This window comes from Petromyzon marinus, chromosome 15 (assembly GCF_048934315.1).
Source record: "Petromyzon marinus isolate PM22_M1 ecotype Great Lakes invasive population chromosome 15, UKy_Petmar_22M1.pri1.0, whole genome shotgun sequence".
Taxonomy (NCBI): Eukaryota; Metazoa; Chordata; class Hyperoartia; order Petromyzontiformes; family Petromyzontidae; genus Petromyzon; species Petromyzon marinus.
The window spans coordinates 8,058,517-8,119,464 of NC_133681.1; the positions used below are offsets into that span (position 1 = coordinate 8,058,517).

The window sequence follows — 60,948 nt, forward strand, 5'->3', positions numbered from 1 at the left end:
AGGTGGACTTTCCCACCTTTGAGGTTGCAGGTTGCCAAGTAAGATAATCTACACCCCATTGCTTCTTGTTGGTTCTTTCGGTAAAGTCACGTAGAAGGGAAATAAAATAATACAAATAAAACAAATAAAATAAAACCCTATTGTTTGTTTGAGAACTGCTATATTTAAATATTTACAAAATTAATTGAACATTAACATTTCTTTCTTTAACCATTTAGCCCAATATTTTATGTCAGTTTTAAATCAAACTAGCCATATATATTGTTATTACGTGTTTATGCTTACTGCAATGTTAACATCAGTTACTTGTTTATTTATTCCAGCAGATGGCAGCATTGGAATGGTGGTTTGTTTGTTAATGATTACCATCAGTGGCATGTTGGTCTATGGATGTGTGTCGGTAAGTTGTAACGTCCAACTCCTGAGCGCCTTTTACATATATTTTTTATGACAACGCACCAGTCAGCTGTGACTTGGGAAACATTGCATTTCAATGATGAATGCTGTCGTGTGTGCACTCTGATGTCTTTAGCACCGGGCTGGATGGATGATTCCATTCCTCAGCTATCAACTCTTTGACTTCTCCCTCTCCTGCCTGGTGGTCGTGGGATTCCTCACCTATCTCCCGAAGTTCCGGAGCAGCCTGGAAGAAATGGTAATGTCATCAAAGTGCATCGTTTTAATGCCTGGCCAATGAGGTTTACAAATAATGGAATATTTAACAAAAATTTTTTTCAAATATATGTATTTTTATTATAACAATTTTTTTTTCAAAACCACTTTTAAATGGTATGCAGCATGAAAGGCACACATTTCACAAGAGTGCTACATCAGTCGGCCATGCCCAGCTGCAGACTGCCATGTAATTCCCTGCAAGTTCTATAGGCGAGGGAGACCACAGCTAAAACAATTGTAGAATTGTGATAAAATATGCCGATTCCATTATAAACCCCAAAATGTTGCATGTGACCACTTTTCACATGAACAAGTGTCGCATAGTTATGCCTCAACAATAGATACGAATGGAAAAAAATCCACTGGATTCTATCCAATTCAGTATCACTAATATAATGAGCCAAGAATGTCTGTGTAATGCATGTGACATCACTCCACGTCGACCAGCCCCCATTAATAATCATGAATAGGTGGGGTCGCCCACATAGACCCTCCCCCGTCATTAATAATCATGAATGGGTGACGTCACTCCACATGAAGAAGGTGGAGCAGAAACAAAAAATTGTTAATGCAAATTAGCTTTCATTTTGACCTTTCTTCATGGAAAGTATAGCTAATAAAGAAATCAACGCATCAACTAATATAACAAGCCACAGAAGGATGTGTGTGTCCAGTGCGTGATGTCACTCCTCATGAGACCCCCCCCCCCTCATTAATAATCATGAGCAGGTGACGTCATTCCATGGAGCTCTCCCCCTCATCACTAATCATGAGCTGATGACGCCACTCATTTGGACCCCTTCCCCACCCTCCATTAATAATCATGAGCGGGTCATTATTTTCGATTAAATATTTCGGATTAACTGTAATATATACTCGCCCTTGGACGGGCTTTTGGCTAGTTTCACAATAGTTAGCCCTATCACTGATCTACTCGGTGGCAGAGTAATGTGCTCCATCCTGGTCCTGGAGCCCATACACAAAACTGCTAGATGTACAATGAAATCATGCAATGCTCATCATAACCGGAACACTGAAACTGACACCAGTCACTTGGGCTCCCTGTTCTGGTGAACATTCTGCCACCAAATATCTGCAGAGACATGCAAATTGCAAGGCAGTTTACATGTGTTCTTGCCAATGACAATCTACCCATCCACCAAGATCTCAACAGTGGACCTTGCCGCAAACTCAAGTCCCAATCCTCCCGGGATCACACTGTCGCCATCCTAGAATCTCACCCACACGTGGAAGACTGCTGAAGAACAGAGTGGCACAATGCAGATGTCCAGAACAATCACCTGAAAGCGACAAGAACTCTATCCTGAAGCTCTTTTGTGACAAGCCGATATCAAACTTTAGCATTTAGCTCCTGAAAATATTGCCTGACACAAGGATATATCCCGCACCTCTAATTAGCATGATTGGCTACGTACGATGCAAAAGAAGTTCAACATACATAAAGTACACAATGGCACATTGTGGCACAAAATCAGATTATCACATTCCCTGTATGTGGTGAATTTACCATCACCTATAGCTATTCACTTTATACTGGTGGTTAAAGACTTTCATTTCTTAAATCAGTTGGTAAAAAAAAGATCACAGCTGTAATCCATTTTATTGAAAAATCTACAACAATGGCCATCTTCCCTTCAGTGTGATTTCTTCATCTTGCTCCATCTAGTGGTAACCAATTCAACACAAACAGGAACTATGTTGATCTTTATAGCACACAGTAATTGCAGTAGGTTTATGAGGCATATCTGTTATTACCATTAATTGTCCCTGTCCATTTTATTGAAGTTGAATTTATCTTATTAGTTTGCACTCACCCTTGCATACACAAAACAATACGTGACTAGCATTACAGAAGTTGTTTAATTTTTTTTACTGACATGTGTACAATTTTCCATTGTGCTTAGCTTGTTGGTATTTAATCGGTATTTACATTGCCCAGAACTGCAGTAATTGAACAATCAGTTCACATGTTTCCAACATTGAAGATGCAGTAAAACATAATTTAAACATAAAAACAACAAATATAAAAGACTTGACTTGGTTACAACATAGTGGACTGTGCTCGAGTGATCTATATTTTTCTCACATTTTTATTAGAGATTCACATCAATAATTTTTCCTACTTTGGGATGTAAAGAATGTGGGTATTGTTTTAAGCAGTTTTCAATGTAGAGTCTTGAACCATTCGACAAACTTCTCAGTCTGTTGTATTTTATGATAATATAATCTCAGTTTTCTCAATCTAGATTGAATACTGATTTATTTAGAACTGCTTTTTGTGTTTAGTTTGTTGTCCTTTTCCCACACCTCCGATTTGCACGGTTGGCTACATATGATGTGAAATAAGTTCAACATACATACAAAGCACTGTACATAAAAACAAAAGATTAAAAAGTTAATAATTAAAGGGAGTGATTAATTATCAAAATTGCATTGACAAGGTTATCAGTTTTGCGTTCATAAAGGTTTTTGGGTTCGATCGCGTTATTTATAAATGTGTTGTAACCCTCCACCACCCGACACGGCCAATCAGCAAAAAAGTGTCACGTTGACAAAAGACATATAGTTCACTACTTTAGCCCACCGGTGTGTTGAAGAGAATTACATCCAGCACCGATGATGCTGGAAGTAATTACCAGCGAAACGTCGTGCTCAAACTGTAAATGTTGTGGATTCACTCTTCAACACACCGGTGGGCTAAAGTAGTGAACTATTTGTCTTTTGTCAACGTGACACTTTATTGCTGATTGGCCGTGTCGGGTGGTGGAGGGTTACGACACATTTATAAATAACGCGATCTAACCCAAAAACCTTTTATGAATAATATTCGTCGCGAAAGCCTACATGTTAAACTGAGTTTTGCATTACATTTTCTTCTTCCCCGATATATAAAATTATTTGGTACAATGTTAACTAATTCTCAGTATTGATTTTTTTGTTGCTGCTGCTAAAACTTTGAATGAAATGTATCTCTTTAACACTGTGTACGTTTTTTTCTTATTCTCTGGTCTGTGCTGCCCTGCTTGCGTGCAGGATTTCCAGTACAAGGACACCATTGAGAACATGGACACCACCTGGCTCATCGTGTTCGCTGTCCTGTGCTGTGCGGTGGTGCTTGGATTGAAGGTGCCGCATTTGCTCAACGTCACTGCACAAGCAATCACGATATGCTAAATGTTAAACGTGCCACGTTCAACAAAGTCCAGCGTGGTTTGTTTAACATTGCAATTGTACTTTCTCCTTTAGGCTTATCTGGTGAACTGCGTGTGGAACTGCTACAAGTACATCGTGCACCGGAACTCCCGTGACTTCAGTGTGTTTGCCAGCCCAAATGCAGACGTAAGGATAATTCCAATGTGTATTATCACACCTCGTTTTCATTTATAGTAAATACCTATGTTGCACGCTTAATCTTTTTTGTCTGGCACCGAAAACTTACTTTTTCCAAGTTGGCTCACCTTGTGCTGCTTTTAAATTCCTTAATAGGGTGCCCAGTTTAGCTCGTTTTGACAGGAGGCAAGTCATGAATTCAAATTCTTGTTCGGGATCAACATAGGCCTTGATACCTATGGGTTTGATAAATGAGAACTACTTTTGTAGAAGTCAACAGAGAGGCTGGGCCCACCATGGAAATGAGGAATGTGCATTACCGTCTCAGGACCGCCATTAGAAATCATTCGACACCGATGCTCGTTTATATATAGTGGTACTCATATTATTGACCCTAGAGAAATGAAGGTCTGACTTGGATTTTAACCCACAACCTTCTGATTGTAAGTTAAGCATACTCCTGCAGTGCCACCCAGCTAAGTACACAAATATACAGTGAAGGAAAAAAGTATTTGATCCCCTGCTGATTTTGTACGTTTGCCCACTGACAAAAAAATGATCAGTCTATAATTTTAATAGTAGGTTTATTTGAGCAGTGAGAGGCAGAATAACAACAAAAAAATCCTGAAAAACGCATGTCAAAAATGTTATAAATTGATTTGCATTTTAATGAGGGAAATAAGTATTTGACCCCTCTTATGCTGAAATATTAAGAGCAATGGTGCTGCAAAAAAAGTATCTGGCAGAAACATCCTTTTTCAACCGAAAGCTTTATTGTTTGTTAGTTTATTTTAAGCATGTGTCAAGTATGAGCAGATCATGTGGGGGATGTTTGTTTTTTTAATGAACAAAAAAGAAGGCATGCTTTCACACATGTACGTAGTCTGCAGAAGACCCACGAGACCGGGAGCTTTTTGATTTCTGTGCCGCCTGGCTCCTTGAATAGGATGGTTCATGGGGTTAAAGTGGAAGAAAGTGTTCTCGACCCATGCTCTGTCAGCCAATTATGCACATGGCGAGGGTCTGGGATGTGGAGCACACACAAGACCCCTTTGTCTCACCCAGAAGTCTATTACGGCCAGGGCAGATAATATTCCGGTTTGGATCACTGCCCTCGCCTCAGTGGTAGACCTTTCACGGTCACGGTGTTTGTGCAGAGGTCTTCTACGTTTTCACGACCAATTGCCAAGGGTTACAGTAAATATGGTATAAATATGGTGTTGATTTCTGCAGGCTATTTATTTACCGGAGGAATGCTACTTCATATAAAAATGTAACAGGTATCCTGCAGAGGTAATTTAATAATGCTTGTATTTCATTACTACAAGGTGAGGATTTATTTTGTAGTTAGTGGGTGAATGTTTCAAAATTATATGGATATTACTGCTACGTTTCCAGTATGTATATTACTGTTGCTTAATCTTAAGTTGAAGCTCTATGTTTTCTGTATGATTAAATGTTCGCAGCAATTTGAATTTATCTGGAAGCTAAGAAATGTATGCCACATGAACAATTGCACAGTGTAGATATTAATATTTTGTATATCCTAATAAGATGCATCTCACATTCATATCTGCATATTACCTGTTGAAAATTCCCCAATCAAATGATCAGCAGACTATTTTCCTGCTTTTCTCTTCAGAAACACTTGGCGGACCCTTTGCTTTTCAACGTTTATAATGTTTACACTTTATTTCCATGCAGATGGCTAGCTTTCAGCATGATGTATGCATTTTCTAATACCAGACCTCAACTTGACCAGAGCATAATGTCCACCTTGGACATTATTGTCCATACACAGATTTGTTTGAATTTCAGCCAGCACAGTACATTATTGGTCAATTTAAAGAACAGAGCAGTTGCTCTACACTTGAACAATCTTTCGGACATTTCAGTTTAGTTGAATATTTTGCAGAAACTGTTGTTAGGCATGACAAGTGAACATATTGAACTTTTACTTAAAGCTGGCAAGACTGGAGAAATGGCACAAGGTAAATTATTTTAAAGAGTTTGTCAGATAATTGTCCACTAAAACCAGACACGTGTGGGAGCGAAGGTGTGTACGCCAACATTGACCAATGTGTAGTGCTCGCCATAATTTGAATCCCCTGACTGATGTGTTGATTATTGAGACGAGCTGATGTAGAAGCATGAAATGCTGGCTTGTGTTAACCTGGCTTTGTTTGGTTTTACAGTACATTGCATTTTGCCCGAGAACAAATTTCAATCTCTGCACAAATATTTCCCTTTGGCTGTGGAAATTGGGTTGCATTTAAAGCTCAATGTGCCGGGATATTCTGCGGCCAAAACTGCACAAGGAAGGTTTATTTTCCCATTGATGTGTTCACATGTCGAGTTGGTCCAGCTGCTGCAGTTTGCCTTGTAAAAAACATTCCCTATCAGCAAAGGCTTGCACAAAAATACCCTGCAGTGGTATGACCACCTACGCGTGTAAAGTCAGCCTCCTAATGCCTGGACTAAGAGTATCGGATTTATCCATGCTACTGAGAGAATTTTACCTGTCACTAAGTGGCACAAGAGTCACTTGTAAACGTAAGATCCCCGACTATTGCAGGAAGTAGGCTGATCGCAACAAACAACGCTTGTAAGTGTAACCTGATAAACTTGGGAGTTCAGGTACCGTATTATTTTGCATGTACACAGCCTGTATATTTAAACAACAATAATTATTCATTTTGAAAACAATTAGATTTTTGCAATATTAAAACAACTGGCAGCTTGGTATGTAGAGGGTCATTATTTACCAAAACAGTTTAGTCATGAAATAATTTGAAAAATATTTCTCCAGTTCTCCAAACAAGTGACACAATATTTAAATTATATATTTTAATAGTGTGAGCAGATGCATGCATACACAACAGTTGCAGCATTATTTTATTTATTACAGTCCGTTCTATTTTTCAAGAGGTATTACTACAGAGGGTCATGTGAAAGTGAATTGTGTAGATTGCAATGCATTTCCAGAAGGTATGGAATGCTTGATTTTTACAAACTTAGTTGGGACTGCTTATAAGTAGAACAATTCTGAAACCTACAGTTTGTGCTTTAAATAGCCAAACATGACAGTCCAGCAATTGGTTTCACCAAGGACGTGGTCTGGATAAGGCCCTACATTGCTTTAGCCTCATGCTAAACACTTAAATAGACCATACTCTTTGGTTCTTTCTTGAAGTCACGTAGGTATAAAATGAATTAAATCACGACGTTTCGGGCGCAACACAAGCGTCCGTCATCAGGTGGGACAACCACAGCAAGAAACAATTGCTTGTGTTGCGCCTGAAACGTCGTGATTTATTTTATTTTATACCTACGTGACTTTACCGAAAGAACCAAAGAGTATGGATCCCTGCAGTCACAAAAACTTCAAATCTAGAATAATCAGTGAATCAAATTATCAAATTATTTACCTGTTGATGTAAACGCCTAAACCAGGCGCTACTAGTAACTACTAACAAAAAGCTACAGGCTAAACACATATCATTGATTCTCAGTATGTATAGTTTTAATGTGGTATCAATTGGAATGAATATTACAATGCACAAATTACATTACATATTTTTATTTGCCAAAAATAAATTTGATCCGCAGTGCAAGTATACAGAATGTGCCTTTTTTATATAATGCATATTGCAGAAAAATCTTGAAGACTCGGTTAAATCACCTTAAAACGTGTTACACGGTATACTGTATTCTCATTGCCTCTCACTGTGGGTCTGAAGTTGCTATAACACTTGATTTAAAAAGCTATGATCCACTAAAACAAGTCTAAAAACTGAATTAATATGTTGAAATATCTCACGGCCCATCATGGCCCATCCCAGCACTCAACCCCATCAAGCCACATCAGACTGTCACACCACACTGTCATACTACAGTATCTCATCGCACCATCTCATCACACCGCACCATGACACCACAACTACACACCACACCATCGTGTCGAGATCCCAATCTTTCAATGAATTGAATCCGACATTTTACTCAGGTGGAGAGGGTCGCATCAGGCTATTACGTGGCCTCTCTCTACGATTTAATTGAGAGCTGCCATCCCAGTTGCCCACTAGGGGTGCTGCAATTAGATTTGTTCAGATTTTGGGCGATGAGATTTTTTACAACGGCCAACCATGCGGCAACCATTGCCAGTGACGATTGCCAGTAACAATTGTCCGAGTGGATCCTGGTATTTAGGGTACGCGTGATTGATATTTAAGCAAGGAGATACTTTTACTTATATTGTCCTTTGTATTCTACATTTTTAATGTCGTTTATTATTAAGTTATCTTGCATAATGTATCTATTGTATAAAATGTGCTTCATTGATTTGTGCCAATTTGAAATCTTATATATTTCTCTATACATATAGTTACGGTCCCCTTGTGAATGAGGTGTGTTGTTTAAGTGCATGTTTGGTTGGATTACTTATACCTATCCACTTTCTGACCTACCGTCCTACCCACCTGTATACTAACCATCCAAACAACATACCTACTCATTTTCTACCTATCCACACGTCTGCTTACCTACCCACAAGCCTGATTGTTTACCGCTAAACCTACACTCGACAATGGTGATTCTGATCATTGATGTTTGCCGTTGTACATTTTCCTTTGCCTTCCCCACAGTACTACTTGCCACCGAGCTATGAGACGGTTGTGAAGATGCCATTGAAGGAGGAGGAGAGTCCCCCGGCATACACACCTGCCTAGACTGATTGTTCCTCCAACCGTATAAGACCCGCACCAGCCGGCCGCTCAACTGGGCCCATCTCGAGTGTGAAGTTTCAACAAATTAAACAGGGTGATGGAAATATGTAGTTGCACTAACTTTCTTTAAAAAAAAGTTTAACTTTTTTATATATAAAGGTAATATATTGGACTGTAATTAACACAAACAAAACATTTAGCCAGATTAAAACTTGTTAAAGTCACAGTTCAAAGCTGAGTCACTATGTACTTTTTCATATGACTAAACGTTTTGTCATGCAGTTTTCTTTAAAGAAATTAGTGCTTCCACAAATGGTGTGTTTGTATAACTGGGTCATGAATGCAAAAGTTATTTTTAATGCAAACATTAACTTCATCTTAGATGTGCTCAGTTGTGTTTTTCTCCGCATTGTTTATGCCATTATGTTTTGTGTTATGGAATCATTAAATAGCTGAGGGCACACGATTAATTAAATTTCAATGAGAAATATGGTTTTCACTTAACATTTTTATTTTAATCATGTCATTATGTTAAGTCAGTTAAACATGCTAAGGGTGGTGTCATGTTACTGAAAAATTTGATTTTGGGTGGACATTTTAATTTGTTGTATGTGTTGAGAGGTTAGAATAACCTAAAGGGGAATTGCATTTGTTTCTGCTTTAATTTGTGATAAAACAAATATATTCTGGCTTGGATTGGTCATTGAAATTAGACTTTCAAATTATTGAGTTTCCTCATTATTGTGCTCCCAAAATCTATCAAGACAACGTATTGCAATGTATCTGCTATAAAATGAAATATGAAAAACAATGGACACTTTTACTCAAGTTGTAGTTTTTCCGCTGCATGCCTTTGCACTGTTTTAGTGCGATGAACATTGCTTCACCAGATGACCATTCAGTCTATATGGTTGTGCATGTTCTCAATGGAACGCCTTAGGTCTCGTGTGTTCCCTTCCATGGAACGTAATAGGCTGGATATTGCACTCAGTTTTTACGTAAACGTTCTTATAAACACACTGGAGATTGTATTCTTTAAACAAAAACATTCCCCTACTAGATACATGGTGCTGGGTTACTCTGCCTGAAGGAGTAAGAACTAAACACCACTATTAGAAACGCCGATTATGGTTAAAAGGAATCAACTGTCAGGAACTGTAATGTGCTTATAATGTAATACATCTACAGGTAATGGATGTAAAACACTGTTTAAGGTGTGTGGGAAACATCAGTTGTGTGCATTGAATTTTGGCTATGCAGATGCAAAACTTAAGCAAATAAAGTAAAAGTGATTCATTTTGTTTTCTTGTCAGTTCAGATGAGTGTAAAAACTAGATAGTTCTCTTTTCACCACCAAATAATCCACTGGACAATAAATGAGATCCACAAGAAGATACCTTTGGAAGGATGAATATATACTTAAATACTATCTGCACAGGTTTGCCATTCAAGACTAATCCCCGAGTTTGCTACATTGTGTCCACTAGTGGCTCATTAAACGACGTTAAGGTCACGTTACACATCTCATGTATATTTTTCTCAAAATGAACAATGAGAAACACCACGTGACGCTGAATTCTGTCAGTCACAACACTTGAGTAAATGTAATCATACAAATTAAAGTAAGGGCTCATTCTGACTGGAAGGAACCAGGGACCGATGAGAATAATACTCAGAGCATATCGATTTCGATCTAGATTTTAAAAAACGCAAAATTCGTGCAGGGAGATAGATGACCAAGTAGTTCACGTGAAATGAAGTTTAATTATGGATTAATTTCAAATAAGGATTTACCCAGACTGGTAGCAGCTTGTTTCAAATTTAAAACAATACAATTTTTACCTTATGTTTTTGAGATGAATAGGTTTCTAAAATTAACTTAAAGACGATTTTTCAATCGTCACTTCTAAAATATTTATTGGCGTATACTTTAATTCTTTAACTAATGTGGCTCGGTGGCGCATCATACTTTGCAGACGTAGTCCAAATGGGCAAGGAGAGATTCTTAAACATCTTTTAGTATGGGAGCATCAACGTGACGAAGGCGCAGAGGACGCCCAATGAAAACATGGCTCAACATCAAGGAGGATTGCAAAGAGACTGGGAAGACGTGTTGGGGGGGACAGGCAGCGTTGGAAATTGGCCATGAGTGGGCTGCTAGAAATCACTGATCCATCGGCATCACCAAGGCATTGAAGAAGATGGCCAGGTGGTTCCGTGGCAGAGTGCTCAACTCACTACTGAACGGTCGTTGGTTAAACCCCAGGTAGGAGTTAACACGACCAAGCATCCCTCTCAGGTCATTCAAACTATCACTGGAAGGCCTACCGTGGCTGTGCAGTGTAGAGACTGACCTCTTGCACAGAATGTGGAACTTCCCAAACCAACAAAAGGCCACCAGCAGAATTGAGCACCAGTCGGTGATCATTTTTGTTCGAAATTGTTTTTATTTTGACATAAGAATTCAACATAATGCAAACAGGTTGGTGTGACTTAGCATCACATGGATTAATTCAAATTATGCTTATAGCCTGCCCTTGAAATTTACACTTGTAAGTTATTTATAAATACTGTGTTGGTGACATCCATCTTAACATACGCTACTTTAGGGTATATGTTGTCGAGCTAGACCTCATTTGAAAACATCTTAGCTTAATTAGCCTATACGTATATATCTGACACTTAGACTACCCCTAACGCCTAGAAACACTTGAAAAACACATTTTATCGTAAACTATTCTGAAGAGTTGCTGTTCGGTTGAGAGTTTGCCTCCCACGATAGGAATGTGGAATTTCCACCCCTGGCTTTGGGCAGGAAATTGAAATGGCTCGCCACCAAATGCCCACGTGAGCATGGCAATACCATTGGTCCGATTGATATGTTGGTGATTTGTGCCTGTTTTCCCGATTTGACAATCATCATGCTCACGTCTCCATCACCAATACCAGGGTAAATCGCCAATGAAGTGTGTTTGGGCCATTGCGTCGGGATGTTAATTGGGCACGTTGACTTTATTCGCTGATTGGCTAGCAGATGAAGAACAGGCGTCAGAGGAGTCACAACAATGACATGGACGCGTAACGACTTTTTTGACTTAATGGCCGTGTCGTGACATTTAATCTAAATAAGCCCATGAGTTTGAACGGGCAGTCACAGATACTGTTTCATTCTTGTACATTACACAATACACTATATTGTATTCGTGACAGTTTAAATACCCAGTGATCGGATATAATTCACAGTATTTAGTGTGCCTCTGTGAATGTTATGACTCCGATTTTTTTTTCAGTGCGCCATGTTTGCATGCGTATTTTTTTTTTACAGGGCCCTATAGTGTAGATATTTGGCAATGTCCAGCAAACGTTCTCGCATCGACTGGATTTGTTGCGTCCACCTCACATTGGAGGCCTCTGTATTAAACTGTGAAATATCTTGGGTTGCCAACCGGTTACCTTGCGATTTAAGAGTATATTAAAAAAATATGCGAATGTACAGCTGCAATAATAATAAACTTGCATATTTAAGTTTTCTGATTTAACAACGCCACCAAACTACTTGAAAAAGAGAGAACTTACTTTTCGATTTAAAGCTTTCGTGACTGCAAGGATTCATTTTCTTTGGTTCTTTCGGTAAAGTCACGTAGAATGAGAATAAAATAATAAATTGATAAAATAAAATAACACAATAATATTCTCACGACGTTTCGGCCACAACACAAGCGGCCTTCATCACGTGAAGGGACGAGACTGTCTGGTAGGACAGCGTTGGAGTGAAAAAGCCACGCTCAGATCACGACCTTTAAGCTGTGTGAGAAGAAACAAAGCGCCTTGACAAAGGAATTAGCATATAATTTAGCATTGAAATGGCTGAGTGATTAGCTTGTGACTGGTCACAGAAATGGCTATGTTAAAGTTAAAGCATACACATCCGCAGAGGCGCCCCTTGACAAAGGAATTAGCATAGAATTTAGCATTGAAATAGCTAAGTTAAAGCATACACATCCGCAGAGGCACCCCTTGACAAAGGAATTAGCATAGAATTTAGCATTGAAATAGCTGAATGATTAGCTTGTAACTGGTCACAGAAATAGCTATGTTAAAGTCAGAGCATACACATTCACCGAGGCACCTAGTACAAATCAAACAGGAGAATTTAGCATTGAAATAACTAGGCGAATTTAGCATTGAAATAACTGAGTGATTAGCTAGTGACTGGTCACAGAAATGGCTATGTTGAAGTCAAGGCCTACACATCTGAGCTATTCACAGTAACTGGGTATACAATACAATATATAATGAATACTATATAGTGAACCAATAAAAAACTAAAATATAAATTACCTTAATGTTATCAATAAACTCTATATTCTCCAATCAGCTAAGCTACCAACAATAAGTCGTTATATATCACAATGCTATATGGCGAAAAAATGGGTGGATTCTTACCCTCAACTTTAGCAACACGGATAGCTACGGGCCCCGTTCAGACGGACGAGTTCATCCATGGTCGGAACAGAGGAGGGGGAGAGAGACAGCTGCGAGGCGCTATTATACTCCATGTTGTAAACCATACCATTAACCGTGGTGCGAGAGGTATTAAGAGTCAATGCTGGTGAAAGAGCTGCGGTGTGAAGGTCATCGTAAAATACAATTAATTAAGAACGGAAATGGTTTAAAACATCTTTCCAATGGTTACTCAGCCAGAATCCATCTTCTCGGTTGAAATTGTCTCTGTGCTTGTATATGTGAATGGCCTCATGAACGAATCTCTCATGGTAGCCGGTTGGTTTGCAAAGAACCTCCGTCTTGGAGAAGTCAATGTCATGTGAGCCCACTGAATTATAACAGTGATCTGCCACGGCAGAGGAGTTCGTTCTACCGTGTTTCAAGTCTGCTTTATGTTTTCGCGGATGCGGTCCGAGATATGTCGTTTGGTTTCTCCAATGTAGCTACTACCACAGAGGCACTTTAGTTTGTAAACGCCCGGGTACTGTATGTCTGGAACAGCATCTTTTACAGATGGAACTAAATCACGGATTCTGGCTTAGTAACCATTGGAAAGATGTTTTAAACCATTTCCGTTCTTAATTAATTGTATTTTACGATGACCTTCAGACCGCAGCTCTTTCGCCAGCATTGACTCTTAATACCTCTCACACCACGGTTAATGGTATGGTTTACAACATGGACTATAATAGCGCCTCGCAGCTGTCTCCCTCCCTCTCCTCTGTTCCGACCATGGATGAACTCGTCCGTCTGAACGGGACCCATAGCTATCCGTGTTGCTAAAGTTGAGGGTAAGAATCCACCCATTTTTTTGCCATATAGCATTGATGTGTAGGCCTTGACTTCAACATAGCCGTTTCTGTGACCAGTCACTAGCTAATCACTCAGTTATTTCAATGCTAAATTCGCCTAGTTATTTCAATGCTAAATTCTCCTGTTTGATTTGTACTAGGTGCCTCGGTGAATGTGTATGCTCTGACTTTAACATAGCTATTTCTGTGACCAGTTACAAGCTAATCACTCAGCTATTTCAATGCTAAATTCTATGCTAATTCCTTTGTCAAGGGGTGCCTCTGCGGATGTGTATGCTTTAACTTAGCTATTTCAATGCTACATTCTATGCTAATTCCTTTGTCAAGGGGTGCCTCTGCGGATGTGTATGCTTTAACTTTAACATAGCCATTTCTGTGACCAGTCACAAGCTAATCACTCAGCCATTTCAATGTTAAATTATATGCTAATTCCTTTGTCAAGGCGCTTTGTTTCTTCTCACACAGCTTAAAGGTCGTGATCTGAGCGTGGCTTTTTCATTCCAGCGCTGTCCTACCAGACAGTCTCGTCCCTTCACCTGATGAAGGCCGCTTGTGTTGTGGCCGAAACGTCGTGAGAATATTATTGTGTTATTTTATTTTATCAATTTATTATTTTATTCTCATTCTACGTGACTTTACCGAAAAAAACAAAGAAGAGAACTTACTGTTGATGTATGATTTAGTAGCCATGACAAGTACGAACCCACATACCCCATAGCTTTGTCAGGCCATTATGACCGAGTGACTTACAAATATGAATCAATGGATACAAATGCAAAGCTCTCATTCAAGCACACAGTTTATTCCCAGTGGCTTGTTATATAAAACACATTCATTTACCACAACGTTGCAGACGTTGTAGATGACAAACTAAAGGAAAGTTCCACTTGAGGTGCTTTGTGCAACCATCCACAGATCCATTTTAAGGTCATCCTGACCATAAGGACCGCATTCTGGCCTCCCCTATGTTGATGGATCCACCACCACCCATTCTCTTCTGCATTCCATGTGGCCGATATGCAACAGTTTACTTTTAAGATTGGGCCATAAATTTATGGTGACTTAAACTCACAAGGATCTAGCCAAAATGTCATGGTATTCTGTGCAAAAAGTATGATCTGAGCATTCATCAACTTTCCCAAACCTTAGAGACATATTCTAATGGTTGGTATTCAAATATTGGAGGAAATTTTATTTTAAATTCATAAAAATTCAAGGAGTGTTCCAATGTTTGGGCATGCATTAGTCACAAGCGAGCACAGAGGTTGGACGTATGTCTATCAAAGAGCAATGTTTGCATTTCATACATTGGCGGTCTAGACTTGGGTATAGTTTTACACTTAATCGGACAGCTGCTTATTTTTTTATATAAAGGACAGCGAGCCTTTTAAGAACTTTACGAAGCAATGTGGTTAGAATTGCTAAACTGCCTCCGAGTAAAAAGTGGTGTTGAGAAAACAGCATCTTACGACGTGCTGCGGAGGGTGTGGGGGGATAAATGGTTGACGCAGTTGACATTTTAGTGAAAGTCAGGAGAGGTCTTTGGAAGAAGAAGAAAAAAGTCACCAAAGGTAAAAGCGTATTGCCTTCAAATTGCATCGCAGTCCCAAGCACTGCCACGGATTTAAAGCACCTAATTACTTAATAGTGAACGTGTGGGCACTGCAGGTTAAAGGTCGGACACACACAAATGTGTGCAATGTCAGTGAACGTAAATCACTGTCTTCACACATGTTCACACAAAACATCGTGGCCTGTGTTTTTACACGCTCCCGTTTACAACAGTAAACCTGCTTAAATGTGAAACTCCAATCGCAAGGTTTGGCATGTTGACAAATGCTCCTTTTTATCGGATGTATTTTCGCAAAAACGTGGCGATTTAATGACACAGCAGTTGTTAATGAGTCTAGCTCAAAGCAATGGAGGTAGCTTGTGTGAGATGCATCACATATAGGTTTTATATGACAGGAATTATGCAGTATGCATATAGTATATACTTAGATGTTTAATATAAACTCAACAACTGCATGCATCTTATTATTTGTATTGTGTGTAATGGGACAATCTCTATGATAATACATGCTGCATTCTATAGTTGAGTTACATCGTCAATAATTATTATTAATAATAACCACACACACACACATAATAATTATTAATAATTAGTATTCTTAGATTACAAGTTTGCATTATAATGCCAACTTGCAATGTTCCGCACAGTGAAAGTGAAACAAAAGTGAAAGCAATTTCCAAGGTACTTATTTCTCTCCATATAGCCATAAGCAGTAACATTTCCACATTCCTATGGTGAGGCTCAAGTCGAGCCATAGGACAATCTCTCTCTCTCTCTCTCTCTTTTGTATGGCATTTTAACAGCAACCGGCACAATGTTACAACTGTATGTTGAGTTTGGTAATCCATGCGATAGCTTCAGGAGTCGCTTGATGTGTAATATTCAGGAGCTCTCACAAACCTTTCTGGACTCATGTGAATGGCAATCACTGTTGACTTTGCACAAAAATGGTACTTATTGTAATGACAACAAAGAGATGAAGGAACAAATCTCCTCCTGGCCGGGGATTTGAACTTCAACTTTCCAATTGCAATCCTGACACTCTAAACTCCTATGCCACCCGGGCCAGATCAATCAACACATTTCACAGTGTTATGTATGAACCTCTTGCTATTGGAAGAAGCAAGCTTCACAGACCTTTTAAAAAGTCTAAAAATAGATTTCTGAACCAGGAGTTGAGGTGGATAGAGTCTTAGAGGGCAGGCAAACATAGCTGGAAATGTTGGCGGGTGGGGATACAATTTCAAGGACCCTTTGCGCTCCCTCGCATTGGCCTCTGCCGCTATCTATACATCAAGCGAGGCGCGTGATCACACATATGGTCCCTACTACCCCCACTCCCTCAACAGATTTTTCATTCACTCGACCCCCTGCATTGCCCCCAAAGCCTACATGACTGCGTAAGAGACACGGTGTCGATTTCTTTAATATCAGTTGGCTGTAAGAGAAGTTGACGGCACAGTAACGGGGAAAGTTCAACCGAGATAATATAATGCGATCGTATGTGTGTGTGTGTCTATGTGTGTGTGTCTATGTGTGTGTGGTGCATCGGCCAGTCATCTCAGTCATCTTAGTCGACCCGTGGCACTTGGGTCTGCCCGTGACCTCCTGCCAGCGGGCGTTCAACACTTCACGTGGCCTCAAGGTGCACATGGCCTGGCACAAGCGTCGTGGTGACGTCACCGCCACTTATTGGCGAATGGCGGTTATTGTTGTCTGTGTGTGTGTCTATGTGTGTGTCTATGTGTGTGTCTATGTGTGTGTCTACGTGTGTGTCTATGAGTGTGTATGTGTCTATGAGTGTGTGTGTGTCTGTGTGCCTGTCTACGTGTGTATCTGTGTGTGTGTCTATGTGTGTGTCTACGTGTAATAAGGAGAAAAACAAAGACAGTGGGAGTGTAGCGGTTTGATTCCCCTTAATGGCCAATACCAGTGACGATACAGATAATTTTCAGTACTGGTCCTGGGCCTCCCCTAGGTTTACTCAGCCTCAAATGAGTACCTGGTGCGCTGTGCCACTGGGGAGACAAAGGCGACCGGGCGTGGTGCTGGCCACCCACCCCCTCGTGTGCCGTTCTGGCCTTCATAGGTGCTCGCTAACAGCACTTGCCCCGACAGTCTGTTGTTGTCTTTTGTTTGATGCGGAGAGCCAGTGGCTTAGTGGTTAGCCCCCACTGCCCTATGTTTTTGGCAACCCCGGTTTAATTCCTGGCCATGCACAACACCGGTGGTGAGTGCTGCCTGGGTCCTAGGTACTCCGGGTTGACTCGGTGGTAAATAAAGAAGTTACTTTTGCGGTTTGTCAAACATCAGCGCTAGGTTGGGGCTACAAATCGATTTGGCTTCATATTGGCCACACCACACAACCTCATGTGGCCTTAATAGGCGCTTGCCAGCCACACTTTCCCCATAATCTATGTGATTATGGAGGAGCTTTTGGTGCATACACTGTGCATTAATGACAACACGTTTTGAATATCTAACATTCAAAGTACACGTTTATGATCATATGTTTCAATACTTCAGCATTTATTGCAAATTAAAACGAGGCGAACGTGTTGTTGCGATTAGTTGTGCGGAAGGAAGTCACTGCAGGAATTCAGTCATAATTTACATCATTAGACCTCCTTTACCAGTACCAAAATGTAATAATCGGGTTTTTCCCCTTTTTTCTGGCAACAAAACTGAAACCTTTTTACAAGGATTCATGTCTGCATTAACCACAATACCTGCAGTCAACATGCAAACAAAAAACATACTATGATAATATATGCATTGTCCTTGAAACTGATTGGTCCACACCAAGGCACGGCTTTCTTTTGAGCCTTTTGGCGTCATCTGGTCGAGCACCAATTAGGTCGAGGCTCAAAAGAAAGCCGTCCCTTGGTGTGGACCAATCAGTTTCAAGGACAATGCATAATATATTATCATAGTATGTTTTTTGTTTGCATTTTGACTGCAGGTATTGTGGTTAATGCAGACATGAATCCTTGTAAAAAGGTTTCAGTTTTGTTGCCAGAAAAAAGGGTAAAAACCCTATTATTCAGTCATAATGTTGTATATATACGGCATTTTTAAAAAGTGAAAATGTATGTATTTTCCACCCACCATTGCTGGCTACTGCTCACGTGAATATGGTCTGTATTCACACTCAGCTTGTAGGCAAGCAGCACTGTGGTGTAATTGTTTCATGTGTTTATTTGTCCTCTTTAACCCAATGGTTGAGTGCTTTGTCCCGTAGAGAAACGAAGGTATTTGCCATCCCTGCCCCCAACTCTTTCAACAATAACTCCTCGCTACCCACCATCGCCCACCCGCCCCACTATCTACAGATATACACGCATACTTTGAAAACTATGGGGATGTTCATTACCTTTTTATTATTACTGAGTGAGACAGAAACATTGAATTATACCTGACAGTTAACTCTCATTTTCAGTCAGGGAATAGATGGACATTCTTTTTTCTTCTTTGCGAAGTTCATAAATATGAACTTATTTTTACCGTATTTTCTGGAGTTGAAGAAATGTTTCCCCCCCTGAATATTCTCTTTTTTAAAAGTTCTGGGTGCATTTTATAATCGAGTAGCTGTGTGAGTGACCCGATTTGTGTAAATGTATCGACACTGAGCACAGGTTTGGGGTGAGTCTTACTTTCCAGAGGATATAATCATCAATAGAATACGGTAGTCGATGTCAAAATCTCACTGAAAATACTTCCTCCTCTTGATTTTATCATGACATGTTACATCCCAACTGTTGGCTATCAGATTCACGGCATGTGGCAAAGGCCCCTCGAAAACTGCAGATGATAGAGATTCTGATCCTATAGCATGTCTGAGAATGGCACTGGAAGATGACATCAAAGATATGCTTCTAGTTTCACTTCAATAGAACTCACTTGCCCAGCATTGCACGATGATTCGTTGCGCTCTGTAAGTAGTGCTTGATCAGTCCTTAACATGGGGTGGGATGGTATAATGGAGACTCAAGGAGCTCACATTCACCCGAACGGTTGAGTGTTTTAGAAGACCCACCTTTAAACTGTATGTTATTCTATACTTGCCTATGGTATATATGTTCAGGAGTTAAATGCCAATGTCGAGGTCTGCTGGCCACGATAGAGCTTTGTATACTTTTCCTATTCCTCCCCTGTTGAAGGAGCGCATACTCCAGTGGTTTACTCAGAATCAGAATCTCTATTTAGACTGGGGCAATCCGATGAGCCATGAAGCTCTTTTTCACTGATGTCCTGCATTACTACTATAATGAGCCAATAATGTGTGTTTGTGTGTAACGCGCGTGACGTCACTCCCCATGACGCACCCCCCCCCCCGTCATGAATATTCATGAGCGGGTGGATTTTTACACTCACGAGAAGAAGGTCGAGCGGAAATATTTTTTTCCACAAATTCGCTTTAAGTTTGACGTTTCTTTATTGAAAGTTAATCTAATAAATTATTCTACGCAGCATCAAAGTGTATTTGGTGTCTTTATTTATTTGTTCAGCACTTGAGACAAAAGGCAAGTCTAATTTATGCTTCTACGTTATGGTAAGATAGAAATGTATCGGTGATTGTATCGAATTCCAATTTATTTCAACACCCAGCGACCGAAAGCAGAAGATAATAAAGTATCAGAGCAGTGAATTTGAACAAATTGAAGGTCCGTTATATACAGTGCTACTGTGACATGATGTGGGGTGTTTTATGATAGAGTTTTGTGCAAGAATCACTGCCATTAAAACAGTGCTACAGTGAACTGCAGTGAAGTGTTTGATGACATTCTTTCGTGCAAGATTCACTGCCATTGAATTTACACACAATATACAATTATAATCTGCTAAACTTTTTTTGTAAATATTACAGCTTCCTTCCTAGGACGGGCAATCAAGCTAGTACTACATATGGTCCACAGTATTATGATATGTTGTGTAGGCACTGCCACCCTCGTCCAATATGTCTTGCTGAGATGGTAGAGTAGACAAAATACACTCTCGTGCACCCACTCATGGAAGCCATGGCAACAGTGGCATGAACAAGCAATTCCAGTCCTGCACCTTCACCTTTTGTTTAAAACCGATAAATGATATAAGATATGAAGGCAGGTGACTATATCTGACAAGCCTTAGTAATGACAAGCATTTACCAGATGGCACGAGCGCTTGACTCACAACAATAGGGTTCCAAGTTAAAATCCTGGTTGAGGGTCGAATGAGACTGAGACTGGCTACATACGGTGTGAAAGAAGTCAAACAAACATACATGCCTCCCATGCCAATAGGCACCACTTTGGAGGGATTCAATCATGAAAATTGTCCTTTGTATAGACTGCCCTTCATCGTGGGAATATCAAATTCTCATCACCGGCTCATTGCCAATGACAGCATTTGAATGATACTCCAATATTAGTTTTATCATGTGGATACTTCGACTTTTTTTAAATGAAAGAATATGCTAGACTCTGGCTATTGGAATGTATATTCACAGCAATATCTGACTTGCCTCTAGTAAATTCAGCACGAAACAATTTAAAACGCAGTCCTCGTTGGGACAACTGCCTGGCCTGTTAAAGAGGGGGTGGGGGGGGCGCTTGCAGGGGGGATGCTAAGCAGATGTTGGTGCAGTCAGAGAACAATTCTTAATAGACGAAGATGCAGGGAATGCCATCACTGTCACGCAGCCCAGGGGAATGTTATTTATCGTATTATGTGGGCATGTCCGCTTTTTTTCAACGGCTGTGCCACGAGACCGGTGGCTGACAGCGTGTACCACTGCTGCAGGGCAGCCTATTTATTTTGACTTTGTGTTGTCCAAATACATTCTACAGGTTAGTTTGTTTTAAAGCTAATCCGCCCCGAGTCAGTACCGTTCGCATGCCTCCGACTTCAAAGTGCCCTTCAATCCATGTTTCCCATTATCGGCTTTTTTATATAACATACAAGATTTCACAAAAGTTGAATCCCTCCACTGACTTACCTGCATTAAAAAAAACACATTTCTCACATACTGCACACCGTGGGAATGGCATTAAATAAAGTGTGCCACGCTTTGTGCAGGGGACGTTAAAATGACTCCTGCGTTCTGTTACACAAGCCGAGCAAGCCTATACAATAAGGCGCCTGCTCACTACCCCCGAATAAATACTCAATGAATGATCCTTTCTCCTCTCCCTTTTCACAACTGATGCCTGTAGCCCAATTCTACGAATGAGAAAAAAGGATAACAGCCTGCACGATTGTGTGTGGAATGAGTAAAGGAATACATAATGAGTAAGGGAATGCTGTACCTTTGGCCGCCATTTTGGGTCGCTTTGTATTTGACCCAGACACGAGATCAAATATAAAGAGTTGCATTTGCTTGACTCCGGCAACGTCGGCGTTTTTTGTGACTGTGGTTCACGGGATTGTGGTCATATTTAGCATCAGGAAATCAGTCACTCAGTCATAATCTATTTCTGCAAGAAGAAGGAACTAATGCTAAATGCCAAGCTTATAATATTGCCATTCTATCCAAATAACCCAGCCACGTACTGTAATACAAAAAATACACACAAGTCGATTTCTAGTAAACCTATTAATAGAATTGGCTCATCTGCATGGAAAAATGTTGCGTTGTGTAGGGTATAAATTTGAGTAGTTTATTTTGTCAGCCATGAACGATGAATTAGTTGTGTGTGCCTAAACCACAGACGGTTGGGGAAAGTGCGTTTATTACATGTCTATTCATGCAGACATGGCACACGAAGGGGTAATGTGGCCTGGAACTGGTCATCTCTGTTCCTTCAGTGGTGACGTTTTGACACACTGCACCAGATACTCATCTTATGCTGCATTGATCCACAGAACACCCAGGACAGATTCAGATACCAGGCTAAGAATTTAATCCAGGTTGCTGGATTCGCAATGCAGTGTGTGAGCAACTGCACCACTGCTCCCCACACTGAGACTCCTATGGGAAGCACTATGAAATTTTTCTTTTAACTCAAATGAACAAAATTATAAACTTCCTCAGGCAGAACTTTAGAGTGGCAACATTTGAATACATGTGTAGTGTATCAGCACCGTCTGGTGGACAGCAGCAGCAACTGTGGTGGACAGAGTGCACACGCCAGTGAGGGTGTGCACGGTATGTGGCAGAGAGGAGGAACTAGGGCAAGGATCAGGGAGGACCCCATTTGGAGGCCCCTGGAACCTGCTGGCGGATTCGAGAAGGGAGGCTGCGGTCAGGGCGGAGCCAGGCCACGCTGGTAGCATGAAAGGAGCCGAGAGCGGGAGCTCGAGGCTGCCGGTTCTGGGAGTGGACTCGTCTCGTCATTGCTGTAATTTTGTCGCCGTCGTCGCTAAACGTCTCTGCTAGATATTGTGCTACGAAGGATAGTAGTTGGCTATCTCAGTCAGTGCCGTCAGTGTTAGACGGCTAGTGTTGTGTACAGGCTAGGCTAAGCTACTGTGGAGAGTGTGTGGACGAGACCGTGAAAGTTGTTCATTAAGAAGGTGCCTCCTCTAAACTCTGTCTCTGAATCGTTGACACTACAACTGGTGTCAGAAGTGGTTGGAAAACATTCGATAGGCATCAGGGTTTAGGTCGCAATGTCGAAGTGGTGCCGGCTGCCATTTCGCTTGCGGAGGGCACAGTGGGGCCGACGGGTGCAATTTGGCGTGGGACGCGGGGCACATCAGAGCTGCCTTTTTCAGCAGTGAATCTCACGGCAAAGACCACACGGTTGCCAGGTGCCATTTTGCTCGCGGAGGGCATGGCGTGGCCGGCAGGTGCTATTTGGGAAGGGACGCGGGATGACGCTAAGGCGGCGATGCAAGGAGCTGCATGCCGATCATGATGGCTGCCTCCCGTTCGGGAGTTTATGGCAGCGGGAGGCGATTGAATGGCGTTCTCTCGTCGCTTCATAGCAGCTTGGTTAAATTTTGATTTAAAGCTTTCGTGACTGCAGTAATTCATATTCCTAGCTCTTTTGGTAAGGGAAACAATAAAATAATAAAATATATTGTTATATATATTGTTATATATATTTTATTATTTTATTGTTTCCCTTCAACGTGACTTTACCGAAAGAGCTAGGAATAAGAAAATAGCAGCTTGGTTGTCTGTCGGGTGGACAGAACAGGAGGCCCTGCGAGCCCTACCGAAGGCCCTCAATGCAACGACAATGCATTGGTGGCGTTCCAGGCCATCCCGGAAGGTGATCGGTCAACTCTCCAGTGGGCATAGGCCCAAATGATGGCAGTCTTCGACCCGCCATACAACGTCCATGGGATATATTTGCAGTTGAAGCAGGGGGAGGCCGAGACGCCTCTCGCTTTTCATAGTGCTCTACTGGCATTGGGGCAGGAGGTGTATCCCCACATGGACCGGACGGCGCTCGACTCCTTAGCAGTGAAGAGGCTGCTGTCGTTAGCGCAGGAGTTGGGGGTCGTCCTGACAATCACGGAGGACCCTGGAACCTGCTAGCGAGTTCGAGAAGGGAGGCGCGGTCAGGGCAGAGCCAGGCCGCGCTGGTTGCATGAAAGGAGCCGAGAGTGGGAGCTCGAGGCTGCCGGTTCTGGGAGTGGACTCGTCTCGTCGTTGCTGTCATCTCGTCGCCGTCATCGCTAATCGTCTCCGCTAGATATTGCGCTATGAAGGATAGTAGTTGGCTATCTCAGTCAGCGCCATCAGTGTGAGATGGCTAGTGTTGTGTACAGGCTCGGCTAAGCTACACTGGAAATTGCATGGACGAGACCGTGGAAGTTGTTAATAAAGGTGCCTCCTATAAACTCTGTCTCTGAATCGTTGACATTACACATGTTAGGAATATTGCACAATTGAATAGCTTTTGCGCAACAGTGTTATAATTTATTACGACTATAAAATCAACATTAGCATCACAGATCTGTCTCTCCACACACAAAAAAGTATTATATAGCCAATCGGTCTAATGGCCTTCTGGGAGTGCGTCCTTTCAGCTCCGTTGATTCAGTAGAAGCAAACTCGTGAACTGGTCCAGAGTTTGCTGCTAAAATCATGCACTCCCAGAACGCTGTAGGGCCAATGAGCTGTGTAAGAATTGCTTTTATTTTTTGTTAAGACATGTTGGGATAATAGTTTAAAATGGAAAGTGCCGTGAAAGTTTTTTTTTAATCAAAAATATTACCATTGTACAAATGCTTCCACTTCACGTGTATGCACGTTTGGTAAAATGTCATTAACAAGGAATCCTGTTATTAACAAGGAATCCTTCCTGCCGTTTGGCTGTTATCTCCGACTCTGCGTTGCATTGCCCTGTTGACTGCCTCTGCATTAACGGGCTGGGGTCTCACTAACATGGCCACCTGTGTTCCCTTAGCCTCGATGTACCGATGGTTCTGGCTGTGTGATGGGCTGTGTGTCTCACTGGCGCGACCACCATTGCGGTGGTTCTCTTGCGTGGATATGCTTGCCTCTCACAGCCCAGTTTGCAGCGCCGCAGCTTGTGTTACACATAGATGTGACATTAACTTGCTAATCTCCCGAATCTCTCTGCTTAATCTCTCCCATCAACATAGTGCTAATCTCCCATTAACACTGCTGTTGTGCGCATATGCGGGGACGATACTCTTATGTGGCGACGGAAGCTCATTTCATGCTAATCGCTCTCCATAATCTCTCTCTCCCTAATCTCCCCCATTAACACAACTGACGTGCTTGTGTGCAAGGATGGAATTCCTTTCCAGCTCAGACCCCGCCTGCTTGCCCATCGCCAACATATATAACATCTTGTAACAGCTCTCTTGCTGTGTTCTTCCTGGTTCAGCAGTTCCACTGCTGGATTATTTTTTCCGCCTGAGGACAGCGGCTTGTGTTGCGATCGAAACGTCATGATATATAATTTTCTATTTTATTTTGTCTACCTATGTAACTTTACCAAAAGAACCAAAGAGTAAGGAATCAATAAATGCTGATAAGGCAAAACATGCTAAATTGGCATTCAATTCTTGATTTTGGCTTTATATTTGAATATTCCAGTGCAGTCATGAGTGCAATCCACATTGCTGTGTATACGAGACCTATCGATCGAGAGCAGATTATTGGGTAGTGCAGTGGTTAGAGCACATGACTTACAATCAAAAGGCTACAAGTCCAAATCCCAGTTGGTGGTTAACTTCAGCCTTCTTGTCCCCAGGGTTAGGAAAATGGGTATCACTTTATAATACATCAACAATGGTGTCTTACAGAGTGCTTTGCCCCATGCATAGGATTTAGTATTTCCATCATTGCTTAAGAGCTGTACACATAAGAACACCGAGTTATTCAAAGCCATTACAATGTCAACGCTTTTAATAATGGGGGACATTTACAAGTTTATTTTCAAAATAAGCCTAAGTTGGCTCATGCAGGACCAGTTCCTCTCACCCGTTACTTATAATTTTAACGAGATATTTGCGTTGGAAAGGTCCAAGTGGGGATTCTCATCAAGATGAAAAGAAAGCAGCCCTGTCAACCCTTTCAATGAGCGACATTTACCTGGCGTTATTCCACAATGCACAAACTAATAGATCCGTTTTTCCTATTTTGAATATGCTGAGAATATGCAGTACTTACAATTCACTTATGTATTCTTACACAAGTGAGAATTGGTTGATGCTGAAACACAATTAGTGGTCCAGAGCCAGCACTACAAATTCCACAAGACTATGGTGAATGTCAGCCTCTCCAGGGCCTACTCATCCAATGTGCCACAGTAGGCACTGTTCCTAGAGCCTTCGAAAACTAAAGAGCCTACGAGAAACAAAAAAAAGATTACCATGTGTTTTTTGGTTTGTATGATAAAAAAAATCTAACCAAGATATCTTCTTTAATAATTAGCAATAACATCTTCAAATGGTGTTGTTTTCCTCACAATCAAGCGAGTGACAGCGGCGGTAGTGACATGGGGCAGCGGCAGTACCAACTGGAGGAAGTTATCACTGAAGGCCTACATAACAGAAGTGCCTCGGGCTTACAAGAACCTTAATCCGGCCATGAGCCTCTCAACAGTACAGCATTGACTTTCCACAAAGTGGTGATCATGTTAATTTCGAACTCCAGAGGCACAATGGACTGAATCGACTCCCAGCCTTGATTCGAAGTCAGAACCTTACAAGTGTACAATACTGGCGCTATCATACAAATGTAGTGAAATATGACGTCACTACTGTGTTGGCCCGCATGGGGGATAGAGGTGGGTGTCGTGGAGGTTGTGTCAGGCCATGACACTTTACGTGAACCCGACAAGACACGTGACCGAACAAAGGGGGGCTAGGCGCCCCAAGGGGGAGCTTGGGGGGTCACGTGGTTGAGGACCCGGACCTTCCCGAAGGAACGAGAAGAGAGGCGTGGCCTGGGCGGAGCCGGCCACGATACAGCGGTTATAATCGGGGTGTGAACGCAGAGCTGGGCTGTTGAACTCCGGAGTGAAGACGTCGTCATCGGTTCGCAAGTCCCGATCGTCGTTCGTGACCAGGCAGCCCGTTGCCTGCCGTGTGTCACGCTGTGTAGTGTTCCCAGAGTGTTAGTGAGATTAGGAAGGTGGTCACCACCTTATGTATAGTGTTTACGTTGGTTGCTGTTATAAAAATAAGTGTTGCCTCCAAGTTGGGTGTGCGCCTAATTCGAACCCACTACACAAATATGGTGCTAAGACTGGTTACTATGGCACTAGTGTTGTGCTGTGATTATGGTGTTATGGATAATTTGCATGAACTGTGAATCTCAATTTTCCGCTAATGACTCCTTTCTCAGAGCTATATCACACCGTGTTTGTGAGCTGTCAAGAAATCAGATTGCAGTGTGATAATAATAGTCTGCCATCACAGTCGTTTTTGTCCATCAGGGCTCGCCAGGTGAAAACAAAATTTCACGTCACTTAGCGGCACAGCATTGCTTCACGGGTCCGACAAAACCTCTATATCTTCATGAACATCCGACGAAAGGATGATGCAAACCAAAAAAACTCGTGCTTTATCCGGTGGATATTTACCTAATGATAGTCCACGAGCCAGATATCTCACTTGCCGGTACCAACTGACGTGGCATCACTTTAGCGGTTCTAGTTTCTTAATGTGGTCAATAACAGCGAGTTACGTGAGAACTACTCTAAATGAGTGAATTAATAGATAACGCACCGGTATTAGTCGTATAAATACATCGGTGCAAATTAAGTATTTGTTACCTGCGTATTCCCGGCTGACCAATATCAGTTTGAAGCTTCAATAATGAGAAAGAGCATTCTCAAGTGACGTGACTGCCAGGCATGTTGCAGTGACATAAACGGTGTAATAACACGTGGCTCATGCATTGGCAGCTCCTCAGTCAGCTTCACATCAATGCACAATACTCACCAAGTGTGGGCCACCTGTGGCACGGAATGTTGCTTCACCCAGAACTACCCCCTGTAGCCCAGAGCTGCTTATCAGTGCTTCAAGATGTGGTTGCATTTAAAGACACGAGAAAACCATGACAATTTAGGTGTACAAATCATCTGGATGCAACTGCATCTCTGTCGTGAACACAAGTGCGGGACACATTTTTTTCGTGGTGTTTGGCGATGGCTATTTACGTGGGAGTGAGGAAGAGAGGTTTTGCAATGCCGTGTGGATGACAGTGAACACACTGGGTAGCAAAAAACAGTCATAGATGGAGGATGCTCTTTGGTGCTTTCGGTAAAGTCACGTCGAAAGAAAATAAATTAAGTAATAGAATGCGACATTTCGATTGCAACACAAGATGCTATGCTAATGTGGACGTCTTCTGGACCAAGAGGTATTGTTCTTTAAACTGCGAGAGGTATGTAAGGTTATACGAAGAATAAATTGTTCACAATGAAACAACGACACACGTATTTTTATATCGTGATGATTCATCTCGTGCTATTGGGTCCCATAGTGTGAAGGCACGCCCTCTCCATATCTGAGGCTCCAGGAGGGCAGCAGTGAACATTAATGACTGAAATTTACGGCACTGTACTGATGATTCCTAATAATAATAATCATTATGAAACGAGTCTAAAGGTTGTGCATATCTTTCACGGCTGGCTGAAGATCGTGCACATTTTCGTTCAATGTATTCAGTTTGGTGGCCCAAGACAAATGCAGTTCTGCTGAATTGGTGGATTTCGCACGTGCAATGCAATTGTGTGTTGTTCAATATACGGTATTTGTTTTACGACCTCTGCTAATTCTTCTATTGTGATGGAATCTCTCGTCACTTACTCATCTGAACGGTTCTGTCTCAAACGAAACATCCTCAAACTCATTTTTTTCTAGTGCCTCGTGTAGAATGTATCGCTTCTTCATTGAAAAGGACCCTTTATTAACACATAAAATGAAGCGGAATTGAATGCCTTTACTGTGAACTGTTAATATAAAAAAAAATATTTGAAAGCACCACTTTGTTCTCGTACAGGAAAAGCTCCAGTGCCTGTTATTGTAACCTGGTGCAAGCCAGCATGTGCTAATTTCCAACAACACGGGAAAAAGGTTTAGACTTTTAAAACACTTGATTCACACTCATTTTATGTGGTAATACATAATACGTCTTTATGCCAGGAGGGTACGTATCCTGTTAAGACTGGGAAATGTATGCTCTTGTGAGTGAGCTGTATCGCACTGCCTGTCAAAATCTAATACAAATATATGGGGAATACATTACACGTTATGAAATTTAATTAACAGTGTATTGTCTTTATTTCCAGAATTCTACGCATATATATACATATTAAGCTTTACTCAAAGTGTGTAAGACGAAAATGTCGAAAACGCAGCTCTGCAATTTGCTCAAAGCACTGCTGGCAGAAGGACCACCGTGAGAATGAGGCGAGCGAGGCGCCTCCAGATAGGGTATTTGGCCTACTCTTCCACGCCTGCCAGACGTCTTGGGAATCGTGAGGTTGCCCACATTTGACTCCATCACGTGCAGCCTGCGGATCGTCTCACCGCAGTGTCTCCGTTTACATTTGAGGCACCGCATTTTCTTCACTGCAGTGGTGCCGGAAAATAAAATTGAACAGGCGACCTCTGATTTGACAGTCCAGTGTGATGACCGTCATACCATGGCAGCATCCATGAAAGTGTACGTATAAAGGGTGGCACATTCAGGTGGAACACAGTGAATCAACTTACGTTTTGTTAAAGCCCTCAGAGCATCAAACTAATTTGCACCCTTAGTTTGTTGCTTAAAGACATTAGCCTCAATTAGATTTCCCAAATCTGAAGGGGGAAGAGCACTCCAACTATATTCTTGGTTATTTCGGTAAAGTCACGTAGAAGGGAAGCAATAAAATAATAAAAAATATAAAACGATAAAATTCTCACGACGTTTCGACTGCAACACAAGCAATCATCATCAGGTGTGAAAACCACAGCAAGAAATTTTGAAAAAAGTGGCGGTTTTTTTAACTGTCAAATCGCACGGATAGCGATTCGACAGTTTGTTTTATATTTGTATTATTTTATTGTTTCCCTTCTACGTGACTCTACCGAAAGAACCAAGAATATGAATCCCTGCAGTCACGAAAGCTTTAATTTTCGATTTAAAGAACCAAAGAAGACGAAAGCTTTAAATCAAAAGCACTCCAACTGTTGCATTTTACAGGTCAAAACTACGCTAGGAAACAAACACGTTAAATAAATCTTCTTTGGTTCTTTCGGTAAAGTCACGTAGAATGATAATAAAATAATAAATTGATAAAATATCAATTTATTAAAAATAAATTGATAAAAAAAAATATCAATTTATTAAAAATAAATTGATAAAATATCAATGTATTATTTTATTATCATTCTACGTGACTTTACCGAAAGAACCAAAGAAGATGAATCATTGCAGTCACGAAAGCTTTAAATCGAAACGTTAAATAAAATAAACCTTTGCTAGTAGCACTCCACATTCCAGTTCTAGAGATGTGCGCTTCACGTATAACCCGCACCAAAGACAAAAAAAATCCCCTGTATAGCCTGAACGGACTGTCGGGGCAAGTGCTGTTAGCGAGCACACAAACACACTAACTGTAATGAACCTGACCGTAAACAGCATGTGGGCGCTATATGCGAAAACGAACGCCTCTGTGCCTCAACTCTTCAATCAGATTCTCGCCACTGAGACAACTACCTAGGGCAAAGTTGAGTACTGCACGAATTACATATGCTTCAACATCAACTTATTATTTTACAACTAGCCTTTTGCCCGTCCAAAGACGGGTGTATTGCAGTGAATCTGAAACTTGCAAGCGAAAAGCAGACCGCGACGTGATATTCATTGCATTAATGCGTGTGTGATTTGTAAGGCCGCGGTGACACAGACCTGTTTCATTTTAAGGTTATAATCCCTTGTTCATCGTGACGTCCTTTTTACTTCGATGTCTCAACAGCGTCACGGAGATCGTGTGACGTGAGGGTTCTAACTTTGTAGTGAGGGTTGTAAGTTGACGCCGAGGAGGGGGGAGGAGACGCCTCGCCCCCCCCCCCCCATATGTGGAGTGACGTCACCTGCTAATTATTATCAATGGTTGGGGTGTCCATTTGGAGGACGTCACCTGGTCATAATTACCAACACTTACCTCACCTGGAATGGTACTTTCTACAAACAAAATGAAGGTACCCCCATGGGTTCCCCCTTATCACCAGTGATAGCGAATGTTTTCATGGAGACGTTCTAAACAGATGCCATCCAGACACCCACCCTACGTCCTTCCTTGTGGAAGAAATATGTGGATGACACTTTTGTAATTTGGCCACGTGGCCTGCCAGCATTGAACCAATTTCTCAACCACATTAATGCCATACACCCATCCATCAAATTCACCATGGAAGTGGAGAAGGATGGTAAGCTACCATTCCTTGATGTTTTGTTTGAAAAGAGACATGATGGCTCTTTGGGACACTGTCTACAGGAAAGACACCCACACAGATTCCTATCTGAAACCTGATTCCCACCACCATCCGGCATAGAAGAATTCCCTCATCAAAACACTACACCATAGGGCCCACTGCATTTCTGACCAACACCACCTAGCCAGTGAACTGGAACACGTACACCAGGCCCTTAAGATGAATGGATATTCGGACCGCATTATTGGCAAAGCTGTGTCTCCAACCATGGAGAAACAACCCCCTGAGACGCCGGTCAAAACCATCACGTTACCATACATAGCAGGCGTTACCAAAAAGATTGCCAAAATCTTAAACAAACACAAGATCCAGATCCGATTCAGTACAGTACACAAAATACGTGATCTAATCCCATCTGTGAAGGATGTCATTCCTGACATGCAATATCCGGGAGTCTACAAACTAAGTTGCTCCTGTGGTGATTGTTACATTGTGGAAATGAAACGGCATGTGTCGGACCGTGTTCGCGAGCACAAGGCAGATCTGAAACACGGAAAGACTAATACTTCCGCCGTAGCTGATCATTGCTATAACGCTGTGGGCTCTCATGATATTTTGTGTTTTTTTCCGAGACCAAGGTGCTCTGCAAACCTTCTGGCTACTTATAATCTTAGTTCTTTCGGTAAAGTCACTATCAAAGGTTTGTTCATAAAGCCATCCAGATATATAAACACAGACATAACTTCAACCGAGAAGATGGATACAAATTGAGCAATCATTGGAATGATGTTATTAACCAGGTAAAACCTTAACTGCTTTATAGTTTGCCTTCATATCCGCATCTCTTGCCTTCGTCAGCCTCCTACTCCCAGCCCTGCATACTTCCCTGCCCCGGCATTGTCAGCTCCCCATTCCCCCTACCCCACACCCCCGCCCTCTCTATCCCTCCTCCCTGGCTCCTCCCCCCTCTCTTACCTATAAAGCCTCTTGTCACGGCAGCCCTTTTGCCCACTTCAGCAATTGTTTCTTGCTGTGGTTGTCACGCCTGATGACGGACGCTTGTGTTGCGCCCAAAACGTCGTGATTTAATTTATTTCATTTTATACCTACGTGACTTTACCGAAAGAACCAAATAGTTCTGGTCGTGATTATTAATGTGGGGGGGGGGGGGGGGTTTCCATGCGGAGTGACGGGGCAGGTCGATGTGGAGGACGTAACCTGGTCATGAATATTAATGAGGTGGCTGGTCGCAGTGGAGTGACGTCACGAGCGTGTTTAGCTCTCTTGGACAGTCGTGATAAACGGCTGCTAGCAAGCACCTATAAAGGTTTGTCGAACGCACGAGGTAAATGGACCAGCACCACAGCATCGCTGCCTTTCGTGTCGTCAGTGATGGGCCTCACACACCTGCACCAGGTGCTCATTCTGGTCAGCCATGCCAGGAAAGATCCATATCTTATTTAAGCAGGTGAGAGTCCATTGATATGCTAATGCATATCTTTTTTAACTATATTGGAAAAAGCAATACATTGGTTCATGTGTGCTTAAAAAATCATGTTATTAAAACTGTTTGCCTCTCGTACATTTATTAAATGCCCAGAATTTGTGTGGCACACTCGTACAAACAAAATATATTCTAACAATTAACCTTCACATGTACTAAATGGCAGTAGTCTAAGCATCACTAATGATTTATTTTGGTGATGCTGCGTTGGTGCACAAGCACATATAACAAAACAACTCATGACAAGTGACATTTTGGGAAATGGCTCTTCATGATATGCTATGAAGAAGGGACATTACCAAAAAGCCTCCAATTATTTATTTTTCATTTTAAGGCAAGAGTATTATTGATGAATTTGTTGAGTATTTTTGTTATTAAAACTTGAATAGCTTGCCTGTGTTCACTCCGAAGCCAAACCTGATGCATCGCCGCAGTTCCTGCGTAATCAGCGGAATATTACAATGCTAATACAGTATAGTGATGACAATTGCTGTCAAAGTTTGGAAAACGAATTCCCACGAGATCACAATGAGCTTGATTAACCTACTCTGCTGCGACCTCCCATCGAGACTCTCCGCGCATGCATATTTTACTTGTGATACCAATGACACTTTTTTATGGCACTTGCCAAATCTGAATGTTTATTATCGCGCACTCTTACGAGTCTAGTCCATCGCTAATGTACCGTGCCAATCACACATCGTAAGCTCTTTGGAATAAAAGCACCGTTTTAAGTTACTTGAAAAACTGGCTCACACTTAAGGACGGATCGCAAAACTTTTGCTGGAAACTGGGTCCGGGTCTTCCGACCAGAGATCCCGGTTCAACTCCGTTGGCCGTATCGCACAATTTGTTTTCTACGTGCGGGTACATGCAGCAGGATCACAGGGAGCTGCGGATCGTAGCTGGCGTCGATTGGCGTGGAAGATGGCAGCTCCCATGCGGGCCCACTCTGTTCAGTGAGAACTCACGACCAATGCCATTATCAACTCAACAATTGAACATCGATTAACGATCTCCCAGTCTCCAGAGCAACAACTCGCCCAACTTCTACATTTGTCAACTCATTGCATGCATTTGTATTTTGTGTAACGCGTAGCAATATGTAGCTATCTAATACAGATATAAATCAGAAGTTCACTCTTATCTTCAGAACATTATTTTCTGGGGGGTATTTCTAATCACAGTCATAGCAGACCAACAGAGACCAATCTCTCTTTAGCATCGGTGTGTTTATATAAACAGAAACCCTGACATTTGCTGGCTCTCACGTACAGGGGGAATAAACTGCACAAACTCCACGGTTGTAGCTGATGTACGTGCAGTATTCTTTGGGCCTTTCAGTATCGTCACCTAGATAGGTTCAAAGAAAATAACAAAAAATAACAAAAAAATAACAAGAAACTACGACGTTTCGATCACAACACAAGCGATCGTCGCGCAGTGTTTATGTGTTGGCCACAGCGGGTGTAGTATGCGTGCCACTCCTAACTGAGCTAAGCTCTTGGGCGCTAGCGTGACAGACTGACTTTCCAGAACACATTCCTTTACCCGAAGTGTCTGTAACCCAAAGAGAACCGGAGCATTGTCCTCAGCATTCCTCAGTACCTCCTCCATTTCCCCGTGTTGTGGGCAGAATGCAGAGGTCAATATTTTTCTTTCATTTGGAGAGTCCATAGCCTTTGTTTGTAGAGCGTAGGCATGCCAAGAAGACGTCAATATTCAAAATAATCGATCAGTTTGCAATTCAGAGTCTTAACAATAGGAATCCTTCCACAATATATGCCTCCATATAAAAAAAGACAAAAAATATTTATTTGAATCTTTCGTGACTGCAGGAATCCATACTCTTTGGTTCTTTCGCTAAAGTCACGTAGGTATAAAATATAATAAAATAAATCACGACGTTTCGGGCGCAACACCTGATGATGGACGTTTGTGTTGCACCCGAAACGTCCTGATTAATTTTATTATATTTTATACGTACGTGACTTTACCGAAATAACCAAAGAGTATATAAAAAAGATATAAATCTTAAAGAGTAATACAAAACACTTTTATTTATTACGTGGAGGGACAGATATGGAAAGGAGGTATATTGTCTGATTATCTATTTTTATATATTTATATTCTGTTACTATATTCTGGTGGTGAGTAGTTGTTAATTGACGAAGCTATGAAACCCGAGACAAGAGTCAGAATTTGGGCGACAGATAACATCAGTGGCCACGTGAATGCCTTTGAACTGTCCTGGGCCACCCCCTTTTTACCAACACGTACTGATGAAGTTGGTGAAGAATTGCTGTCACGGCATGGGCAGACCTTCACGTAGCAGTTGATTGACAAAGATTAGCACGGTTGGCTACGTACAGTGCGAAAGAAGTTCAACACATATATAATATGGCTATAAAATATTGTTTTTTTTCATGATAAAAGTTTTTGAGTTAGATTTCGGAAATATAAATGTGTCGTTAACCCACCACCATCACCATCCGAAACCGCCAATTGGTAAGATTTGTCACGTGAACAAAATGTGCCAATTCACTATTACTTCAGCACATCGATGTAATTGTAATCCATTGTAAATCTTGTTCACGTGGCAAACCTTAGGGGCCGTCCATAAATGACGTCACGCACCTAGGGGGGGTGGTCAGACATTTATGACGATGTGTGACGATGGGGGGGGGGGGGATGAGAAATGTGACGTCACATCAAAATGCGCAACTTTAAATAAATATAGACAACACGTTCTATTCTTAGTTTTTTCGGTAAAGTCACGTTGAAGAGAAACAACAAAATAACAAAATATATATAAAACAATAAAAAAATTTCTCACGACGTTTCGACCATAACTCAAACGGTCATCATCACCTGATGATGATGATCATCACCTGATGATGACCGTTTGAGTTATGGTCGAAACGTCGTGAGAAATTTTTTTTATTGTTTTATATATATTTTGTTATTTTGTTGTTTCTCTTCAACGTGACTTTACCGAAAAAACTAAGAATATGAATTACTGCAGTCACGAAAGCTTTAAATCAAAATTTACAACACGTTCTACTTAATTAAATATACTTTTTAATAAATGTTTTCTCATACAACATCAGAGTCCAGCGCCACATTAAATGCGCACTACAATGACAATAGTTTAAAGCGATTTGAAGCATTTTTTTTTGGGGGGGGGGGGGATGGCAGAGCTTTGTGACGTCATATTTGAGGGGGGGTCTGACTTTTTGTGACGCCGTGTGACGAAGGGGGGGGGGGGCAAAAATGTCCAAAATCGCGTGACGTCATTTATGGACGGCCCCTTACTAATTGGCTGTGTCGGGTGGTGGTGGGTTAAGGACACATTTATATTTTATGCAATCTAACCCAAACACCCTTCATTATGAAAAATATTGGTCGCGAAAGCCTACCTGTTGAATATGGCTTATTTATTTAATAGGATAAGAGTGACTTTACAATTAGGGTTTATATTAGGGTGTAATGATACATTGATTAATCAATGTGTATGTATTATGTAGGCTCATGCATCAAATTGTATATGGAAGACTCGATGTATATTTTTGGTTTATATTAATTATAAGCAAACGATACGACAGCGCCACTCTTAGGCTAATGAAATTGACAGCAATTTACATAGAAAAGATAACAAATACGAAAGAATGCAACCAGAATGTTTAATAAAAGACAGAAAAAATATTCATTTCTCGAACGCAATTGCGGCCCTGAGTCGTGTGACGATTCGTGGAATTGCAGGAGTGAGTCCAAACCCTCTGGTTAACGCTGTACGGCCATAGTCCACTCTGCTGGTGCTGTGCAAAAGTGCCCATCTCACAATCGAAAAGTCGTGAGTTCAAATTCCGGCTATGGATCAAGTCAGCTAATAATTATGCTTTGGTTTTGTACAAAAAAATCGTTACCAATTTGTGGAGAGTAAATTGTGCTTGCCTCATGGGGAGACTGGTGGCACCTGCCATATGAATCTAGAATTTCCATGACTGATTCAGGGCCATAAACAAATATGGGAAATGACCAAACTATTTTCAGCATAGAATCTGTTAGACTTTTTATATTGTTCCACATTTTATGAACAGCCTAATTCCAAAATTCATTTCACCTTAATAACACACAATTATTTTCAATGTATTATTTTATAAGGTTTATTTTCAGAAAACGTAAGCCATGCAATTGATAAAAAAAAATCCCATTTGAGGAACCTGCTGAAAATAATAATAATAATAATGTACTTAATCTCAGTGAAGCTTTCCTGGAAAAAAATACATGGCATTAGTAGCAATGTGTATACGTACTTGTACAACCAATTTTTGACCGATCTACTGCTGGATAAGGGTAACCCCACCCCATGCAGGTCGGGGGGGGGAGTTGCCCATACTTCACCATGCTCGTCAATACGATATGGTTTAAAGTGGTAGCAAAGCCGTGGGAGATTTGATCATAGGCGTATTGTGTATAATACATAATTATTTACGTAATTGAGATTGTAACACTCGTTGACGATTATACTGTTGGATTTAATTGCTTAAAGGTAAACTGGCATACACGTTAAGATAATGTAAGTTATATGAACACATTCCATTATACGTGACACTCGAAATTTCATCCGTAACAATGTCATTCACACAATGGCTTTACCACAATGGCCCTTTGTAAGAGATGAGACCCACCTGCGTCTATATACATAACACTATCAAAACAAAGCAATATATGTTCTCTCAAAGAGAGGCCTCCCTTTCCTAAAACATGCCGTTTTATAGTCTGCCCGCGGGGGCACGGGGTGTCACGTATGCACTTTATTTGCAGCCCCGCTCGGCCCAGAGCAAACAAACAGGGCTTCTGTTCGGTGGCAACTATTTCTTTTCCGAGAGACAGATCTCAACAAGGAGCCCATTGAAGAAGAGGTCCGACGGGGTCATCGCAAGAGAGAGGTGGAGGGGGGAGACGCGGCACCGACACTGGGGAGAGAGAGGGAGGGAGGGAGGAGGGAGGGAGAGACAGGCGGGGCGAGTGAGCCACACAGCCACCAGGTACAGACCGCACAGTGGCTGGCTGTCTTATAGGAGCAGCGGAGAAGGAGGAGGAACAGCTGCCGTGAGATGATTACCCGGCCTTATTAGAGGGAGGTGCATGCGGGCACGCTCTTCACATCTTGCACCACCACCACCACGAACCATCCGGCTTGATCAGCATCAACTCGGGTGGGCGGCACACGACGGACACGACAGGGAGTCTTTGGAGCTTCTTCTGGACAAGCTACCGCTACTTCTTACCCGTCCGTCTCTCCACCCGGCCCATTTTTTTGTACATTCTTTCAGGATATTTGATTAAGCTTCTGAGCTTCGGGTCACGCTTTTCTGTGTGTGTTTAAATAAAAAAAAAATCCCGCGTTTGATGTTGTTATATCGCTAAAGTTCAGGAGTTCCCCCGTACCAGCGGTGCGCCTGGCAATACCATCATCATCCTCGTCTCAACTGGTAAGGTGAGTCGTGTGCTGTCTCCTCCACGCATCGCCACTCACAGCAGGTGAACGTCGCGCGCTCATCCATCTCTTGTCTCGTTATTCACGCTGCATCGCAGATAATGATCAGTATCACGATGTTTGCAATGCTGGCATTTGTGATATTTATTTGTTTCAAATGGATACACCTTGAAATTTACGTGTGCAATGTTTGTGCTTTTATTATCTCTCACAAATGTACGTATATTCTTTCAACTGCTGTGCTGTATCGCATGAGCACGGTTGGCTACGTACGGCGCGAAAGAAGTTCAACATACCTAAATGTTTTGTTTGCTTTGGTGATGGTGTTAAAAACCAGTGCGTTTGATCTGATTCGTCTCCGTCAGTCCTCTATAATTTACACCTCACCGGTGTCACTTGCTGACCCAGGTCACCCTTGCAAACGAGATTTATCTCAATGGTCGTTTTTTCCTAGTGAACATGTTATTTTTTAAAATAACATTTTTTTGTCTACCTTCTATTGATCTTTTTCGTGGTATTTATTTTTTTAGTTCCTGATACATTTTGCGCCAGTTTTGTAACCCAAGTCTTCCCAGAAATCCAGTTTTTTTTGTCTCGTCTAGCTCTCTGAGCTGATTAGTTAAACTGCATTGAGGCGACTGCTTCCAAGAGACATGCTGGATACATGCCTCTGAGATTGGAAAAGTAGCCTGAGCTCGTTGGATGAAAACGTAATGCAATTATAGGCGCTATATATAGATGGAATACTGTACGTGTACAGGGACTCCTCTACTTACGAACGAGTTAGGTTCCAGGGGTCTGTTCGTAAGTCGATGTGTTCGTAAGTCCAACTTTACTCCTGTCGATTTCAAACGTGTTGTACGGCATGTACACTAAACACGGGGAATGGTTTCAAAAGTTGTATAATCTCCCATAGATGCCACTGGTTCTTCATGTTCTGGAGATGTAGATGCTACCACTGCCATCGATTGTGCGGTTGGTTGAACTTACGACTCTCGGTCTGAACAGGCAACTTGACATGTGGACAGGTTTTTTCGTATCTCTCAAAGTTCGTAAGTCGAATGTTCGTAAATAGAGGATTTCATGTACACGGTTGTGTGCTCAAGGCGAGTGCGACGTGGAGAACACAGCACGTGTTATCGATACAACACGGCAGGCAGGAAGTTATTGTCTGTTTTCCTTTGCCCTGGGGTGTGAAGCTTTGCTTAAGCTGTGATTAAACATCTTACAACACTTATATATTAAAAATACAATTACAAATTACAGTCCTTAGTCAACCAACTGCTGGGTTGAAGACCTCCCTACACAGTGTCTGTCGTAGGGGTTGTTCAACCATACTTCACCACCCTGGTCGATGGGAGTTGGTGAAGAAGGCAAAGGGAGGTCAAAGATCGGTTTAGATGTCATTCGCCACGTTTATCCATGCCCTGGAATCGAACTCGGGGTCACCGGGTTTGAAGCGCAGTGTCAGAATAAGACTCAGAAAATTTACTTTTCCTGGAGGAATCCGATGAGCTATGAAGATCTTTTTCACATACTTCTATTTGGGGCAGGTCAGAAAGTTACAACAACAAACACTTCAAAAACACACTCGGAGTGCAAAGTATAAGAAATAGTAAATAAATCACTTAAATTTTACCAGGTAAAGCCCACTGAGCTATTAGCTTATTTTTCAGAAGCGACCTGGCCATCACAAATGATAGCTCAACGAAGTGGCTTATTACGTGAGAAATGATAGCAGAAACATAATGCAATTAATATAAACGCATGTTTCTAAAGGTGTGCTCATCACTTCGCCACCACTCATCCCGAAGGTTATTACTCAAGTAAGGTCACGTTTCGGGAAAACGGTCATCTGCAGAGAGAATGCGGCGACTTGCTTGTTGGAAATTACAGCTGCCATTTGAAACAAAACGGCTGTAGCCAATTGCCCAAACCAGCTGAAGTGGAATTTCCCGTAGTTTACCATTGAAGACCGCACAAGTTAAACGGATCAAATCGCGTCGGGTTTTCTATTCATACTGTATGGTTCTGCCATGTGTGTTCGGGTCGTGTACAACGTGCTGGGGCCAACACGTGTCGACAACTCGAAAACACATCGGAGAGCTTCCGTGTGCTCTGAAGAAGGGTTATTGCCCGAAACGTCGCCTTTTATTTGCGTATATATTTTTTATTCCTTTCAGCTTTACCGGGACGAACGTGTTGAGTTTTTTTGTTGTTGAAATTATCATGGCTATTATTGTCTGTGCACCACTGCCAGCAGCAGCATCACTACGTCATTAGTTAACTTATCAGGGCTTAAGGACGATTGACTAAATCGGCCAATGGCGTAGGCATGCACAGGCGTGGTCCGTGAAACCTCGTTTTGTATTTTTGCTCCATGTTGTCGTTGGTGTAATCTTCATCATCATCTTCATCATCATCTTCATCATCATCATCTTCATCATCTTCATCATCATCTCCCCAGCTGTGATGCGTGCCCTGGCGACGTGTCTGACGGCGTGCCTGGCCCTCCTCCTCCTCCGAGGCGTCGCCAGGGGCCAGGGCTCGCTCACGGTTGACGATGCTGCGGGGGGCCCGCCGCTGCTGCCCGAGGGGACCGGCTCAGGTGCGTTCACAGTTTGTATGCGTGTGTGTGTGTGTACGTTGAACTTCTTTCGCACCGTGCGTCGATAACCGCGCTAATCGGGGGGAGGGGGGGTGCGGGGGTAAGGGCAACACACTAAACACATTAAAGCAGTTGTAAAGAAATGAGTTTGTCAATCTAGATTATTTAAAAGTGCATAGCTCCAGTGGCTTCCTAGTATCGGAAGGAAGAGCGTTCCAGACGGCCACGGAAGCGCATCTGAACGCGCGCGATGCGGTCACCGTCTCCGTGGACGCGGCGTGCGGCCACGCGGGGCGTGCGTGCGTACACTCATCACTCACGATCATCATCATCATCATCACCACAGCATCATCGTCATCACCATCATCTCAACTCGTGACAGCGATCCGCCGCACAGGATCACATTCGCTCACAGCCTCTGTGAGGTGTCTCGGAACGAGGGCTTTGTTTTGGAGAGATTCGTTCTCATTCAAGTGGCCTTCGTTGGCACGTTTGCCGCTTGGTTATTGTGTGCGACGGAAAGGTTGCGTTGGGTTTTTTGATTTGGGTTGTGCGATGCACGTGTCGCATTGGCTTGCGAGGAGTGCGTCATTGTAACGAGTGATACATATGATGTGGTCGATTGTTACAACTATAGTTCGCCTGTTAAACAAACTCCCGCTATGATGTTTGTGGCGAGTTCCGAAAATGACGATGAACGCATTAATTTCATCATTGAAATAACGACTATTTCAAAGAATGTATTTATATTTCAAAACAGACCAGAGTTATCATCTTTAACCGCTAAAGCTGCTGCGATGCTTTCCCAAAAGTATTTTCTTGTCCACAGCGTGGCTGCTGCTGCTGCTGCCTCGCCCGGTTGGGGAGCGAGCTTAACAATTTGCGCTGCGCCTTACGAGTGACAATTATTATTGTTTTACAACCACGCCATGCTGATGAAGCTTAGTGAAGTCAACAACGGGCCCAAAGGTTACATTGGTTCAGAGAAGACTTTGGGGAGCATTTTTGGAGTTTAACAAGCGTATCAATCAATCAATCAAAACTTAAAGCCATGAAGTTATACAACTATTTTATTTTACCAGGTAAGGCCCACTGAGCTGTTATAGCTCCTTTTCAGAAGCGACCTGGCCGCAAATGATAGTTCAACGAAGGGGCTTATCACGTGGAAATGTAAAGCAGCCAAACACTCTTTAGGCACCTTGATTCTAAAACGAGCGAACGACATTAGCCACTCTTACAACGACACACTGCTACAACGCCCATGCTTTGTATAGTCCGACCCAAGTCAAAAGTGAACGTATATTTCCGTCGTGTACAATAAGTCGTAAGGGGCCGTCCATAAATGACGTCACGCACCTGGGGGGGGGGGGGGGTCAGACATTTGTGACGATGTGTGACGAAGGGGGGAGGGGTTTTAGAAATGTGACGTCACATAAAAATTCGCAACTTTAATTAAATAGAGACGACACGTTCTACTTAATTAAATAGACTTTTTAATAAATGTTTTCTCCTACAACATCAGAGTGTAGTGCCACATTTAATACGCACTACAATGACAATAGTTTAAAGCGATTTGTAGAATGTTTTCTTGGGGGGGGGGGGGGGCAGAGCTTTGTGACGTCATATTTGTGAATACAGTTAACATTCACCTCAACGGCATCAGCCCTACGAAACTCACACGTTCAGTGTTCTTTGATGCGTCGATAAAATCGCACCAATACTTTCGATTTTGTCGGTCAACACCGGTGCCTGTCGCAGGGTTATCAGGTATTTTTTTTTGCAGGATATCTGAAAACAGATTTCAGGTAGGAATTTCGGTATATATATCCCACGGGGCTAGTCAGAATACTCATAATAGTGCAAATAGTAACTAGCGCAATTATTCACAGCAAGGCCGTAGCCATGGAGTCAACATTGGGGGGAGGGGGGGGACCAAATCTTCCAGAGGGTCTGGGATAATCTGACACTGACATTTGCACTCTACAGAAAAATGTAAATTTGAAAACGAATTTCCTGCCTAAAATATAAAAAAATTCACTAACACATAGGATGGACTTTTTGTTTTGTTTTTACAATAATGTCTAATAGTGTTATTTTATTACATTGCTCTGCTTTTTATTTTTTTACTTTTATTGTTTCACTGTATGTAATGGCAGAGATTAGGGATTAATAAAGTACAACCATAACCACAATAATATAAACATAAATCTCTATTTATAGCGATATATTGGGGGGCGGGGGGGGGGGACATTTTGAGCATATTTATTATAATTGCGGCCTTGATTCATAGACATAACTGGCCGTGACTCTTGAGGTGCGGAGAGGCGAACCAAGCTCTGTCGCTCGAAAGCCGGGCAACACAAAACATTGCGGGGGCCTCTAAGTGTCTCTTATAAGTCGGTGTGGGTTTGAACGCTGATGCCAATGTCCAGCAGCCACGGAGAGAAAACGCGCGGCAGTGATCACGGTCCTGGCCCTTGGTGCAGGGAGGAAGGAGGAGGTTGCGAGTCACACTGCTCCTGCCGCGGAGAGTTCCACCTTGAGCTGTAAAGTGCAAATGTCAGTGTCGGATTATCCCAGTAGCAAAAGGAGCTACACATGTAGCTCCGCACTTTCAAGGGCCCCCGCATTAAATACTTTCATGCTATCAATTCCGATTCAATGATTCTCCACTTGCTCTATTACTGTAGTACTAGACTGCGTTGAATTTTTATATACGACTGGGTGTTTAAAATGTATGTTTTAATATTTGTGTTTATTTTAGGGCCCATTTATAACATATGCTACAGGCCCCGCACAAGCTTAATCTGGCACTGTGTGCAATGCGAAGAGAGTTGCGGGAAGTAGAATTGAGTTTCAATCTGGACTTTTGTGATGATCATGCAGAATATTGTGGCAGTACGAATCAATGGCAGTCGGAGTATGACGTTGTGATCATTTGCCAAACGTTGCTGCAGCTCAAAATGTGTTAGCCCCACACTGTGGCTGCATGTCGCCAATGCCATTCGAGTGCACAGTACAGTATAGGCCAGGTTTACCACGCCTCACCTTGCAGGTGGGATTTCGTGAAGTTTAACTCGGTTCAACGTTCTTTTGTTGAATAAAAAATGTGGTGTACGTCCATAGGTCAATGCATCAAATGCTATTCATTTGAATTGGATAATTTAAAACATAAACGTGTACAGCTACGTGATTCATATTCTTAGTTTTTTCGGTAAAGTCACGTTGAAGAGAAACAACAAAATAATAAAATATATATAAAACAATAAAAAATTCTCACGACGTTTCGACCATAACTCAAACGGTTTGAGTTATGGTCGAAACGTCGTGAGAATTTTTTATTGTTATATATATTTTATTATTTTGTTGTTTCTCTTCAACGTGACTTTACCGAAAAAAACTAAGAATATGAATTACTGCAGTCACGAAAGCTTTAAATCAAAATTTAAAAAGCTACGTCATTGTTTATGTTTGATGAATGACCTGATGCAGATGAACCCGATGGGAAGTGGAAATGGTTATGAGTGTTGCCATACAAGTAAATAGAGCAATGTAGGTTACTTTCATACATCTCATCGAAAATAATCACAGTTGGATTAGTAGTTCTCTTTGGATGTTAATGATAGTTGGTAAGTCGAGTCAGATGTAGTGTGTGTGCAGATGTTGCCGTATAGTGCAAGGCCCTCCGTTTATTTAACAATTTGATGCACGGCGTGTACGGAAAATCCAAACGCGGATACCCTAGGCCCGGTCTGTGCCAGCAAGTCCGTGGACCTCATATTCATCATCGACAGCTCGCGGAGCGTTCGGCCACGCGAGTTTGAGAAAATGAAGCTCTTCATCACGGCCATCATCGGCAACCTGGACATCGGGCCGGACGCAACGCGGGTCGGGCTCATCAAGTACGGCAGCACGGTGCACCACGAGTTCTCGCTCGCCACGCACCGCCACAAGGTAGGGGCCACCGTGGTCTTCTTCTTAATTTCGTCTTTAATCTTTCGTGAATCTCCATTGCGATCACGCATGGCTTAGCCATAACAAGAGGAGGCCCTCATGTGTTTAATAAGCCACACCCTGCTGATGACACTCCTGGGCATCTAAAGCGTTTCAGGCCAAGTGTCCTTATGGAAACCATGAGTCTGGATGGTCGAGTGGTTGATTCTGAGCCTAACAGTCACATCAATTATGAAACAAGCCTCTTACCTGGTTATTTAGATGAAATGAACGGCTTCGGCCTATGGGATAAACTGATATGGGGGGGGAGGGGGGGGGGAGGCGGTGGATGGAGACAGAAATGCCACCACGTCTGTGCCATGGGCCGACATGCGTCTGCACAGGCGGAGATGGTTACTGCCGTGGAGGCCATGGAGCCTCTGGCGACTGGCACCATGACGGGCCTGGCCATCGAGTACGCGATGACGGTGGCCTTCACGGAGGCGGAGGGCGCCCGGCCGGCCCGGTCCCGGGTCCCGCGCATCGCCATCGTGGTGACCGACGGGCGGCCCCAGGATCAGGTCCGTGGTGCCTTACACAGACAGACACAAGATAGAAGGATGATCTACTGGAGCACCCAGTAACTAAGGCCCATTGAGCTGCATAGGTCTTTTTTTAGAAGCTACCTGGCCACAAATGATAGCTCAACGAAGTGGTTTATCATGTGGAAATGTATATCAGACAAATGCTCTCAACGCATGTTGATTCTCAATGTAGAGGGAAAAACCGGAGGAGCTGGAAAAAGTCCACGTGACCACGGGGAGAGAGACATGCAAACTGTAAATATACAGCAGGTATCGGGGTCGGGATCGAACCCACGACCTACTGTATACCAGGCAAGGTAGTTAACATCTCGCCACCTTGGCGCACTAACATTGACCCAACGTTGGCCCAACTTTGTCGCCAATATTCCATGTTTCCTGGGCGTGTGTCAGATGGGATAGAACCTCTGTGTGCCGTTTAGCACTTTTCAATAATATCCAAATTCATCTCAACGCACCTCTTCCACTCAGCAGCAAGTAATTGGTTACGTGTGGTGGGGTAAAGTGTAGGGGTACTCCACCTATTCCAAGATGTCTGGCCAGTGTGGAAGAGTAGGCCAAATGGCCCGCTTGAGGTGCTTTCTAGAACTTCCTCGAGCTCCCTTTAGTACAGACCCTTCTGCCAGCAATGATGTAAGCAATTGTAGGGCTGCACCCTTTACCTTGTAGGGTATTGTATCTTGTGTGCGCACAAGTCACCTTGGTGCTCTGTCCCTGGTAAACACGCTAACGTTGAGCCAACGTTAGGTTAGCCTTGGGTTTAACGTTGGCACGTGGTTGGAAGCATTGGCCTGACGTTGGCCCGACGTTGATCCAAAGTTCCACGCCTCCTGGGTGGCCTGAGCAGGTGCGGAACGTTGTCCCAACTTTGCCCAACTTTGGCCCAACATTAGCCCAACTTTCCACGCTTCCTTGGTGGACTGAGCAGGTGCAGGACATTGACCCAACTTTGGCCCAACGTTGGCCCAACGTTCCATGTTTCCTGGGTGTCCTGAGCAGGTGCGGGACGTGGCGGAGCGCGCGCGCCGCGCCGGCATCGAGATCTACGCGATCGGGGTGGACCGGGCCGACCCGCTGTCACTGCGCCTCATCGCCTCTGAGCCGGCCGACCAGCACACCTACTACGTGGAGAGCTTCGACGTCATCGAGAAACTCAGCACGAAGTTCCAGGACAAGTTCTGCGGTGCGTAGTTCTCAGAGCTCTTTCCCCCCTCCCCGGACACGCGACGAAATATGCCTTGCTTTTGAGAGCTGCACGTGCGGCAGATAGCCACAGCAGACTTTGCTTGCTTGCTCGACTGGTCGGAGTGTGCATGTTCAAACTCCAGTACTGGGTGCTGCCGTGAGTGTCGATGACACCCCCGTCTGCACGTGCTGATTCGTTGCGCATTTACATAGGAAATAACGTTGGGTCAACGTCATCACGTATTCAGTTTTACCTTATCGGCACCTTTTTAAAATTCTGTTTAAATAATACACATAGGCCAACACAACAAGTGACTTATGAAATGTGATTTAAGAGACACATTCTCCACCAAAGTTATGGTCATCGTGGCAGTTGGTGTGATCTGTTCACATGACCAGGATCAGAGAAACACGAGTACAAGGGAATGTGAATTTAATTGGAACTAGCTTATCAATTCAAATGTCACATACGTGGAATCCGAGCTTTTCAGCATCCTGTACTATTTGACATATTCATTTGTATCTCTATGTTTCTACTCACACTTATTTTCCAGTGTCTCTACAGTAAGTCCTCGCTTTTAACGAGCACTCACACAACACGTTTTCGCTATAACGCGGTTCTTCCATTCGGGAGCACTTTTTGCTCAATGCAGAACGCGCACCGTTATGAAATGGTTTCGGAGCGGTCGATAACGAACAACTTTCCTCAGCGGTACGATACAGTACGTAGAATGATATAGTACCGCAGCGGCGTACCCACGGTTGTTTGTCCCACCATCTTACTGTGTGGTGTGCGTTAGTAGTACATCACATCTCGCCAACCTTCATCGTTAAATTTTTAATGGTAAAATTATTTTCGCTTAATGCATTTTTCACTGAACACAGCGCTTTTCAGGAACGCATCTGCCGTGTTAAACGAGGACTTACTTTACAGGGAATATGGTTGGATGGGTGGCACGGTGGTTATTGTACATCGGTTCAATTCCCGACCGTGGCTGACATCAGTGAAAAGTAATATCTGAACTCTTCCTGGCCACCCATCCCTTCACCAATCCGTATTGACCAATCTGGTGAAGTAAGGTGAATCAACTCCCATGACCGACAGCAGGGTATTGAAAAAGGGGTGTACATTCATTATTTGTGTACATTAAATTCTAGCGGCTCCTATCAACGATTTCCAGCCAATTGGGATTACGGAGGGTAACAATGATCAAGGGCAACCAAGGTCAGGAAAATAAGGCAGCCAAACAAATCCCTGTTGAGTTACAGGTGATTTAAACTTTCAACTGTGACATACACCCATGGTGGGGCCTGTACGTTAAGCGTGCAGATGGCATTCTTCAACTTTCCACACTGCAGGAGGAATTTCAGCTGTCACCTTGGTGCAAACTGGCCCAGTGGCGAGCGTGGTATCAACATCAGGCAGCTCGGTCGCGTCAATGTTAAAGTGCATGCATTGCGCTGAACACCGCTCAATGGCCACTTGCAGACGCATTGACTTATTGACTCCACTTTTAGGAATGTATGAAGGATTTGAGTGAAATTTCACACAGCAGGTCCTCATAAGACTGTCCAGACAAGCATCACACAGACTGCAGTGACAAATATATATCATGGCAATACATGAAAGGATGCGTCATACGGAGTGCAATGTGTGAGATGCCAACTCCAAAAGATATGGGCATGACTGTGTCTGCAGCGTTTAACATACTTGCAAACTAAAACCCTGGAAAAATCTCTTGAAAATTCACATCCGTTCACATTTCGGATCGCTGGTTCTCTATGTTTGTATCATATTTACCCTGCATGTGTGTTTATCGATTGTCGTCTCTCGATGATTGTATATTGTACTATGTCTCAGTGCTCAGACGAGCATTTGCCAATGAGCATAATGTCCATGTTATTTTCGGAAAATATCTTACTTCCTGTGTAATCATCCCACTATCACAAATATAATTTCTGCATTTTAGATTTGAAGCTTTCGTGACTGGAAGGATGCATGCTCGTCGGTTTTTTCGGTAAAGTCACGTAGGTAAAAAAATAAAAAATAAAAATGAAAACAACTAAATTTATTTATAACTAAATTTAGTTGTTTTCATTAATTTTATTTATATTTTTTACCTACGTGACTTTACCGAAAAAAAAAACAAAGAGTATAATTTCTTCAATTACTTTGTAAATGATGCAACTTTTCCAATGGGCTTTTAACTTGTTTCAAATTAAATAACTCACTTTTATCGATTGTTGCATTCAATGAAGATACTAATATGATGCAAGATTACCATTTTATAATTAAATGTGTTATATTATACCGTATTATTATGTTATATTATTATTCTGATATTAAAATGTTATCAATGCATTGTGGGAGTTACTAAATATATAAGCAATTCAAGGACAGTTTATTATTATTATACACCTTCAGTAGTTTTTGTCTGCACGTCTTTATTTAATAAATGTAAAAATATACTTAGAGGATGAGCTAAGCTTCCCCGGACTGTCCCACGTGAGATTTAACCTCTCTTGGTAATAATGACACAGTCACTTTAAAGTCACTGCAAAAGTAGTGCTCTATTGACATCACACTGGTGTGCTTTCCACACTTTAAAAATGTCACTTCAGTGACCTCATCAAAGCATGCTCTAAAAGTGATTTCACGTTGTTTTTCTTATTAACAACACTTCAAACTCACATCAGATAGCCCACGTATTTAACTGTGCAATAATAGCTACAGTACTGTATTTGTTTATTGGTTTTCCTAATCCTCTTACATGCCTGTGAATGCACAGGCATTACTGTTTAACGTCATAGAATGCATTCAAGATGGTCGCTGATCTCGCCCTCAAACGAATCTTTGCCGACGGTGCACTCCGGTGACCCGCCGTATCGGCGACGCTCGTCGCCGTGATGGGCGTGCGACGATAGCTGGTAGGACGACGTGTGTGTGTGTGTCTCCTGTGTCTCCCATCCACGTGCAGGGCCCGACATCTGTGCTCTGGTGGCGCACGGCTGCGAGCACCGCTGCGTGTCCGGGGGTGGCGGCACCTACACCTGCCGCTGTGACAACGGCTACGAGCTCAAAGAGGACGGCAAGAGCTGCCGCCTCGTTGGTACAAAAACCACAGCGTGCGGCATTGTGCATCCCTAACAAAAAAAATGTATCGTGGGAAGGAGCCTTTTTGCCGCGGTGGTGCAATTAAGCCGGTGAGTTTTTCGATTCAGGGCCACGGCTAACGAGTGATATCTGAAACGGTCCTGGGCTTCCTCTTCACCAACCCGTACTGGCTGGCGTGGTAAAGAATGGTCAAACAACTTCTCATTTCTGACACGGAGTGGGCAGGCCTCTATTGATTGACAAAGCTGTCGAAATTATTTTTTTTTTAGTCACGTATGTTTGAAGATGCATGCTACATAAAGACGAAATATTACGCATTCGCATCGATTCCATAATGCTTTCCCACGTGCATTTGCCTTTGAAAGTATTTTATTGGTGACCGTAACGATCGTAATGATACATTTTAAGCCGGGGGAGATGACACCACACGGCACATGGCATTTCATCACAGTGAGGCCAATAATTTGAGCGCTGTTTTTTTGTTGCCCAAAATCTGGGCAACTCTTTGATTCATTTGGCTGGCTTGCTATCGGGAGAGTTCCAATGAGCAACACAACTTTATGTAAAAATGTAATTTATTTTTGAGTTATTGATATGAGGCAGTCTTCCGCTTGGCTAAAATAGTTTTTCAGGTTTTTTTTACAATTAACAGCTACACTGAGAATTAAACAAAATGGTTAGTCATTGTACATTTAGACATCAGCGGTCTGTGCTTTTACTGTGCCTGTGCGTTCCTCTCTCTGTGCGTTCCTGTCCCCGTGAGTTCCTGTCCCTGTGTGTTCCTGTGTGTTCCTGTCCCTGTGTGTTCCTGTCCCTGTGTGTTCCTGTCCCTGTGTGTTCCTGTCTCTGTGTGTTCCTGTGTGTTCCTGTCTCTGTGTGTTCCTGTCCCTGTGTGTTCCTGTCCCTGTGTGTTCCTGTCCCTGTGTGTTCCTGTCCCTGTGTGTTCCTGTCTCTGTGTGTTCCTGTCTCTGTGTGAACCTGTGTGTTCCTGTGTGTGCCTGTCTCTGTGTGTTCCTGTGTGTTCCTGTCCCTGTGTGTTCCTGTCTCCCTGTGTGTTCCTGTCCCTGTGTGTTCCTGTCTCTGTGCGTGCAGACCCATGTGCACTGGAAGGGCATGGCTGTGAGCACGAGTGTTTCGGCGAGGGTGGAGTGGTCCGATGTCGGTGCATGGATGGGTTTGTGCTCGATGTGGACAAGAAGAGCTGCCGGATTGCGGGTGCTCACATTTATTTTCCTTCGCTCTGCGCTGATGAAGCTTCATTTAGCATACTTCCCAAAAAACTATTTTGCCACGCAATTGGCCTCATTTTGATTGGCATCTTCAAATATATATTCAGCAGGTTATATATATTGATATATGTGAATCATTAGTAATTTAATTAATTTCATTACTTAGGGTCATGATGCCACTGTCTCTTCTGTATTGGCTTACAATTTTTTGCGTAATTTTCAGTCTCGTTTTCTCCATTTCCCGGAATGTAATATTCGTATATAATTTTCGTAGTATTCCATAAATTCTAAGTTGTTCCCAGACAAATACTTGTAATATTTGTCTCATGACCTATTTGTTCTCTTTTTTGTGACTTGCTTACCTTGTCTCTATTTTTCACTCCTATCGTTGTTGTTGTATTATTTGTTGTAACTTGCTGACCCCGTGACCCTACTGGCCATCTGTGAAAAAGAAAAAGCATAGCTCATCGGATTCCTCCAGTGTAAACAAAGATTCTGATTCTGATCATCATCATCATCATCACCAGCCAGTAAGAAGGACCTCCCAAATTGTCACCCTCTCCCACGGTTCAGTGACGCAACAACTCACAAAGCACACCTGCACACGAGCCGATCTCATTACTCCGTCTCCTTGGCGGACGTGCTCTCGTACGCATCCTGTCTCTCTTGCCGCTGACACGGGCCCGGCAAGAGGCATTTTGTTGTTCGGTCCCCCCCCCCCCCCCACCGCCCGGCAGATCCATGCACCCTCGGGGAGCATGGCTGTGAGCACCGCTGCGTGAGCACCCCAGACTCGTACTTCTGCAAATGCGACGAGGGCTTCGTGCTGAACGACGACGAGAGGACGTGCTCGATCGCCGGTAACGAGGGGCCGATGGCTGGGCCACAGGACCACGGCATGCATGCACAAATGTGCCTATGGAGGAACGGGTCTCTGAGGTTCATTGGATAAGGTGCAGCGGTTATTTCGCACCGGTGACGCGGAACTGACGGCCCTGGCCTGCGACTGCATTTGACGTAGCCCGTGGCCTCGTGAGGAACTCCCACATCGAAAAGGCCCACAAATTACAATTATGCGTCATTGCAAGCATGTTTTCCGCGACTAACCGGGTGCAAGAGGGGCAAATGATTTCCACTTGGCAACACTGTATTTCTAATGTTTGCGAGTCGAGCGCCTTCTGTCACAGCAAGAGGCTCTGCACTGAGAAGTGCCTGAGCTGTGTGGCAATGTGGCCCCACCAAAGGTATTTTAAAGTTCCTACTCACACCTCGGTAAGGAAAAGCCGTCCCACCCCTGTTTTTGCACAGATAAGGCTCGTAGCGCATTCCCCAGGGTCGTGAGTGACCCCTGCGCGTCGTCCCCCCACAGATCCCTGTGTGCGGGGCGACCATCGCTGCGAGCACCACTGCGTCCCCAAGGGTGGCGGGGCCTTTGAGTGCGAGTGCAACGTGGGCTTTGCGCTCAACGACGACAGGAGGACGTGCCGCGCTCTCGGTACCGCAGTTGCGCGCGCACAAAACAACAATAATAATGCGTCTGCGTTCAACAATCGATTTGGTGATGATGCTGCTGCGTTGGCAATGGTGCACAGGCACAGTTAATAAAATCAATGGAGGATAATCCTGCCTTTTGAGAGTACAGCTCAGAAAACAAGGTCGATAGAAAATAACGAAAATAGAGTTTGCAATGATACCTTAACGCGTCACCGCGTCGATTAACGTCGCCGAATTTCAACAACACCCCCTGCGCCACGTCGCTCGCAGAGTGTCGCGTGAGCCACACGGACCTCGTCTTCGTCATCGACAGCTCCAAGAGCATCACGCCCGAGAACTTCGAGCTGGTCAAGGGCTTCGTCGGGCAGATCGTGGGCTCGCTGGACGTGGCGCCGGAGCGCTCCAGGGTGGGCCTCGTGCAGTTCTCGCACCGCGTGCACCCGGAGTTCCCGCTGGGGCGCCACTCGAACGCCGCCGGGGTGCTCGGCGCCGTCGCTGCCCTCCGCTACGTGGGCAAGGGCACGTCCACGGGACAGGCGCTGCGCCACCTGGCCCTGAAGAGCTTCTCGGAGGGCGAGGGCGCCCGCGCGCCCTCGCAGAACGTCACGCGCGTCGCCGTGGTGTTCACCGACGGGCGCGCCCAGGACAACATCACCGAGTGGGCCTCGAAGCTCAAAGAGATGGGTACGAGCGTCGGGACCGTAGTAACCGCACTGCTGCCCCTCGACGGTTGAGCTTGCTTTTACTGCATAGTGCAGAGTATTGCCACGTTGGCTTGTGCCCCATTCCCCATCTCTCGCTCTCTGTGCCGTGACGCCCTGTCTCGGGGACCTCAGCGATTGTATATCTTTCAACTTTTTTGCTCTGTACATGGTATTCACTCAAGAACTTTCCACCGGATACTCCTCCCCGTTGCATCCAATTGTTCACGTTGTTTATGTAATGGATGCACTGTCTTCTCCAATATCTTGTTGTTGCTATAATTTCCCCAGTCAAAACATTTCTTTTCAGTCTCTTGTTTCCTCATTACCTGTCCCAAAAAAAAGTCCTTTCTCTTCAGTATTCTTATTCTTTCCATTGTTGTGTACCTGCTGCTATCTATATTTTATTCATGTTACCCATCTTTTCTCTCCGTCAAATGTGTAACACCCTGAAGAAAAAAAGTGTTTTGTTACTTTAAGTTTCCTTTGGAGGGTCTGTAATTGTCCAGCGTGTATTCCCCATTACACATGACTGAACATAGATGGACAGCCGCTGCGGTTCGTGTGACTCCGTGGGGGATGTAAACCTCGCGTGAGAGTGCACAGGGACGATGCTACGAACCAAAACTCAACGTGGCACAAATCACAATCCGTGCAGAGCATCTTTCCCCGCGACGACGCAGCTGTGCCTGCAGGTCGTTGCTGTGCAACAACGCAGCAGCAGCAGCAGCAGCCAGTAACGCCAAGCGCACTCCCATAGACTACCTGTCAGCCAATCACAAGGGGGGAAAGCATTGGCGGGGTGGAGGGGGCATCAACAAATTTGGCCATAATGACATCTTTCATGTATAATAAGCCAAGAATGTGTGTGTGTATCCCGCACGTGACGTCACTCCACATGAGGCCCCCCCCCCCAACATCCCCACTGGGGAGACAAAGGCTGTCGGGTGTTGTGCTGGCCACCCACTCCCATCGTGTGTCGTATCGGCCTTCGTGGGTGCTCGCTTACAGCACTTTCCCCAAAAGTCTGTACAGGCTATACCAGGGGGATCTTTGTTTTTTTTTGTGTTGCCCACAGCATGCGGTTGCGCCAGGTAGTCGCGCGACGTGATTTACCCGGTGCAACTTCGCGCCAGCTCAGAGCAGGCACGGACTTGGCACGTGCCTGGAAAGTGGCAGCATGGGGGTGTAAATCTGGCGGGGTGTGCACGTGCCTGTCGCGAACGTTCACAGCACGCGCAAGGAGTGGCCCATGACCGCGACGGTTGCTAATTACAGATGTGATTTACACCCCAAGGGGTAAGGTGTGCAATGTTAACCGCTGTTGGCCAAACCATGTGGCAATGCTGTCGAGTTATACAACATATTCACTCAGCGTGGTATCGCACAGCGGGAGCAACTGCAAAAAACGTGACTTCCACAAGTCAACATCTGTGACCTGCCCATACTGGACATCTGCGGACGAGAGCTTCATAGCTGAATAGCGGCAATGAGATGATTTATTTTTCGACCATCTTTCCAGTGAAATGCTTTCTCAATGGACATTCACCCATTTGAATAACACTTTTATGCAAAGTCGTAATTTAAAAATAATAATATTAATAATAACTTAACTTGCAATTGCATTTGACTCATATTTCCTCGTCTGGACAATAGTCGCACTATCCCTCTTTAATCTTTCTGTCACTTAATTGTACTATGCTCGGTCTAAATATCATGTGCCGGTGCTGCCTCAATCTACAAGGAATGCATTATTTAACATGGACATATGTTCATGAAAAATATATTATATTTTTCGTGACGGATGTTTTTGCTCAGATTTCTATTCGCGTCGTTGCTGTACAGTTTGTGCTTTGGGTTTAGTAATTTCAGTGACCCAGAACACTCTCACAAATGAGACTTCTATCCTGGTCTCCCTTGAGCCTTCACCTCATTGAACAACGTACACTTTGCAACCCCGGGCTGTGCGGGAAGCCTACACTTTCAGCGAGAGGCGTCCGTTACCGTGCGCGTGTTTGTAGATGTGACCGTGTACGCCGTGGGGATCGGCAAGGCGGTAGAGTCGGAGCTGCGAGAGATCGCCAGCGATCCGGACAAGGACCACTTCTACTACTCCACCGACTTCTCCGCCATCAGCCGCATTGCGGAGAAGCTCAAGCTGCGCATCTGCGCGGGTGGGAGCCGCGTTCGCCTCCTCAGCCGATGATGATGATGGATGATTAGATAGTTGTGGTAGATGATTATTCTTAATGGGGCGTTAATTCTTCGAAGCAGTTTAGTTCTCCGTTTATGAACACAAGGGGGGTTTTTCAGCATCAGCAGTCCACGTTTTGGGGGATTTTATTTCTTTGAAAACGTTTATGAAATAGGTTCGCTCGTTTTGTTAAAACCATCCGGCTCTGCTTGTTTAATGGTGTCCTTGGTTATTCCGTCTTGTCTGGGAGCCATCCTTCGTTTTCAAACGGTAATGAACAATGCTTGCTGTAGAGATCAGTGCAGAATCTCTTAAATTTATGGCTTCATCTCATATGCTGTATTTTGATTCCTTACTTTCTAAAGGCGACCGTTTGTAAGTTCTCAATCAACCGCATAGTTTTTAATCGATTTCATGCTCCAATTGTTTATTGGCATCTTCATGAATGTTTGTGTTGTGTCCTTTGATTTCTAACTTCATTTATGTTCTTATTGATTTTACAGTTTTGTTAAGTCTGTTGTTTGGCTTATTATTATTATTTGCAGGTGGCCCATGTTCTCATAACATTTCTTGTGGCTTCAGAGAAATGCTTTTTAACGCCATTCCAACTGAAATTGAAAGCCTAAATTCATTACCTCTGGCCGTCCATCCGTCTGTCTGCAGTGTGGGGTTATAATAACGTTTAACCACATGATTCAATATAAATAACATTATTATATAGATTAAAAGGGTTGCCCAAAAGGTTTGCCCAACAGGTTTGGGCAGCGTCTTCGATCAATGTGTATAGTTTTCAATAGGGTAATTCATGAACAGCAACGCAACTCTATGCTAAAATAAAATGTACATTCTATCATCTGCTCAAGTGTTATTGCGACCGTCCCACTACAGACAGCTGAACCAACAGAAAAGAGCTAATGCATTAAGGCTTTCAATGTGAGGCATTATAAAGCACACCAAAAAGCGAAGTGCAAAACGAAATGACCTTGCGTTGCGTTTTCGACACTGCTGTGTTAGATCGTGTGTAGCGCCACGCACAACAGCGTGTGGAATCACACGCGGAGCTGTCTGCCCTGTGTCTCTGCTGTGCGTGTGCAGAGGAAGTGAAGAAGAGTCTGTCTGTGAGCGACCCGTGCCATTGCGAAGCGGCACTTGAGTTCAGGAAGCACGTGCTCTCCCTCATCGAGAACCTGCAGCAAAACTATATCCTTCAACGCTTTCATTGCAAGCATCGCTAACGTGAAATCCTACAGCCATACACACATACAGTTGAACTGGTATTGGCCAAAACATCCCAATGCTGAAAATATGACCTGAAAATTTCTCCATTTAGCAATGTGGAGGAAAAAGCAGAAAGTTAAGTGTTTTGACCGACAGTGTGTTGGTTAAAGTGTGGTTGAGACGAAACAGTCTGGTAGACCGAGCCCTCGACATGGGTGGAGGAATCCACGAGTGAAGTTCACGGGAACATTAACCATTGTAGTAGCGATAGACGAGCGATCGGGAGGCGACTCACTGCCAGTGAGTGACCGGAGTGAATCAATTAGTGCTGGGTCATCAATCACCCTGATTGAAACTTGATTTGACGCTTTCGTGACTGCAGGAATTACTCTTTGATTGATTTACGTTGAATCCTATCCGGTGAAGAAAGGGAGGAACTGCACCCCAGATGTGACAGCAGCATTCCAGCTTCGGGACATTGTTTTGCTCTGTTTAGCAGCAGTAGTAATTGCTAATGGGCCATTTTCAAATTTGAGCCTTGACAGCAGCTACATACAGTGGATGATTGGAAATAATGAAGGACTCAGTGAAGGACTCAGGAGTCCTTCGCTGCTGACTCGTGAATACTGACTTTGAGCTCACCCAATCATCCTGAGTGCACCCAATCTCTTTGGACCTCTGAAGCGATGCTGGGTTGAGCCTGGTTAGTGCTTTGGCAAGTGGTCACTTGCTGCATACCAGGTGTTACAGGTGCGACGCTGGGGACTGTAAGGTGGCCGGGAGATGGCAGTCTAGGAATGGCCTCAGGCCAGATATGAATTGAATATACTGAGTCGGGATTCATCTTCTTTGGTTCTTTCGGTAAAGTCACGTAGAATGAGAATAAAATAATAAATTAATAAAATAACACGATAAAATTCTGACTAAAATTCTCTCTCTGTGAGAATTTTATTGTGTTATTTTATTTTATTAATTTATTATTTTATTCTCATTCTACGTGGCTTTACCGAAAGAACCAAAGAAGATGAATCCTTGCAGTCACAAAAGCTTTAAATCGAAATTTGAGTCGGGTTTGAATTTATCTGTGCCGAAGTGGTGTTCCTGGGTACCACAGTTTATTTTCACAAGCCACACTATTGTGATTGGTATTCACCAAACATCTTAGTCTAAGTCCCTCCTGAAAATACGTATCGGAACTCATTGAGGGTTTCCTGAGAAAAAAATGTATTATAATAATAAATACAGTGGTCAGTTACACAGGCTTCCCTCACATAACGCATTGCCCCATAGCGCAAATTTGCGGTAAGGCGATTAACCTTTAAGGAACATACTTCACACTTACACTCAAGACCAAACAAAATGCCCAAAAATGGTATGATTAGAGTTTTCTAAATAAAAGTTTTTTTTTATGATAAAAATTATAGGTAAAATTAAAATATTACGCAGGTCAACCAACTAAAATATCAATCTGATGGCATCACCGCGTCATGGCAGTGCCCAGTGTCACGGGCTGGGCAAAGCCACTTTCGATCTGCTGCCTTTGTTTGCATCGTGCGTGCTGCTACAAGCAGCCCGCGGAATCGTTCAAGAAGCCCTGATGTCACTCCTGGTTCAGTAATCTTCGTAAATAGTAATCTTTTTCATGTTAATAAGTGTTTTGTTATTAAACTCTTTATTAAGTAATTTTGTAATGTTAATGATATTTATATTATTCATTATTACATTTATATGTAATCTGTAAATCCAGGGCAAAAGATACTTAAATTATGCTTAATTTGTCTTCTTTAACGCCCCCCCCCGCCCCACCTTACACCAATGTATGTCTGTGGGAAAATAGGCTTCATGCAGCACGGCTAGACTTACGCGCTGTTTTCAGGAACGCATCTCGTCGCGCGTTATGCGAGGGACGCCTGTAAATGTTACACGATTGCTTTGCACGGTGGAACAGCTTTCTAAATGAGCCACCTAAAACTGCTTGTACATGCTTAAACACGTAAAGGTGTTCTTTTCGACGACGGTGTTTTCCTTGACCTTACAGCATTACATGACAACCTGGCGAGCAAGGTGGCTCGCCTAGACAACAGCCTGCACCTCCAAGGGAAGTAGCGAGGAACAGCCGTCACGACTCGCTTCTTACCACTGCACGTGTGTGCACAGTCTGGCGAGTGGACTGCCCATGGAGTCCCCTGCACCGCTGTCCCATCAGCTCTTCATACAGACACCGTCTGCCACCCACAAGTAGTACAAACGTGTCGTTTTTCCATGCCGTTTTGCAAGGCCATTTTCACACCGGGCAATCGTTGAGACAAGGTGCGAGTAAGGAACAAGCCTATAGCCAATGGGATCTGAGTAAATACTTGAGGCTTGTCAATGTGTATGCCAGGATGAGGTGACCTAGTATGGGATGGAGAATTGGATCGATCTAGTATTGTCATTGCCCTGATGTTAGATATGTGCTTGATCATTAAATCCAAGTCATCTAGAAAAAAAATTCCAACTTTGCCAAATAGATGGACAATGTCCCATAACGTTTGGGAGCACACATGTGAGTTTAACACTGGCTAGACATTTGTTAAAGAAGCAACGTTGGTCGGGTCATCTACTGTCATGTTGTTTCCAGCTCATTACATTACTTGCCCTAGTGAATAGAAAACGTGCCAGTTGTGAAAAGGCCTTAATGGTGCATGGAAACATATTAACCACATGCTAGCCATGCATGGTTATCTTCAAAATATGAACTACTCTTCATTGGGTTTCTTTTTTATATTTCCTCTGTAATTGTTTTTTTTATCAACTGCTCTGCATATCAATGAGTAAACATGCATAAACTGTAATGAACAAGGCAATGTAAGGATTTTCTTTGTAAATTGATGTTCGTGTATTAAAATAATATTCGAGCACTAGACAATCATTTATAATGAACATTGTATTCGTCATGTACCCACACAATTACCTTAACAGTCTCCTTAACGTCCTGTATTCTTGTGGGCCTTGTAAATAACCTCTGGGTTTTGTTAATGCATTGCTATTGTAGGCTTCACAATTACCCAACCAGAGACGTGTGGGAATTTTCCAGGTACAGTCCAGTGCAGACTTATTCACCCAAGGTTATTTACGAAACGCTCAGCCAGACCACGACTGCACTTAATATTCCTATGGACGTGCACCACACTTCCCGTCTCCCATCAGCATGTGTGGCCACCAGATTTAAGTCCTATGTACGACGGTGAGCGTCCTCTGTACTTCAAACAGGGAATGTATAAAACGTTTGTTCATCCACGAGCATGGGCATATCCATGTACAGTATAGCAGTTGAAGCCAGCCCATACAATGTATATTGTTGTAGTGACATGTTTTAGTACTTTACCAAGCCAAACACACACACACACTCTAGTTAAAGGACAACCTATGAGACAACTACACCACGAAGTACTTTAAATTTGTTTTGTATTCTGGCGTAACAATACTGTATCGTGAAGTGTAGTTATGTGATGTAATTACATTAAAAAACAGAACCAATTGAACGACCGTTGTCTCCACTTCTAGTCCTGAGCTGGTTGTATAAATGTGCCATGCTTGGCAGAATACAGTCAGCCCATTAAAAAAACACACACTTTTGACTTCCCACGGAGTAAAAGCAGTTCGAAAGAAACGGAGTGCTATTTATCTCATGGTGAAGGACTCCAGAGAATTCCCCCCCAACCCCCACGGGCCAGCCGACCACACTAGTTTCCCGGCCGAGTGTCGAGAGTGACGGTAACGGAGAGTGTGGGTGCGAGTTGACGCGAACCACACGCCACGTGTCGCTCCCCTGCAATCCGGAGAATGATTTTCGATGGCCACTGAATAATCCTCTAGTTTATCTTGCTCCATCGCTTAAATGAGAGGAAGACCTAAGAGAGAATGGCTTGACGACATAAGAGATTTGTGCCAGGCAGATGTGCACGACTTTAGCAATGTGCAGTGGACAGCTACGGGCTATCTGCCCATGGATCATTATGATCGCTTAAGATAAATTAAGTTCGTATAAACGTCAAACAAATTCGTGGGTATATTCACAGCTCACACAGGGAGCGCGCGCCAACAGATCAAGGACCGTTGCTCCGTGAGTCATCGATGGCAGTGGCTCTGCGAACCACGTGGCTCCAGTGCGATTGTTGCGTCATCATGCGCATCATCAC

The 60,948-nt window shown here is 43.2% G+C and overlaps 2 protein-coding genes across 3 annotated transcripts in view; both read left to right on the forward strand.

Annotated features, from left to right (window-relative positions):
- The window catches only part of LOC116942635 (lysosomal-associated transmembrane protein 4A-like), an 18,746-nt gene extending 9,508 nt beyond the window's left edge, over positions 1 to 9,238 (forward strand). Inside the window, exons 3-7 of one of the 2 annotated variants that reach the window (XM_032954785.2) lie at positions 324 to 400; positions 533 to 655; positions 3,730 to 3,822; positions 3,943 to 4,035; positions 8,670 to 9,238. In XM_032954785.2, coding sequence (XP_032810676.1) covers positions 324 to 400; positions 533 to 655; positions 3,730 to 3,822; positions 3,943 to 4,035; positions 8,670 to 8,753 — 470 coding nt within the window. In that variant the 3' untranslated portion in view covers positions 8,754 to 9,238. The remainder of the gene's footprint in view (positions 1 to 323; positions 401 to 532; positions 656 to 3,729; positions 3,823 to 3,942; positions 4,036 to 8,669) is intronic. The other variant, XM_032954786.2, reaches the window with a different exon arrangement.
- Positions 9,239 to 37,983: 28,745 nt separating this feature from the next.
- On the forward strand, positions 37,984 to 60,295 carry LOC116942637 (matrilin-4-like). The gene is made up of 13 exons (XM_076067269.1): positions 37,984 to 38,488; positions 40,956 to 41,096; positions 44,842 to 45,050; positions 45,434 to 45,610; positions 46,631 to 46,814; positions 49,795 to 49,926; positions 51,024 to 51,146; positions 51,898 to 52,020; positions 52,530 to 52,655; positions 52,925 to 53,338; positions 55,377 to 55,529; positions 56,645 to 56,754; positions 58,817 to 60,295. The coding sequence occupies exons 2-13, from the start codon at positions 40,961 to 40,963 to the stop codon at positions 58,871 to 58,873; spliced, it is 1,944 nt and encodes a 647-aa protein (XP_075923384.1). The 5' UTR covers positions 37,984 to 38,488; positions 40,956 to 40,960; the 3' UTR covers positions 58,874 to 60,295.
- The last annotated feature ends 653 nt before the right edge of the window (positions 60,296 to 60,948 follow it).

Coding starts and splice junctions, on each gene's coding strand:
- LOC116942637 (XM_076067269.1), top strand. CDS start 40,961: ATGCGTGCCCTGGCGACGTGTCTGACGGCGTGCCTGGCCCTCCTCCTC. Junction 53,339..55,376: donor CTCGAAGCTCAAAGAGATGG/GTACGAGCGTCG, acceptor GCGTGTTTGTAG/ATGTGACCGTGTACGCCGTG. Junction 55,530..56,644: donor CAAGCTGCGCATCTGCGCGG/GTGGGAGCCGCG, acceptor GTGCGTGTGCAG/AGGAAGTGAAGAAGAGTCTG.